General features: G+C 33.1%; 3 protein-coding genes across 5 annotated transcripts in view; 2 read left to right on the top strand and 1 right to left on the bottom strand.

Moving 5' to 3' along the window:
* Positions 1-27898: 27898 nt before the first annotated feature.
* Positions 27899-38960, top strand: LOC133031221 (uncharacterized). Its single transcript, XM_061104670.1, has 3 exons — positions 27899-28320; positions 38367-38784; positions 38874-38960. Exons 1-3 carry the CDS (start codon positions 27899-27901, stop codon positions 38958-38960), a joined length of 927 nt encoding a protein of 308 aa, XP_060960653.1.
* Positions 38961-47082: 8122 nt separating this feature from the next.
* LOC115723249 (probable membrane-associated kinase regulator 1) lies at positions 47083-48894 on the bottom strand. The gene has a single exon (XM_030652691.2). It carries the CDS (start codon positions 48740-48742, stop codon positions 47465-47467), a length of 1278 nt encoding a protein of 425 aa, XP_030508551.2. The 5' UTR covers positions 48743-48894; the 3' UTR covers positions 47083-47464.
* An 11704-nt stretch (positions 48895-60598) lies between these two features.
* LOC115723078 (cyclin-T1-4) overlaps positions 60599-66385 on the top strand; it is a 6612-nt gene continuing 825 nt past the window's right edge. The window contains exons 1-6 of one of the 3 annotated variants that reach the window (XM_061103528.1): positions 60600-60787; positions 61028-61589; positions 61733-61814; positions 62064-62198; positions 62443-62618; positions 62824-63943. In XM_061103528.1, coding sequence (XP_060959511.1) covers positions 61033-61589; positions 61733-61814; positions 62064-62198; positions 62443-62618; positions 62824-62980 — 1107 coding nt within the window. In that variant the 5' untranslated portion in view covers positions 60600-60787; positions 61028-61032 and the 3' untranslated portion in view covers positions 62981-63943. Of the gene's footprint in view, positions 60788-61027; positions 61590-61732; positions 61815-62063; positions 62199-62442; positions 62619-62823; positions 63944-66385 lie in introns of those variants that run through there. The other 2 variants (XM_030652491.2, XM_030652488.2) reach the window with 2 other exon arrangements.

Genomic DNA, 66385 nt, shown 5'->3' on the forward strand with positions numbered 1-66385 from the left:
GTATCTATTGTAAAATAATTTCTCAAGATTTTATGGTGTATTTTTTCTAGTATTAGTAGTTTAGTAAATAAGAGTATATTAAAATTTAGTTTTATTTAAGACATAAAATTCTAATAGACATCCTTGTGCGCCGGGTATATCCAGCACCCCCTAAAAGTGTTCAACACCACTTTTTGACTCGTAATTGATCCCAAAAAATTATTTTTGTGCAAATTTCAACCAAAATAGTTTTTAAAATATTTTCAAGCATAAAACACGCCTTACAAAAATATTTTATCATATAAACATATATCAATTACCAAAAATTTACCAAATTGTAAAAAAAAAAAACATGAACCCCATCCAAATCACATACAAAGATGTAAATTTGATTTAAACATATTCATGCATAAAAGTAAACATTACTAGTAGCTCTAATATCAGTTGTTGGAACTTATTTTATCAATTTTACATTTAATATCGCGTATGTTGATAATTAATATAATTATCTAATAACCTGGAACATGCTTTTTTAAAAACAGAATATAAACACTTTAAGTTTGAGTATACTAACAACGATCACGCAGCAGAATAATAACTCATTCCATTCAATCTATCTAACATTTGATCACTTAACGTAGTAATGTATTATCAAGTGATCAACCTTGATCTTATTATTTTCTCTGACTAACTAATTTTCATTACAGACTTCCTTAATACTCTAGGTATCACTTATGACTAGTGTGGTCAATTTCTTGAATCACTAAGAGCACATTTATGGCTGAAGTCTATGAAAAAGGAAGAGATAAATTTCGAATCCACCATAGAAAAGGCCATTTAAAAATGAATAAGAAAGAGAAAGAGAGAATGAGACATTAGGGATTTCTAGTTTTATTTCTTTCTTTGTATAGACATTCAATAGGTTTATTGATGCGTGTCATATGTTGTATCAGCTTTATTATTATTTTGATTCCAATACTTTTAATTATTTTAGTATAAATATAAGGGTCGATCCCACAAGTATTATGTTTATTCAATTATTCAAAAATTAGTGACAATAATTAAAAATTGGGATTTCGATGATGAGAATAAAATAACATAAATAAAAATAAATACGAATTAAATGTGATACGATATGAGATAAATAGTTAAAGGTTATTGTCCATCCTCAATAATTATTCTTAACTCCTATCAATGAATGTAATTTCAGTTTTCCAATCAAACTATTAATCCCATAGATAAAATTGAAGCATTTAAATTATCTCAATCTTCCTATTACATGTAATCAAGGCGAAGAGCTCAATAATTAACTTTTTTACCTAAGTAGTAAATCCATGAAGCATACAATTTATCTAACTTAGATAAAACTTTAAGACTTATGGAGATAGACTAATCTAGACAACAAATTAATAAAGTATATAATTCATTTAACCTAGGTTATATTCTTCATCACATTTAAAAATACCTTTGACAATATTAAAAATTTCAATTTATCACAAACACTTGGAATCCAAAATTATTAGGCGAATAGTAATCCTAATATGATAATAGATTAAAGTAAAACTTAATTTAGTGATCATCTAAACAAGATTAAAATAATAATCATAATATTAAACATAGAAGAATAGAAGCAATTTGATATAATAGAAACTAGAAATTAACATTCATCGATGAAATTTAAAACTCATGTTTCGGGTTTTGAAATAACTTTTAGCTAAAAGAAAACTACTCAAAACTAGATATTATAATCAAAATCATAATAAATAGTAAGAGTTTAAGGAGAAGAAAAAGAGCTATGTTGAAGAACACTCAAAGTTGCAATCTTCGTCTTTTCCTTGCTCTTTCTCTGAGTTTCTCTCTCAATTTCGTAGCTAAAAAATTCTAAAATTTGTACCCTAAAAGTCTTATTTATAATGCTTGAAAAATGTCTCACTAAAAAAAAGAGATATCTCTCTTAAAAAAAGATAAAATTCAAATTGCCCAGTAACTGCCTTCTTGTCGCGGCGAGCAATGCCCTTCACCGCGACAACAGTGTCCTCGCCGCGGCGAGTAGCGCCCGTGGCCACGCTGACAACACCTGGCTCTTTATTTTTTTCTTTTTGCTCGCAGCGGCGAGCCTTCAACCTTCGCTGTAGCAACACCCCACGGGTTTTGTTTCTTCATGGAATTCTAAAACTCTAGGAAAATATTATTTTGGCACGTCATTTCATCTGCTAAGATTACCTAGCCTCAAAAATACTAAATACATTAATTTTTACTCATAAAAATTAATTTTCCTCCAAAACTCGAATAATTCCGAAAACGATGAAAAATACTTAGATTACCAAGAAACAACATCCTCTAACTATGAAAAAATCAACAATTTTAAAGCCTAAAAGGCTCTTATCAAATTCCCTCACACTTAGATTTTACTAGTCACTTAGCAAAACACTGACTAAACTAAATACACAAGTAAATGACTCAACATAGAAAAAAAATCAAACAATGGCTTTGCCAACAGTAAATTTAGTCTCAAAAATTACTCAAACAGATAATACTATAAAGATTTTTAACTCTACACTCTTTAGAATTTCAATGTAGGATAATAACTTTTCTTTAATTTTTGTGTGTGTGCTCATTTCAATCATCTCATTACTAATATCCAAATCAACTCATGCATGACTAGTAGTAATTTTGATTGTTCGTCAACTCCCAAAAAGAAAAAATTATTGATAGAATTTTTTTATTATGTAGATATTGAATTAAACGGATGAATTTATTGATCATTACATCTAATTCAATTAAGATATTATATGAAAGTATGATTTATTCTATTCACTTTTAATTTGATGCAACAATCAATACTCATCTCGAATTAAATGTATATTTAAAAAAAAATCTACTCCATAAGCTTAATCATCAAACTCATTCTCTACTAATGTAATCACATATAATTTAAAGATCAATAGGACTTTATAGGCTCATAATGTTTGGCTAGGATGTAAGGTGAGTAAGAAAGTTATTTTAGGCTCAAATCACACCATAGCATACATATGTATTTTCCTCTTCAAGTATTCCCATTAGTATTCCTCAATCATTCTCTTGAGTTATTCAATTTTGCATTTTTTTTTAGCATAAACTTACTAATTTCCCCACATTTATATTATTGCAAGTATTCATTTTATATTTCTTAGTGAATTTTTTTTCATGTCGTATGTTTTCATTCACTTTTTTTTTCATATATGTAATATTTGTAATTTACGAACATTCATTTTAGGAATTTTTTTTTATCTTAACTCATACATAAACATCAAATTTTTTCAACAAAATTTTCATATCTTTATAAATACATAAATCATCCATATACTATGATTTGAAAAAGGATGAACAAGGGAAAAATATAATATTTTTAGGCTCAAAGGCTATTGTATAGGGTCAAAAAAAATAAGATTTTAACATTTAGACTCAAATTGGGTAAAATTAGGAAATTCACAAATAGGGTAGGCTTGAAAAGCTCAATCGATCTAAAAAAAATTATCTATATCATACCTCAAAATCATATGTAATTTATCGATTTCGTCTCAAATGATTTTCAAACAAGTTCTAGAGTGGTTGAGATGAGATATTAACAATTACACATGCACTTATCTTTTTAAAATGTTAGCAATTATGATGATTCAATTATCGTGAAAAATTTAAAAATTAAGCTTGAGCAATCATTAACTACAGTTGAGCACACAATTTATGAGAAAGTTATCACCTTCCTAGCATTATCTTTCGAACAATTAAAAGTCTCATCATCGATTCATTGCTGTCAACTAAAACTATTGTTCAATATAACACACAAATAAACATAATAAAAAAACTACTACACAAAACCAAACGCATAAAGACAAAATAAACAAAACATAAAAGACATAAAGAGAACCGGGAGGTACACCTCCCCCCCCCCCCCCCACACACACACTTAAACACGATATTGTCTCCAATAGAACTTATTGTAACAACAAAAATAAGGAAAGACACAAAAAAGAAAAAAAAAATTCCTTACAAAAACTTCCAATCACTTCATGGCATCTCCGTGGTCATCTCCCATGTCAGGCGCTGCCTCTTCATTATTTTCTTGGGTTGTATATGGATTGTATTATTGCATCTATTGTGGTGGTTAAGGATAAGCAGATATATCAATCCCAAAGTTTATAGCATTCATTCGAGCACAATCATCTTGGTACATCGCCCACTCCCTCATCTCTTGGCGGTGTTGCTTCATGTCTTTAGTAATAGAAGCCAACCCATTCTCTATTAGCTCTAAACGCTCTGGCATAGTCATCCGGCTACACTCCTCTACAGATGGTGGCTCTTCCCTAGATGAGAATGTCAATGTCTTCTTTGTTTTAGGATCAGCAAATCGAATCACAACGTTCTTGTCAAAAATATGCTGAGGTTGTAGAGTTTGTTTCGAGGTGTATTTTACTCTAGCTTTGGCACACAGTGCCGTAATCATATTTGGATGAGCAAACCCCTTTCTAACATTCAGAATATGATCCATAATAGAATGTTGGATGACATTGCCCACATCAATTAACTTCTCATGGAGAATGGCATATAGGAGTGTGGCCATTATGGTGTCAACAGTAGAAAAGTGTTTCGTGGAGCAACTTAGCTCCAATAAATCAGAGCCAAACATGATATTCATATTCCATATCATTCTGATAGAAGTGTCTAATTTCTCCATCTTCAGTACAAACCCATGAGGTAATGGAGTGTCTCTTAAACTTCTTTAACCAAGTCTTAGGTGCCCTAGTAAGTGTTACAGGGAATAAAACACATTTTGTCACCAACCACCTGGTAGGCGCGCATAAGTGTATTGAAGTCACTTATGTCAACCCCGGAGTCCATACTTCCATCGTACTTGGTTGTGGTTGGCATCTTGAATCCTTGTGGGTATGGTAGGACCAATATCCTAGGAGAGTAAGGTTCTGACTCCTCACCCGAATCATATCCAGTTACATTTTAGTTATTGGCTACCATCAATTGTTGTATCATTTGTTCGAAGGCATTGAGCTTACGGTCATTGACTTGTCCTTTCCCACCATGGCCAGCTAGGGGGATGTTATTTTGACGTCCCCATTAATGTTATGGTTGTCATTTACTACTAGTGGAATTGGATTTTGCCTTCTATTCAAATATTCCCTCAAATCAGGTTGTCTTTGATTGAAGTGTTCTCGCAAATCAGGTCTTCTTCTATCCCTTGGGGGATGGTTGTTGTTGCGACGTTAATAATTGTGAGGCGCATTATTATGAACACTAATAGAGCAACTTATAGAGTCAAATCAACTACTACCCTCAGTAAAACTCACTGTTTTTTGTTGTTGTGGATGATGAGGAGAGAGTGGGGGCTGCTCAGAGTATGGCTCAACGTATGGAGTCAAAGTTGTCTGATTTTGAGACAAAGCTATTTGCTTGAGCAGGTTGGCGCCTTGGTGGCGTCTTTTGTTATGGTCCTCGATGTGTTGGCCTCTGACGAGCATAATCTTTGTGAGGAGCAGTGCGTCACCTATGTCCCTTATGTGGTTGAGCATGTGGCGCATCACCACGGGAGGTGGACCACATTGGTTCTTGTGGAGTGGTATAAACTGACAGGTTGGGGTACCTTATAGGTGGCGATGAGGCTCGAATTGGAGAAGGTGACTCTCTCCTTTTTTCTCCACCCACGTTATTATCCTCACAGTAAAGCCTTGGAGGAACAATTGGGTCTCATAAGCTTTATATGACCACCTCCATGTAATGGTACATGAGTTTCTTGTGAATATCTTGCATGAACTCCAATATTTGGTAAAGTTTGGTGGTCCCCCCTCCTTGTTGGATTAGTCACAGGAGCATGTTCTCTCCTTGGGTGCACCCTTCATCTCCTAGGGGGAGAAGGATCTCTTGGTACATGAGGTTGGTCCCCACGCCTTTGGGCTTGCACTTGGAGCTCTTGTTGGGTTTTGTGCCCTAAATAAAACCCATTTCAATATAATCATATTTACTTATTAATAAAGATCAGAAATAACATTTTATGTTGCATGGTTCACATGATTTATTTCATGATTATATATATATAATGTATGAATTCTATTTAAGTCCAGAATATATGAATTTGTTAATGATTATAGTGTTGTCAGCACAGTAGAATATTATCTTAATTATATGTTCGAAAGTTTATTCCCTGATTTATCAGAACACTGGATTTAGACTGACATGGTATAATAAGCGATAGGTATTCTTACACCTTGGAAAAGTGTTATGTCCTTTCCAGAATATTGGCAAAGTTTACCAGTATCGGATGTATGGAGTATACATCGGAAGGGACCGATATTGAACTTTGATTAGATATATTAGAATTTACCGTAATATCTATTCAATTCAATATCACATGTTGATCCTATATCAAATGATCTTAATCCTGATATGATTAGGTTCAATCTCAAGAGTGTTATTCGTGTTCTTTGATTTGTTAGTTAAGCCTACTTTTGGGTCAGGGTGATACATACATTTTAGGAACGCGGTAGTGCAATTGAGTGGGAGCGCTAACATAAATATGAAATCTATAGCTTCTATCTGGCGAATAGAAAGTAAAGGATGATTTCCTTCGAGCTTAACCAAACGAAAATAAATGGTGGAGTACTCATTTCACTTAGATGAAATATCATTTATACAGGGTTAAGTGTTTTAAGGATAAAATACATTGTAGGGTGTTACGGTAATTTAATCCCTTTACAGTGTAAATCATCTATATAGAGGATCATTGATCAAATTAGGATTATAACAATGGATAACTAATGACGTATCTATATCGTGGAACATATAAAGCGTTCTGTATGACTGAGAGTGCAATTCCAAGTTCTAAGAGTGGATTCAATAAGGAATTAATAAGTTAGGAAATTTACTTGGTAAATTCGGTTCGACTTATTGGAAGCTCGGTTATATAGACCCATGGTCCCCATACTAGTTGAGACCATACTGCTTGTAAGACTCAGTTAATTGATTTTAATTAATCAATTATAATTCTAAAGTTAGACTATGTCTACTTTATGAATTTTCACTAAGCAAGGGCGAATTTGTAAAGAAAAGAGATTCTAGGTTTATTTATTAATTAAGATACTTTACATGTCTAAATTAATAAATATATTAAATGGAAATATTATTTAATAATTATTTTTAAGTTATTAAATAATTAGAATTGACATTTAAATGGTTAAATTGGAAAATTGGCATTTTTGAGAAAATAGGAATGAGAAATAACAAAATGGAAAAGTTGCAAAGTGAGGCCCAATTTCCTTATATGGGCCGCCCACTATGCATAGGTTTTTACTATTTTATTTTTCCATTATTTTAATGTCACACAATTCTAACCTAAACCTAGAGGGCATTCTATAAATAGAAAGTAATGGCTTCAGGAAACAACACACAATTGCATCTCATTCTTTTCAGAGTGAATTCCTGAGCCACCACTTTCCTCTCTCTTTTCTTCTCTTCAATATTTCGAAATCCTTGAGTGAATGAGTAGTGCCCACACACATCAAGTGGTACCTCAATCATAATATGTAAGACTATGGAAAATAAGCATCAAAGAAGGAGAGAAGGAGATCCAGATTCAGATCTTGATAATGCTCTGCTACAGAAAGGAATCAAGGGCTAGAGATCTGAATGGAAGGAGTCATAATATTCCGCTGCACCCAATGTAAGGTTTTCTTAAACTCTTATGTGTTTATTTCATTGTTTTAGAATTCATATTAGGATGTTAATCAAACATACTTGGTAGTAAATCTAGATCTTGGTAAAATATTTCCAACAGCTCTTTGTTGTGGCGTAGGCTTTCTGCCAGTTGGACGTGCAATGTTTCATTTTCTTGGAACACTATGCACATGTATGGACCTGACAGGTGGGCGCTCCCTAGATGGAGATGACGAACTTTCACAGTCTTGGACTTGCCCCTGATCTTCTGGGATAGGTGGCATGGGGCGCTTTTCTCGACGCTGAGAGGTCCCCTCTCCATGTGGTTGTGGAGGGACAATGGTTCCTTCACTATGGGGTTGGTTAACTTCCCCCCTTGGGACTTTGATATCCTCCTCAAAACTGGTCTTCCTGGTACTCAACACCATTGTTTTGAGAAAGGTAAATTAATGAGTTCTCCAAAGGTAAAACAATCAAACTTTCACCGCGCCACTCTCAATGAAAGCACTAAACTGTTAACGCAGTTTTTCGTCAACTGATCTAAGAAGATCGTAAAAAATAAAAGGATTGCGATGAATTAATTTGACTAAATAAAACTACAATAAATAAATTGGACGCTGAGGATTTATAGTAGTTCACTCCCCGTGTCGCGATGGTAATCAGGCTACATCTACTTTTGTTTTTATTAATGGATTTGACACACCAAAGTTATGTTCTCAAGAGTGTGTAGACAATAATACAATAATAGATTTTTAGGTGAAATCTGTATCGAGACTTATGAAAACAAGGCTCATGATAGACCTAATATTCACAAATCTAATAAAGATGGTGGTTGTAAGGTTCTTAGAAATAATAAACCAATAAGAATAAGGAAAGAGAATGGTCCATGTTCTTAGAAAATGTGTATGTCAATGGTGTTTGAGAAGGAGAGGCTTAGAATCGACAAAGTAAGGATGACTTAGGCAAAAATGTGAAGAAATGGATGTGGTGTTCTTAGCAGCCGTTTAGTAAGTAAGCGATTCTCCCTTTCACCCTAGCTTATTATCATATTTATATAGGCTTTAAAGTTTGTTAGTGATCCCTCACATGTCAGGGTGTCCCACTAATAAATTCCATATCTTATTCACAATAATGAATAAAAAATTATAAATAAATAAATATCTACAAAAATCTCACTTATTTCTAGGCCAAAATTACACAAATATTAGAAAAATAGTGATTCTCAGCTAAAGATGCACCAAAGTAGAGTGGAGTGATAAGGGATGTCACCTTTCGGCTTGGAATTCATGACATTGGTGAAAAGTGTTGGAAATAGGTGTTTTAGGGTACCATTTCTCGCATATGATGCCACATGGGCTAGTTGTGGCATAGTTCTCCAACATCCCATACTTAATTACATCACTCAGTTCTCGAATAAAGTATACTAGCCTGTACTGTAAGCTAATTTTGAGCCCAATAACTTCACAATTGAGTTATGATTATGAGAAACACTTAGATCTATCGTGAAGCGATCTTTTTTAATGTAAGTTGAACCAAGTCATTTCAATATTGAGAGAGTTATGCCGGTTTTATTGAAGGGCAGTTTGTGCTGTTTTGCCCCAGATGCGAGCACTGACACGACCGAATGATAGCTCTCGAATGTGCATGTTCTCGCCCTCCTTGGGATGTGTTTTTACTTATTTTTTGATGGTCAATCATATTTTGGGGGTCCTAGGACCCTAAAACCTCATTTCGGCATCTGAAACCCCAGCAGGAGACCACTGCCACCGGTCGGTGTCAAAAGGTGCCAGTGGTTGGTCGTGACTTATGGGAAGCAGTGGTTGGTATTTCTTGCTTATTTCAGTCATATGGAGGCTAAAAAGCCATTTTAGCCACATTGGTTCTTGGCTAACTAGTTACGAGACACTACTACAAATATCAGAATTCGCGACGGTCTTAAAAACGATTTTTTTCGGGGACCGTCGCTAAAAAAATTATATAACTTTTAAAAACCGTCGGGAAAAATTTAGTATTCCCGACGGTTTAAAATTATAGTAAACAAAATAGGCGATTTTTTTTTTTAATAAAATGCAATTTTTTAATGGACCCAATTATTAAACCGTCGCCTATAATGGTCTATTGAAAAATCATCACCTACTTCTTGCCACATTTTCCATGTGCCCACCTACTTTTTTTCTATTTTCCACATGCCCACCTATATCTTCTCACCTATTTCTTCTCCATTTCCCACACCCTAAAACGAAAATCTTAACTCTCCAAAACCCCACCCACGCCTCCGCAACATCGCCCTCCTCTCTCGCCGTCTTCCTCCCTCTCTCGATCTCCATTTCTTCTTGTCTCTCTCGTCCATCGATGTCCACCCACCCCTTCTCCCGTTGGTCTCCTTCTACTCTTCGTCGCATACGTCGGACCCCCACCACCTCCCGTCGGTGTCCCTCTCATCTTCGTCTCATACGTCGGACCACCACCACCTCCCATCTGTCTCCCTCTCTCTCTTTCTCTCTCTCCAAGCTTGGTATAAATACATTTATTTATTTATATACTTTTTTATTTATTAAATATATTTATTTTATTATTGTATAAATTTAATGTGTTTTAAAGTTAGTTGTTATTGTAACAAAATTAATTGGTTGTTTTATTTTATTTTAGATAAAATTATAAAGCTAATGGAGGAAAAAAAATGGAGAAAAATATAGATTTTTCTGCCATTGTATTTTTTTCTTTTTTTTTTTTTCACATTCCCGTCGCCTATAGTATAGGGCACAGTTTTAAACCGTCGCCTATAATATAAGGCACGATTATAAACCGTCGCCTATACCCAGTTTTAGGCGACAGTTTTAAACCGTTGGGAAACCCACATTAGCGACGGTTTTGAACCGTCGCCTATTATGCCCTTTTTACGACGGTCGTATAAGCGACGGTTATAGAAACTGACGAGAATACTTTAAACGACTATTTAAAAACGTCGGAAAGACCCATTTTTGTAGTAGTGAGAGCACTGCCATCTTTTTGGCCAAAAAGATGGTAGTGGTTGCTAGTGAGGGTTATGGACCCTTGGGTGACTTTTCTCACTTGTATTTGATATATGGATGTTGGAAATACACTTTGGCCAAAGAAACTCTACATTCTATGTTGTGGCCGACCACTGCTACCATTTGTGCCAAAAAGGTGGTTGTGGTCGGCCAAGTGGTTTTTATATCACTTGGTGGCTTTTTTCACTTAGTTTTGACATGTTATTGATGATAAAGTACTTTTGGCAAAAAATCTTGTTCCCATTTTGATGTGGTCGACCACTGCCACTCTTTGTGCCACAAAGATGACAATGGTCGGCTAGGCCTCTTCCTTAGTGAGAAATGATTTCTTTCACTTGTGTTGTATTTTTGAGTGTTGAGGGAACATATTTTGACAAGTTTCCTTTGGTATTTAGTGAGTGGCGAGAGCTGCCATCTTCTTGTGGCAGTGATCTCCAAAAAACTGGAGAGCACTGCCATCTTCATGTGGCAGTGGTCGCATGGACTGTATTGCATGAGATTCTTGTACAATTTTGACTTTATGTTCAAGTCTAAGTCTTTTTATGTCCAAATGAGTTAAATCATTGTTAGTTTTCTTGTCAAATTGAGTGTCTTTAGGGTGAAAATACTAGTGTGGGCACACTTGGGTGTATGAGTCCTGACACCAAATAGTTACTTAATATTTTCGAGTCTCATAGTGTCATGAGGCCCTCAAAAAAAATATTTTAACTTATTTAATATTTATAAGTTTTGGTCAAAGTCTAATATTGACCCTTTTTAATTTTCGTAAATCAAGTATAACATATATAATTTAAAAAATTTTAAACATCCATTATTTTCTAGTTTTATATAAAAAGACCTATTTACATTCTTTTGCCAAGGCCCCAAAATTAATATTAACAAATATGAAAGAGGGCATGTGAATGTTTAATTAGTAGATTGTGTTTTTTTTGACATTGTATATACTATATATATAGTTAGTACCTCAGACACCGGTGTAGCTTCTTTTAAATGACCTCAAACAAAAAGCACGTGACCAAAAAAAAAATCAGATCATTAATGGTGAAGAGTGAAAGAGTGAAGATATATATATATATATATATATATATGATTGATAGATATATATAGCTAGATAGATGAAACGATATAGAGAGGAGAGGACCACTTCTTGTTATCTTGTACAGGTACTACTACTATTACTACGACTAGAATGGCAGTGTGTGATGGCATCATGTGAGCTGTCTATATGTTTTTCCCTTTTCCATGTGGAACCCTACTTCTATTTTTCTTATTATTTCTTATAACTATATATGATTCTCGTATATATCCAAACCATATATAACACTTTACATCATCATCATCATATATATTTATTTTTCATAACTCAAAAATAAAAATATAAAAAAGTTTGCTCTCATCAGTCACAGTCACTTCTCTACTAACCCCTCTGCTTTTGGCAGCTAACTTTTTTTGGCCACTAATTATATTCTATGTTGTAATGAAGCCAATACATCAATACAATCATATATATCCATATCAAAGTTAACATCACATACATATATATAGAACATGCACATATTAGTTTGTTTCTCCATATTTCTTGTCTCTCTATATATCTCCCTTTTTGGAAGATTAGTGTTCATTACTTCAACTATTTTACAACCTCAATTGATAGGATTGTTATTAATTAGCAATATGTTTGATTTGAGTTAATTAAGTATATATGTAAAAAAAATCCACATAGAGGACTTTGACCATTATTATTATTATTATTATTATTATTATTATGGAACAAGGCAACTAAACTCATTGTTTGATTGGTTATTATTAATTAAATTATTAATATTATTAATTGGTTTACGTGACATTTAGGTAAGTTTTAAAAGGAAATACGGAAAACGTTGTCCCATTCGATATGTGTCAGAATCAAATTTAAACTTTAGAAATACAACTAGCTTTTATAAAACGCTATTAATATAACTTAATTTTGTTGAACTTCTTCAATATGTCTACTTCATATAAGTACTCCAATAATATCAAATTCTTCCTTTCAACAAAAAAAAAAATATATCAAATTCAAATTTAAATTTTAGCAAGACAACTAGATTTAATAAAATGCAATTAATATAGCTTTTTTTTTTTTTTTTTGAAAAGAAAGTTTTATTGTCAATCTTCTTTCAAGATTACATCAAGAATATCAGGAGTACACTCATCACTCCTGATGACACAATCACGACCCAACACGAAGCTCGAGCAACAACATGAGCAACACAGTTAGTAGACCGTTTAACAAATAAAATAGATACACCACTGACATCATCCCACAAAGCCTTACAATCAAAAATCACACTTCCAAAGTAAGAAACCATAAAAAATGGACTACGAAGAGCTTGAACCATAGTAAGACAATCGATCTCAATAGTCACATGATTCCAAGCTTTCCTCTTTAGTCAGCTCAAAGCCTCCCTCACTCCCATAGCACTACAAGAAATGTCACTTTTACCAGCACAGTTCACTACTTCGTTGGTAAAAATAATTTTTAACAGCTCATTTCGCAAACTGCGCTGGCAAAGAGGTCAAAATTTTACCAGCGTACATTTGCAGTGGCTAAAATTTAATTTTTACCAGCATATTTACGCACTAGGAAAAGTCATTTTTGCAAGCGCTTTTCATTTTATATTGGCAAAAGTTCTAATACCAACATTGATTTGCCAACCCCTTTTTGTCAACACATCACAAGTAAATTTTATTTTACCAGCGTAATACCAACTTTTGCTAGACAAAAATGTGCTGGCAAAAGTGATATTTTTTGTAGTGTAGCTAGCCTCTGCCAATTCTGGTGCGACGCTGCCTATTTGCAACAAGAAATGGCTTCTAAAACTTGACCTGAACCATCTCTTGGAACACACATGAAGTTGTAAGTATCAGCACCTGAGAAAAGAGTCGCGTCAACATTAATTTTGATCTCCCATGCTCCTGGTTTCCTCCACATTTCTGCTATCAAAAATGTAGCAGTCGACACATGAAATTTATCTTGAGCCTTACTCCATTGCTCTAACATGCCTTTAGCCAAGAGAGTCACAGAGGCCACATTAACATTTCTCTCCTTCCAAACATAGTCATTTCTCACTTTTCGTGTAGCGCAACAAGTCATGGCTATAATATTCCTTTGTTCCCCATCAAATAATCTAAAACAAGACTCCAACCAACCCGTAAAAGTCCCTGCAACATCCATACTGACACCGATCCCAGTCCTTTCCCAACATGATCGAGCAAAAGGACACTCTACCAGTCGATGCAAGATTGTCTCACAATTCGAAGTGCACAAAGGATAATTAGAATCAATATTGACATGTTTGAACCGAAGCTGAACCTTAGTGGGGAGACAATTCGAGGCAGTTCTCCACAACAAATCCTTTTCCTTCAGAGGCACTTTTAGACGCCACAAAGTACTCCAAAAATCAGACCCCAACAGCTCAAATCACCTTCCTTCTCCTGTTGCAGATGTCTATATATACTCTTAACTAAAAAATTCCTGGAGCTCCCAAAAGACCAAAACCATACGTTTTCTGTACGACTTGAACTTAAGGGAATACTCAATATGAGTTGAGCATCCCTGTCATTAAACAAATCACGCACCAAGTCCACATCCCAGGCCAAATTATCAGTAACCATAAGAGCAGCAACATTTTGACGTAAAAAAGCAAGGTGATTAGTACTAATTCGAGGATTCTCATCACATGGTAACCAAGGATTCAACGAAATACTAATTTGAGAACCATTACCAACACGCCTATGTGCCCCCACCTGCACAAGCTTCCTAGTTTCAAATATGCTTCGCCAAACAAAACTGGAGTTACTACCCAATTCTGCATTCAAGAAATCTCCACCCACAAAAATCTAGCTTTAAACAATCGACCAACTAGCGTGTGTGGCTAACAAACCAACCTCCAGCCTTGCTTACACAGTAAAGAGAGATTAAAATTATGAAGATTTCTAAACCCGATCCCTCTTTTAGATTTATGAACATTTAACTTATACCAACTCTTCCAATGAATCCCCTTATTATTCTTAAAAGAGGACTTCCACCAAAATTTACATATCAACTATTCCATTTCATTACAAGTTTTTAAAGGTAACAGGAAAACATTCATAGCATAGCTAGACAACGATGGAGCCACAGTTTTCAAAAGCAACTCTTTCCCTACCTTAGACAAGAATTTCCCCTCTCAACTTTGAATTTTCTTCCTCATTTTTTCTTTTAAAAAACCCAACGGTACTTTCTTCCCAAAATGTTGGGAAGACCCAAATAAGTATTGGACTCACCTGCCTCTTGCACCCTCAAAATAGACCAAATCCTGGTACGAACATCAACACCAGTATTTGCACTAAAGAAAACAGATGACTTATTCAAGTTTACCTGTTGCCCTGAAGCTATTTGAAAACATTGGAGAAGCTCCATCACATTTTGGCCTTCCTCCTCTGTAGCTCTGCAATACAAGTAACTATCATCGACAAAAAATATGTGGGAGATAACAAGAGCCCCACGAGCCACCTTGCAGCCCTTAATTTTTCCACGTCTCTCATGATCTGAAATTAATGCTGACAGGCCCTCCGCACACAAGAGAAAAAGATATGGTGATAAAGGATCACCTTGCCGTAAACCTCGCCTTGGCATAATAAGGCCCAATTCCTTCCCACCCAAAAGAATATTGTAAGAGACTGACCTAACACAACACATAACCAGCTGAATTCGGTGTTCACTAAAATTCTTTAACATTGCATGATGAAAACCCCACTGCACCCTATCATACGCCTTGCTCATACTGGGTTTTCTCAACAATTATAAATAGTCGAGTAAAATATTCCCGTCAATTTCTATAACTGTCGCCTATTCGACCGTCGCAAAATGTGTAGAATAGGCGACGGTTGAAACCGTCGCCCAAAAAGCATTCCTGACAGTGTAAAATCATCGTGTATAGTGTGCAATATAGGGCACGGTTTTAAACCGTCACCTATAGTATAATAGTCTATTTTTAATCTTAAATTTTTATTATATATTTATTTATATCATATTGATAATTGTCAAACAACTCGAGCATAAATAAAAATTTATTAATAACACAAATATTATTACAATATATAGTGTACTAGTTTATGCTTACAAAACTTTATACTCAATTCTAATTCTATCATCATCAACTATGAAGCAAAAAAGTGTTTACAAAATAACATACACTTTTTAAATCTTAATATCTCAACTTCAAATATCGTCTAGTATTGCTCTAAAGAAAGACTTAACAATATAAATGCACATTCTAAAAAAAACTATTAATGAATAAGCATATTAGACTTGTAAAAAATAACTTGCCACATTGCAAACATATCAACACAAAAAATCAAAGTTTTTTATTATTCTAATATCAAATAAACTTTGTAAAATTAAAAATTAAAATTAAATATTACTTAAATTACACTAAAGTTATAATAAACTATGCTAAACTTTTTTTCCCTAAACAATTAAACTTACACTAAAAAATTTCTTTGCCTAAATTACATCACGTTTATTTTTTCTAGTAACAAGTTAAACATTAACATTAAAATTAAAATGCTATAAAAAAATGTATGAATCTTTTTAAATCAAAATTCGAATTCAAAATATACTGAGGACATTTTCTATAACTTTTTAGCTATGCACACTACTATATCACTAAAAATAAATTAAATTTCACAAAAAAGAAAAACCAAAATATACATAGTTTATATTTTCAAAAACATAAACAATACACAATTTTATCAAAATAAAATTCTAATACTTAGTATATTTAATTAAACTAACAAATATACCTCTATTCAAATAAAAATATTCACAAATATATAAACTATAAATCTGAAAGAAAAAAATACTTATGTATTTTTACCCTAATCTAACACTTTTCCTCTAATATTTATGCATTTTAAGTGAAAATTTATTCTAATTCTATTATAATTTTGACAGCATAACAACTGTAATCGGACGTTACTGAAAATTTTAAACATGCAAAAAATAAGAAACAAAACGTACACAAAACAAACAAAATAATATTAACAATACAAAAATTATTCATCCATTCAACTGCAGTACATGTATTCGTAGAATCTACTTCACTACAGATAAAAATTTAAGATATTCAAACTCATCTAACATGCATATTCCACCCATCCGACAATAGTACAATTAATCACAGAATCTATTTCACTACGGATGAATATCTAAAAAATTCAAACTCCACTAAATAAAGAATTTTAAAGTTTTAGTAATTATAACTTTCTCAAATAAAGCTAGTCACTTTTGCGCTCTTCAATCAACACCAAGAACCCATACTTAAAAAATAAATTTAAAATATGCATCAATTATTAATTGACATATTTAATTGAGACTATCAATTTACACAAATTCTATATCATATTACATAAACTTATCCGATTAAACAATAGTATACCGAGAATGAGATCACTCAGAGAACCACTAATAAAAGAGGAAGGACTTTGTTGGACCACCGAAAAAATAAATTAACTCCTAAAAAAGTTAAACATTAACAATTTGAAATAAATAATAATAGAATTTTTCACACATTACATAAAAAACAGGCTAATTAGCAATTTTTCCCCCCAAATTTCGACATGTATAAATTATGTCCCCTTAACTTTTTTGGCCGTTAAAAATTCCCCCTGAACTATTAAGATTGTTAAATTTAAGGACTTTTATCTAATTTTAGTAAAAAATTTCTAACATGGATGAAAGTTCAGGGGGCATGATTTAATACATATAAAAGTTTGAGGGGCATGATTTGGTAGATATCAAAGTCTGGGGAGCATGATCTAGTACTTGAAACAGTAAATTTGAATGAAATTAGACAAAAGTCCTTAAATTTAACAATCTCAATAGTTTAAGGAGAATTTTTAACGGCCAAAAAAATTCAGGGGGCATGATTTGATATATGTCAAAGTTCGAGGGAAAAAATTGCTAATTAGCCTAAAATATATATATACAAAGCAAAAAAAAACTATAGATTACACCACATATACTAAACTTTCTTTACATATAATATTAATACATTAACTTAAACTAAATCACACAATATAATTTTTTTTACCTAAACCTAAACAAATACACTCACAAAACTAATTATTCTTTCCACAAACAATTAAACAAATCATTTATTTACCTAATTTTAAAAAATAAAAAATACATATTTATATATTCACTTTTTTTATGAAATATATATTCACTTAAATTTTTACAAATATACAATAAAACCTAAAAAAATATATATTTATAAATTAATTTATCTATTAATTTATAAATATATATTCTTTAAATTCTAAATATTTAAGTAAATAAATTTATTCAAAAAAAAAATATAAAAATAATTACAGATTGTGAAATAATATATAAATAAATGTATAGATACCGTGTGAGAAGGAGAGAGCACTAAGGTGGAGGAGAGCAGTGGCGGTTGGCTCACTGGTGGTGGGTGGTGGATGGTGGTGTTTTTTGTCAAATGGGAGAAAGAGAGAGCAAGAGATCGAGCAAGAGATCGAGCAAGAGAGAGAGAGAGAGAGAGAGAGAGAGAGAGGGAGGAAGATGATAAGAACAAAAGAGAAAGAGAGGTTTGGGTGGTGGTTTTCGTCGAATGGGAGAAGGAGCGATGTAAAAATATCAGGAAATTTTTAACAAATTGTATATTTTAAAAAACACGATCTAGTAATATTGTAAGTTCAAAGAACAAAGATATTAATTTTTAAATCAAATTCTCTTATAATTAAGTAACAACAATTAATATAATTTCAAAGCTCATACTAAAACGAAATAAAATTAAAAATTAAAAATCAAAAGTACAAATTAAGCTTAAAAAAATAAAGTACAAAAATGTAATGACCGCTCTAGTAATGTGGATTAGAAAAGGCAATTAGCACTAATTTTTATTATTTTATTATTTTATTATTATTTGTGAATTAATTTTGAATATGGACCCCAATATTTAGAAATAAATATTAGAGTTATAATTTCTCAATTCTGGAGATTTTATTAAACTCTAGGGGTATTATTTAGCTTATATGTGAAATATGTTAATTTTGTAATTTTTGCTCGGCGACAACGGAAAATGCGATGGATGGCTAGATAATCACATGAGTAAGTTTAGAACCCTATTTTATGGTGGGGAATATTTTTTAGAAAATTAATTATCGGGATTGAGCGGGGTTATGGATTTTGACCATTTTACCCCTAGCTTTAGAAATACCCTAGTTTTAAGTCTAAGGGCATTTTGGTCTTTTGTTTATGGTTGAGTGAGGTGGCTGCCCAAGTTATTGACACCTAGCACCTTAATTTTCAGCCAAGGATTAATCAATCCTTTCCCCATTTTGGAAAATCAAAGAAAAGAAAAGAAATTAAAAGAAAACATTTCCTCTTGAACTCTCTCTCTCTCTTTCTATTCGGCTGAGGCAATCAAGGATCAAACCAGGGTTTTTCTTTCCATTTCTGTGAATCTAAGCTAGGATTCAAAGTGGTTTTATCTAAGGTAAGCCCTAGAACTCTTGCTTATGTAGTTTTTGAGCTTTTTTCTTAGTTTGAGCATGTGATTTTGGGAGTAAGTGGCTGTTAGGCTTTAAAGTATGTAAGGTTTGAATTTTAGGGTTTAGTTGAGTTGATTCTAAGTCCTAGCTGCTGGTTTTAAAGGGTGTGGATGGTTTTTATGCAATTTTAGGTTTAAAGTTCAAGCTTTGTTCATTAATGGCAACTTGAGTTGTGATGGTTTATTCTGAGAATTACTGCCTGGAAATCATTGTGTATGCATTGTATAGGTATACTGGAGAGTTTGGTAAAGATTGGGATTGAATTGAATCAAGGGGGATGATTTTTTGGTTCCCAGCAGTAGAACCGGAATTTCGGTTCTGGGTGGTCTGTACCAACCGGTCGACCGGTTGGTGACCCAGAACCGGGATGCCGGTTGGGAACCGGTTTACCTGTTGGGGGATTTTCCAGAACCCTAGTTTTGGCCAATTTTGAGATATTTAGGGTATTGCCATGAGGTTTATCGATAGGGAAACTTTTAGTTTCAAGTTTTAAGTCCCGGAAAGTGATTTAGCGAGTCACTCATCTGTATTACTATTGTTGTGATTAGGGCATCCATCTAGCACGTGAATTCCGTTCAGGTCGGCCAGCACACTTGAATTCGGAAAACAGGTAAGAACTGTGTATAATGTATGATGTGATTATGTGAATGTGTGTATATGTGTTTATATATGCATGCTTGAATTATGTTAAACACTACCAACACTTGTATGATTAAGTTATAGAGTGAATTGGTACAGTGATTGTTGTTGATTTGAGTACGATACAGTGATACCAACACAAGCATAGGAAATGCTAAGGTGTGTGGTACATCACTCGGTGTTACTCAGTGATCGGGATAAACCCTACCAACACTCGTACAGTGAGGTACGATGTGTATGTGGTATAGTGGTTGTACCCTGGTATTGAACGTTCATACTCATCTGTTAAGCTCTGTAAATAGGTGTATGGGCGCCTATTTACAGGTCGGAAATTATATGATATGTTATATGCATTTCTTGCGAGTACGTTGACTCACGCGCTCGCTTCCATGTGTAGGTAAAGGAAAGGCGAAAGCTGAACAGGAGTGAACCTGAGCTCGGGTGAGATTGTACATGTCAAGCAGCGCGACCTGGAGTGTTCGGTCTCGGGACATCTGGGAGTTGTATTTTGAAAGTCGCTGTGCGACCTGTAAATCTGTATATTTTGGATTGTATGCTCAAAAAGTAAAGTTTGTAAAGTTTTAAAAATCGGGATCCCAGCACTTGTAAATATTTTATTAAATTACAAAGTTTAGTATTTAATGCAAAAGTTTTAATTTGACACGTTTTTCGAGAAATTTCTTTGGTTAGCAAAGATTGCACAATTATTGAAAAAGCACTGTAGCGTGCCTTAGCATTAGGGCGTTACAATTTTGGTATCAGAGCCGCCAGGTTTGTCTACCGAAGCTTGCTATGACATGTACAATCTTCATCAGAGAAAGCTCGGTTCACGGTTCAGTAAGCCCGTACTTGTTTAGTATTTTAAAGAAATGTGAATGTGAAAGCATGTTAGGAAGCATATTAGATTTAAATTAAATATATTTTCTTAAAAAGAAAAGAAAGTGTGTTGCCTTTAAGTTATTAAGAGCGGTGTTAATTTTGATCGCTGTCTAACCTGCCTGGCTTATGGATTCGCAGGCTAAGTCCTATTAAATGGAATCCCCGCGAAATACAAGAAGTCAGGGTGGCATGGTTGAGACCGGAGGCGGTCAGGGGAATCCTCAAAATCCTCGTGGTCGCGGCCGTGGCCGTGGCAGAGCTCAGGGTGGTCGCCCTGTAAATCCACCTCAAGCTCCTCCTGACTGGGAGCAAAGATTTGCTGAAATGCAAGAGAGAATTCGTCAGCAAGATGAAGAGATCCAAAGGTTGAGGCAGCAGGGTCCTCCTGCCGTGCCTCCTCAAGAAGTTCAGGTCGTTGCAGTTCCAGCGGTGCCAGCAGAACAACCTGTTGTTGGCAACCGTATGGAACCGTTGTACGAAAGATTTCGAAAACAGGCACCTCCAGTGTTTCTGGGAGGCCCTGATGTGATGAAGGCTGAGCAATGGCTTTCGATGATTGAGCGTATTCTCAACTTCATGGGAGTGGTTGGAAATGATCGGGTGACCTGTGCCACTTTCCAGTTTCAGGAAGATGCCCTCGTGTGGTGGGAATTGATAACCCTCACTCGGGACGTCACGCTGATGACCTGGGAAGAATTTAGGGAGTTATTCAACTCCAAGTATTACAATGAAGCGGTCCGCAGTGCAAAGCGGAAAGAGTTCACTGATTTAGTTCAGACTGAGGGAATGTCAGTCACTGAGTACACAACGAAATTTGATCGGTTGGCTAAGTTGGCGGCAGGAATTGTGCCCACGGACTTCAGTAAGAAAGAAAAATATTTAGCGGGTTTGAGTGCAAAGATCCGGCATGATCTGGTTATTACCACTACTGAAGCAACCACGTATGCAGATATGGTTGAGAAGGCTTTGAGAGGGCCGAGGGTGCGGTAAAATTTCTTCGGGAGCCCGGGTGACTCCGAGTGTGGGTGGAACCCCCACCATTCCTACCCTGTTTATGGTAGGGATGGTGGTGACTCCACCAACGAGCGAGAAAAAGAAAAGTTGTTCCGGCTTACGGTGGCTCGGGGGCAAAGCAAGCGATTCCGTGGGAACCAAGGCGAGGAGGACGCCGGGGTTACTCTTATCCCGAGTGTCCAAGGTGCAAGAAACATCATCGGGAGAGTGTAACGGAAGACATGCTTCTGTGTGGCATGGTGGGGCATTTCAAGAAAGATTGCCCCAGGAGCAAAGAAAGAGGAGCCGAAAGCCGAGGTGAAACCGGTTCTGCTCGTGTATTTGCCATTACCCAAGCCGACGCCGGCAGCCGGTCCTTCATAGACAGGTCAGCTTCCCGTCAACAACTTGTTATTTACAGTATTATTTGACTCGGGAGCTACACGTTCATATGTGGCTACAAGAGTGATTGATCTTTTGGGTAGGCCTTGTGATACTTTAGAAAAAGGGTTTGGAACCCTAATGCCTAGCGGGGAATTGGTTATCTCTAATAGGCGCATTAGGTCTATGCCGATTAGGATCGAAGATAGGGAATTGAGTACTGATCTCATAGAATTGAAACTATCTGAGTTTCATATTATACTGGGAATGGATTTCTTATCTAAGTATTCGGCCAGTATAGATTGTAGGCGTAAAATGGTGACTTTTCAACCGGAAGGTGAAGATCCATTTGTTTATGTTGGATCGGTTCAGGGGTCTCGGATCCCGGTTATTTCTGTGCTGAGAGCTAGGGATTTACTATGCAATGGTTGTGTAGGATTTCTAGCGGTGGTTTTTGACTCCAGCAGACCTGAAACATTTGGGCCTGAGGTAGTCCGGGTAGTGAAAGATTTTTTTGATGTGTTTCCCGAGGAGTTGCCGGGATTGCCGCCACAGCGAGAGATTGATTTTGTAATTGATTTGGCACCTGGAGTCGAACCTGTTTCTAAAGCTCCATATAGAATGGCTCCAGCGGAACTCAAGGAACTTAAGTTGCAACTTCAGGGGATGCTGGAGATTGGGTTTATTCGACCAGTGTATCGCCCTGGGGAGCTCCGGTTCTCTTTGTGAAAAAGAAAGATGGTTCCCTCAGAATGTGTATTGATTATCGGGAACTTAACAAGCTGACGATTAAGAATAAGTACCCGTTGCCCAGAATCGACGATTTGTTCGATCAACTTCAGGGAAAGACTGTGTTTTCAAAGATTGATTTACGGTCGGGTTATCACCAACTCAGAATTCGGGAGGAGGACATACCGAAGACTGCTTTTAGAACCAGATATGGGCACTATGAGTTTCTGGTAATGTCATTCGGATTGACTAATGCTCCTGCGGCCTTTATGGATCTTATGAATAGAGTATTCAAGGAGTTCCTCGATAACTGCGTTATAGTGTTTATCGATGACATTCTTGTATACTCTCGGTCAGAAGAGGAGCACGAGTATCATCTTCGAATGGTGTTACAACGACTTAGGGATCACAAGCTGTATGCCAAGTTTAAAAAGTGTGAATTCTGGTTGTCCGAGGTATCCTTTCTGGGTCATATTGTGGGGAAGAATGGAATTATGGTCGATCCAAAGAAGGTGGAATCAGTGAAGAATTGGCCGAGGCCCAAGTCTGTGACGGAAATTCGAAGTTTTCTCGGGTTAGCAGGGTATTATCGACGTTTCGTCGAAGGATTTTCTAAACTTTCTATGCCCCTAACCAAATTGACTAAGAAAAATCAGATATTTGTGTGGTCAGATAAGTGTGAGTCAAGCTTTCAGGAGTTAAAGCAGCGTTTGATAACAGCTCCGGTGTTAGCTTTGCCATCAGATCAAGAGGAAATTTGTTGTGTATTGTGATGCATCCAGACGAGTGCAGGATGTGTTTCGATGCAAGGCCGACGGAGTCATAGCCTATGCCTCTCGTCAGGCGAAGGATTATGAGCGGCGTTACCCAACTCATGATTTAGAGCTCGGCTTCTTTGTGGTTTTTGCTTTAAAGATTTGGCGACATTATCTTTACGGTGAAAAGTGTGAGATTTATACGGATCATAAAAGTCTTAAATACTTTTTCACCCAAAAAGATTTGAATATGAGGCAGAGAAGGTGGTTGGAGTTAGTTAAAGACTACGACTGTGAAATACTATATCACCCCGGGAAAGCCAATGTCGTAGCCGATGCTCTAAGCAGAAAAGGTCCCGGACAAGTGTGTACTACAGTTATGATAGCTCCTCAACTAGCCTCGGAAATGGTTAGTGCAGGAATTGAGTTCGTAGTCGGGAAGTTACATAATTTAACACTCCAATCTGATCTGTTGGAGAGAATCAGAAAGGCACAACTAGAAGATCCCGAGCTAGTTAAAGTTCGAGATGAAGTAGTGGCTGGTCGACCTAGAGGCTTTTCAGTCTCGAGCAGTGGAATGTTGTTATATAAAGCTCGAGTTTGTGTTCCTAGTGTGGATGAGCTTAAGAAAGAGATACTTGATGAAGCTCACACCACGCCTTATTCGTTGCATCCGGGAACCACCAAGATGTATCAGGATTTGAAACCCTACTTCTGGTGGTATGGAATGAAAAGAGATGTGGTGGACTACGTGTCCAAGTGTTTAACTCACGCCCAGATTAAGGCTGAACATCAGAGGCCGGCAGGGTTATTGCAACCTTTAGTTCTTCCAGAATGGAAGTGGGAGGACATCGCAATGGACTTTGTAACTGGTTTGCCTAGAACTACGGGAATGTATGATTCTGTTTGGGTTATTGTGGATAGATTTACAAAGTCGGCTCACTTTCTACCAGTGAAAGTTACCTATTCAGTGGATCAGTATGCTGAACTGTATGTGAAGGAGATAGTTCGTCTCCATGGAGCCCCTAAATCTATTGTGTCAGATAGGGATCCAAAGTTCACATCGAAGTTTTGGGTGAGTCTTCAGAAGGCTATGGATACCAAGTTAAAGTTTAGTACAGCCTTTCACCCTCAGACTGATGGTCAGTCAGAAAGAACTATCCAGATTTTGGAAGACCTACTGCGAGCCTGTGTCATGGACTTTGAGGGTTCATGGAGTAAGTACTTGCCTTTAATTGAATTCTCCTACAACAACAGCTACCAAAGTACAATAGGGATGGCTCCCTATGAGATGTTATATGGTAGAAAATGTCGTTCTCCTATTCATTGGGACGAGACAGGAGAAAGGAAGTACACAGGGTCCGAGTTAGTGCAAAGGACCAATGAAGCTATTGATAAGATCAAGGCTCGGATGCTTGCTTCTCAAAGCGAGCGAAAAGTTATGCTGATCCGAAGCGCAGAGATGTCACATTTCAGGCAGGGGAACATGTTTTCCTGCGAGTTTCACCCATGAAGGGTATTAGGCGCTTCGGGAAGAAGGGTAAGTTAAGCCCTAGGTTCATTGGGCCATTTCAAATACTCGAGAAGGTCGGGCAGGTAGCGTATCGGCTAGCCTTACCACCAGCGTTATCAGCTGTTCATGACGTATTTCACATCTCTATGTTAAGGAAATACGTATCAGACCCGACTCATGTCTTGAGTTATGAAGCCCTTGAACTACAACCAGACTTATCCTATGAAGAGCAACCTGTTCAGATTCTGGATAGAAAAGAAAAAGTTCTTCGCAACAAGACTATTGCTCTGGTTAAAGTGCTCTGGAGGAACAGTAAGGTGGAAGAAGCCACCTGGGAATTAGAGTCAGATATGAGGACTCAACATCCAGAGCTATTCAGGTTAGATTTCGGGGACGAAATCCTATTAACGGGGGGATAATTGTAATGACCGCTCTAGTAATGTGGATTAGAAAAGGCAATTAGCACTAATTTTTATTATTTTATTATTTTATTATTATTTTTGAATTAATTTTGAATATGGACCCCAATATTTAGAAATAAATATTAGAGTTATAATTTCTCAATTCTGGAGATTTTATTAAACTCTAGGGGTATTATTTAGCTTATATGTGAAATATGTTAATTTTGTAATTTTTGCTCGGCGACAACGGAAAATGCGATGGATGGCTAGATAATCACATGAGTAAGTTTAGAACCCTATTTTATGGTGGGGAATATTTTTTAGAAAATTAATTATCGGGATTGAGCGGGGTTATGGATTTTGACCATTTTACCCCTAGCTTTAGAAATACCCTAGTTTTAAGTCTAAGGGCATTTTGGTCTTTTGTTTATGGTTGAGTGAGGTGGCTGCCCAAGTTATTGACACCTAGCACCTTAATTTTCAGCCAAGGATTAATCAATCCTTTCCCCATTTTGGAAAATCAAAGAAAAGAAAAGAAATTAAAAGAAAACATTTCCTCTTGAACTCTCTCTCTCTCTTTCTATTCGGCTGAGGCAATCAAGGATCAAACCAGGGTTTTTCTTTCCATTTCTGTGAATCTAAGCTAGGACTCAAAGTGGTTTTATCTAAGGTAAGCCCTAGAACTCTTGCTTATGTAGTTTTTGAGCTTTTTTCTTAGTTTGAGCATGTGATTTTGGGAGTAAGTGGCTGTTAGGCTTTAAAGTATGTAAGGTTTGAATTTTAGGGTTTAGTTGAGTTGATTCTAAGTCCTAGCTGCTGGTTTTAAAGGGTGTGGATGGTTTTTATGCAATTTTAGGTTTAAAGTTCAAGCTTTGTTCATTAATGGCAACTTGAGTTGTGATGGTTTATTCTGAGAATTCTTGCTGGAAATCATTGTGTATGCATTGTATAGGTATACTTTGGAGAGTTTGGTAAAGATTGGGATTGAATTGAATCAAGGGGGATGATTTTTGGTTCCCGGCGGTAGAACCGGAGATTAGGTTACGGGTGAGTACTGTACCAGCCGGTCGGCCAGGTTGGTGACCCGAAAACGGGATGCGGTTGGGAACCGGTTTACTGTTGGGGGATTTTCCGGAACCCTAGTTTTGGCCAATTTTGAGATATTTAGGGTATTGCCATGAGGTTTATCGATAGGGAAACTTTTAGTTTCAAGTTTTAAGTCCCGGAAAGTGATTTAGCGAGTCACTCATCTGTATTACTATTGTTGTGATTAGGGCATCCATCTAGCACGTGAATTCCGTTCAGGTCGGCCAGCACACTTGAATTCGGAAAACAGGTAAGAACTGTGTATAATGTATGATGTGATTATCTGAATGTGTGTATATGTGTTTATATATGCATGCTTGAATTATGTTAAACACTACCAACACTTGTATGATTAAGTTATAGAGTGAATTGGTACAGTGATTGTTGTTGATTTGAGTACGATACAGTGATACCAACACAAGCATAGGAAAATGCTAAGGTGTGTGGTACATCACTCAGTGTTACTCAGTGATCGGGATAAACCCTACCAACACTCGTACAGTGAGGTACGATGTGTATGTGGTATAGTGGTTGTACCCTGGTATTAAACGTTCATACCCATCTGTTAAGCTCTGTAAATAGGTGTATGGGCGCCTATTTACAGGTCGGAAATTATATGATATGTTATATGCATTTCTTACTGAGTCTGTTGACTCACAGTTTCTGCTTCCATGTGTAGGTAAAGGAAAGGCGAAAGCTGAACAGGAGTGAACCTGAGCTCGGGTGAGATTATACATGTCAAGCAGCGCGACCTGGAGTGTTCGGTCTCGGGACATCTGGGAGTTGTATTTTGAAAGTCGCTGTGCGACCTGTAAATCTGTATATTTTGGATTGTATGCTCAAAAAGTAAAGTTTGTAAAGTTTTAAAAATCGGGATCCCGGCACTTGTAAATATTTTATTAAATTACAAAGTTTAGTATTTAATGCAAAAGTTTTAATTTGACACGTTTTTCGAGAAATTTCTTTGGTTAGCAAAGATTGCACAATTATTGAAAAAGCACTGTAGCGTGCCTTAGCATTAGGGCGTTACAAAAAATTTTAATTAATAAAAAGAAAAACATTCAACTTGTAATGTTATGCATTCGAAGACCCAGGTTTTCATTGATGATTAATGGATCCCTACATGACTACTTTGAGGCAAAAAGAGGACTAAGACAAGCCGATCCTATGTCCCTTCTGCTCTTTGTTCTGGGTATGGAATATTTAACAAGGATCATGAGGAAACTTGGGCAGAAAACCGATTTCACTTTCCATCATAGATGCAAGGAGCTGACTTTGAATCATCTCGTGTTTGCGAATGATGTTCTACTATTTTGCAATGGTGATTTCAATAGCATCATTTACTTGCTACAGGGTCTTAAACTGTTTTCTCAGACATCGGGTTCGCAACTTAATCCCTCCAAATCGGCTATCTATTGTCATGGTATGACTCATTCAGAGATTCAACGAATTCTTGATGCTTCAGGTTTCCAAAGAGGTGGAGTTCCTTTCACCTATTTAGGAATTCCTATCAGTCCTAAAAGATTATCACCAAAAGAATGCTCCAGTTTGGTTGAAAAGATGACTCAGAGAATCAGAGCTTGGAGTACTCGTCATATTTCTTTTACGGGCAGAGCTGTCCTTGTAAACTCAGTTTTGTTAGCAATTCATACATATTGGAGCTGTTGGGTTTTATGCCCTAAATAAAACTCATTTCAATATAATCAGATTTGTTTATTAATATAGATCAGAAATAACATTTAATGTTGCATGGTTCACATGATTTATTTCATGATTATATGTACATAATGTATAAATTCATCTGAAACCCTTTTCACATACTTGATCCTGTTTATTGTGTCGTCAACACATTGGAAAGTAAACATGACTATGTGAATAAAGTTTCCTAGATTTATCAGACACAGGGTTTTACTGATATGATAATCTACAACAAGAGTTTACTTGTATTTGGAGAAATACTATGTTCTTTCCAGAACATTGGTTAAAGTAAAGCTCAGGTTGGATGCATGGAGTATGCATCGGAAGGGACCGATATTGAACTTTGACTTAGATTTATTAAACCTACCGTAATATCTATTCAAGTCAATATCGCCTAAGTTGATCCTAGATCAAATGATCTTAATCCTGATATGATTAGGCTCAATCTTGAAAGGCTATTCGTGTTCTTTGATTTGTTAGTTAAGCCTACTTTTAGGTCAGGGTGATACGTACATTTTGGGAACACGGTAGTGCAATTGAGTGGGAGCGCTATCATAAACATGGAATCTATAGCTTCTATCTGGCGAATAGTAAGCAAAGGATGATCTCCTTCGAGCTTGACCAAACGAACATAAATGGTGGAGTACTCATTTCACATTAGCTGAAATATCATTTATACGGGGTCAAGTGTTTTAAGGAATAAATACATTGTAGGGTGTAACGGTAATTTAATCCCTTTACAGTGTAGATCATTCATATAGAGGATCATTGATCACATTAGGATTATAACAATGGATAACTAATGATGTGTCTATATGGTGGAACATATAGAGCATTCTATATAACTGAGAGTGCAATTCTAAGTTCTATGCGTGGATTCAACGAAGAATTAATAAGTTAGTGAATTTTAGTGCTAAATTCTTGATCTACTTATTGGAAGCTCGGTTATATAGACCCATGGTCCCCCCACTAGTTGAGATAATATTGCTTGTAAGACTCATGTAATTGGTTTTGATTAATCAATTATAATTCACGAATTAGACTATGTCTATTTGTGAAATTTTCACTAAGTAAGGGCGAAATTGTAAAGAAAGAGTTTATAGGGGCATATTTGTTAATTATGATACTTTGTATGGTTCAATTAATAAATATGATAAATGACAATATTATTTAATAATTATTTATAGTTATTAAATAGTTAGAATTGGCATTTAAATGATTGAATTAGGAAATTGGCATTTTTGAGAAAATCAGATACAAAAGGTGTTAAAATTGCAAAATTGCAAAGCCCAAGGCCCAATCCATTAAGTGAATGGCCGGCCACCTTTGTAGCTTTTTTAAATTGATTTTTTCATTATTTTAATGCCATATAATTCAAATCAAACCCTAGTGGAATGCTATAAATAGATAGTGAAGGCTTCAGGAAAATTACACACTTTCTGAATCAGAAAAACCTGAGCCTCCACTCTCTTCTCTAGCCGCCACTCTCTCTCTCTTTTCTTCCTCAATATTTCGAACCTCTCTTAGTGATTAGAGTAGTGCCCACACACATCAAGTGATACCTCAATCATAGTGAGGAAGATCGTGAAGAAAGATCATCAGCAAAGGAGATTCAGCATCAAAGATTCAGAGAAAGAGATCCAGGTTCAGATATTGATAATGCTCTGCTACAGAAAGGAATCAAGGGCTAGATATCTGAACGGAAGGAGTCATTATATTCCGCTGCACCCAATGTAAGGTTTCTTAAACTTTATATGTGTTTAATTTCATCGTTTTAGAAAGTTCATATTTAGGATGTTAATAAACATACTTGTGAGTAGATCTAAGATCCTGGTAAAATAAATTCCAACAACTGGCCTCAGAGCCATGGTAATTGATTTACTTACATGTAATTTGGACTTTAAAACGATTGTTTGTATGTTCTTTGGATGGTATCATGTTGTATTGAGTGTTATTTGATGATTGATTGATGATTGTGAAATTTTCGTGAAAAATAATTGTTATTTCGGTTCTGGAATTATTTTTATTGGATAGTATGGAAAAAATTAAGCAAGTTAGCCTTTTACAGAACTCAATTTGGATTTTATTTGAATTAGTTATGATTTTTTGAAGATTTAACAAAATCGGAAATTTGTCTTTGATAGTTTCACAACGATCATGAGAACTGTCCGTACAGTTTCGGATTTTTTCCTTTTTCTTCAATTTTTCATACTTTTTCATGGAATTAACTTCCAATTTTTTGTATGGTTTTGTATATATACTATTACTATTCCTAATTCAATTCTAATTATCATTTTGAATTAATTTAAATTTTTTTTAATTTAATTCAAGATATTAGTGTAATTTGAATTTGAATAGAATTAGTATTTATTTTTTTGCTTAAAAATCTATCTTATTTTTAAATTTGATTATATTTTTTTTAAATTTAAGGTCAGATATTTTTTAGATATTTATAATATCTTTTAAGATATTTATAAAATCTTTTAAGATATTTTAAAATATCTTATCTTTTAAGATTTTTTTTTAAATCTTTTTAAGATATTTTGACCTTATTTAAATTTAAAATAGATATTTATAATCATGTAATTTTAAATAGATATAAGATAAAAAGTAGGTTTAATTTTAATTTTTTTTATTTTCGAAATTTAATTTTAAATTCCGAAATTAATTTTTTTTTAAATTATTTTTCGAATATTAAATTTTTTTTTTAATTTAATTATTTATTTATTCGAAATTATTTATTTAAAATTAAATAAATCCTACTTCCAACTATCCAAATTAACCCTGTTGCAGGAGTATGTGTTTTAGCTTGTTTGTAAGTTTTCAAAACCTATTATTACTTGATTGCAAATAGCCATGGTTACTTTTTGCCAGATCTAATGATCTGATGGCTCCCTTGGTCAAGATAATAATTTGTGACTGGTATATTTACAATCTTCTTTCATCTGTGTATGACCTAGCAACATGATAGGACCCATCCAAAGTGTGCCTGTGTGAGCCTATGTGTTTAATTTGATTATAGATACATATAGGTTGTTGTTGCTAAAATAAATTATCATAGTTCTTGATAGAATTTATTTAGGCCCATTTAGTTATTGGGCTTATTCAATTAATAACAGTTGTTCTTATTAAGGTTAAATTCCTCTCTTTTGGGCCTTGTGTGAGAGTTGGGAGCCATAGAAGTGGGTACGACATACTGAACCCAGCACCCCCTCACACAAACCACCCCAATGGTGAAGGCCCATTTGCCTGATTTGAATGACTGTACTAGGTTAATTACACTAGTTTAACCTAATAAAAATTGATTAGCAACATAATTAATTTCATTTATTTTGAAATTAATTTAAGAAAAACATAGTTTAAAGAATTTTTTTTATTCTAAGCTAAACTGTGTGTATTTTCTTGTATTTAATTAAATATAGAATTATAACCATCTAGATTCTTTCTGGAACTTAATTTAAATTTTTCATTAAATATTCCTATTTAAGTTGATATTTAGTTATCTTCAACTAACCAACTTAAATCTGAATATCTTTTGAATTCAAAATTTCAAAATTAAGTTGAGGAATTTTAGGCATTGGTTATTAAGATTCTTTAGATATTTTTTAAGTTAATATCTTTTCGAATATTAACTTAAAATGGAATATTTTCAAATTAAGTGGTTACAACTTAATTTTTGATATTTAATTAAATTTAAATTTGAAAAATATTTAAGTTCTAGATTTTTTTCTAGTCAACTTAAATTAGATATTTTTTCAAATTTTGTGGAAAAGATACTTAGTCAAATAAGATATTTTCTAGATAGTTATTTCTAGACTACTTATTATTTCTAATATTAAATAGGAAATATTATACATTGTGAAATTAATTATTTATTAATTAATTTTGGTACAATTTACTTTAAGTATATTTTTCCTAGTATTAAACTAGAGATTAATAATTAAGTCTTCTCTACACTTAATTATTTATTTCTTGAATTTCATACATTTAATTAATTTGAAAATTAAATATCTAAGTTGATTTTTATCATCATACTTAAATATTTCTTTTTCATGACATTTAATTAAATAGAAAATTATTTTTAGTTGAAATTTAATTTTTCAACTAAATTTAAATAATTTTCAAAATATATTTTTTCTTTATTTTATTAATCAATTTTTTTCGAAATTGCATTTCTTAAATGCTAGAATTTCGAATTTTATCTTGAAAAATAGATTAAGTTGTAAATTAATTATTTATTTTAATTAATTTTGGACCAACTTAAATCAATGATTTTTTCATTTATTGATTAATTTAAAATAAATTGAATTAAAGTATATTATTAGAAATTGAATTAATTAGTCAAAGGAAAATCTAGATAGATGATATTTTTGCTTGAAGTATTTTTCTAGTGTATTTAATTAAATAGAAAATTAATATTTAAGTTGATTTTCATCATCATACTTAAATATTTAAATTTTTCTTATATATTTAATTAAATAGGAAAATTATATTTTTTGTTGTAAATTAATTTTATTAATTAATTTTGGGCCAACATTAAATTAGAATAATTTTTCCAGGATTTATTTTTTATTTTAATATGCATTTTTCGAAAATTGTATTCTTATATACTTTAATTTTTCGAAATGCAATATATATTTATAGAAAATTAAATTTGAGTTGTAAATTAATTTAAATTAATTTTGTAACAACTTAAATATTTTTTCTAAATATTTATTGGAAATTATTACTAAGATGGAAATAATTCATATTATTTTCATATCCATCTAAGTAAAATTTATAAATATTAAATTAAAATTTATATTTAGAATTTTTCATTCTAAATTGGAAATTTTAATTAAATAAATATATATTTAAAATAAATAGAATAAATAAAGAGAATAAAAGAAAATACAACTCTTTTCAAATAATGAGCTTTATTATAGAGACATTCGATCTCCATTGTGGGTTTTACACCGCGTTTGTTTTAGTGAGTAATCCTCCCTAATGGAGGAACGTTCATTAGCAATTTCGCACCGTTTAACCTCGCATGATAAGTAGTTTGTAAGTGTTTTGTATGGTATGGATCACCCTAATGGTGGCGACCATACTTGACTTGCAAATTATGAAACAATGGTGGAAGCTCATAAGATAGAATTGCCTTGACTCTCGCCTAAACGGGACAACGCTGAATTCCAATCTTGATCGAATAAAAGGTTGCTAGAATGTTTAACATTTTAGACGAGCTGACAACTCTATTCAATGAATGGTAGCTTTGACTCTCGCCTAAACGGGACACTGATATCAGTTTGTTGAAAACCTTGGAAATTATTTAGGATTGTAAGTTTTAGTATTTTCACTTGTCATTCCTACTTACTATATGTTTATAATTTCTGAATTGTGTATGAATTTATATTGAACCATGTTATTTTCTGTTATTAAGTTGTAGTTTAATTTCGAATCTTCATTGTTGGTCTAACTTGGCTTGTTTATCTAATGAGATAAATCCCTAGTGGATTTTCACCATTAGACATACATAATAGTGTTAGATCTCGAAAGATAAATATTGTATATGCGACATCTAGCTGTTCATCAATTGATGACACCTTAGACTAGTATTTTTACGATATGAAACAAGAAGATTATATAAATAAGATTACTTTGACTTTCGCTAATCGAAGCATCGTTGGATTCTTATTTTAAACGAAATTATCCTAATTCCTCTTAGCTTATTCATTTCGAATTAGCCTTCAAATATATCATTGGATGAATGGTCTATAAATCATTTCATGTCATTCTATATTTTCTCTTAAGAAATTAAATGACGCTTATGATTATAATCCCGAAATTCTATTCCCAATTGATATAAATCCTCAATCTTAGAAATCTCCTACTTGTATGGGCAAATCTACTTAGAGTTTGTATTAGTAGTGGTGGTCCAAGAAAGAATTACTCATTAAATTTGGTTGAATTTAAGTCTTTGACTTTAATTTTAAATTCCAAATAGAAATTTTCTTAAATTTCTAATTCCAGAATACAATACAGTTACACTTTCTCAAGTGTTTAATATCCATCTTTTATTAATGGATTAAAACTGTATGGAATGTGAGTTAGGTATTCTGTGACCAGGATCCACTTGAAGTATTCTAAGAACTCTTTGATGTAACTAACCTATGTCATCATAAACACTACCACATTTTCTTAATCTATGGCATTTGTATCTTGTTCATAGTGGATTTGACAAGATCAATCTCTGCAAAGAGTTAATATGCCTATATCCACTGAAAGTAGTTCATCTCATTCGCAGATGAATGTACATTCAGGGGTGGATATGAGTTTTTCGTTGTATTCTTAAAACGATAACTCTAGATTATACCTTATGCAAAGAAATTTGAAATGTTTGAAAAATTTCATTAATTTCTAGCAATGGTTAAACACCATTAAGGTAAGTGGTTAAAGATCTTGCGGGCGATAGGGGTGGAGAAATAGTGAATAGATATGCAGTTCAAAGATCATTAAATTGATTTTTGAATTATATCCAAACTTACCTCCCCAGAAATTTCGAGTTGCATGTTGATGATTAGTTACTAGTCGTTGCCTAAATCCTTCTATGGTAATACAATTTCAGAATGATGTAATGGTTGTATACTTAATATAAATCATTACTAGATTCATGGATGACCTAATCAAAATCTTAAGAAAAGCTAGAACTGTTAACCATGGTTTCTTAGCTATTCTAAGTGATTAGGGGTGGACCATCCCATTGTCAATAGATAAGAAAGTGTTTGTTCAAACAAATACTACTTTTCTAAGAAAATGACTAAGTCCGAAAAACAAGTAGCAAATAAAGGAGATACTTAATTCTTGATTCCAAAAGTGTTCTATCATCTTATATGACATATGATGATCCCACTGCCTCTGTTGTCTTGTCACAACCGAAGATATCAATACCATTTAGTTTTCTTCGACATAATTCACAGTACCTTGTCGTAGTGGGAGAGTTTCTAGGAACTCACCTTCTTATGACTTGGGAGACACAAGTGATTAAAATCCATTGTGAGTTTAAACAAGTAATGGATTGTCAAGATAAGAAACTAAGAAGAAAGCCAATAGAACTATGGTTTAATCCATTCACATGGAGTAACCTAAAGTTTTCTATTACAAGGACATAAAAGGAAATTTTTGTTTATAAGTCCATTCAATAGACTTAACAAACTTCCTGTTCCTAGTATTATATGTTTGAGTTTATCTAAATCTATGGCTTGTGGTATACCTGGTAATTACTTACTCTAATGCAAGCAACTTACTTTAGTAAGATGCTGAAGCATTTTCTTTCTAATGGCAATCTATAGAAGCTTCACAACTTCTTAGGCATAGATTTTATCTAAGGAAAAGTCTTAACTATTCCAGAAAAGATAAAGCCATGAAAGAATTTCTTATATCAACAGTGAGAGGTCTTAGATATGCTTTTGTATGCCTTAGACCAGACACCTGCTGTTGAGTGGGAGTAATGAGTAGGTATCAGATTAATCCAGGAGAAGAACATTGGAAGACAATCAAGTAAATCTTAAGATAAAGAAGAGGAACTATATGTTAGTCTATAAGGGTGTGTTTAAAACTCTTAGACTACACCATATCAGATTTCGAAATTTGCCTATGTGCTAGTAAATATTTCTGATAAGATGGTGATTACTCTGGGGGTGGAATAGTGATTTTGGAGAAGTGTAAAAACCTATCTGAATTCTCTAAGTCTACCAGAGAGAGACTGAATGTTAAAGTTGCAGGAAAGTTACTTATTCAGTCTAAGGAAAGTTCTATACATCTTTGGCACCATTCCAAATTGCCTTAAACTACTAGTGTTAATTCCCTGATTAACCAAAAGTAGTTGCCAAAGGTATAGAATCCAGTATCCCAAGAGAGTAGACATATAGAGAGGAATTTCACATTATCAATGATTTTGTGATTAAAGGAAGAGTAATGGTGGAGAAAAGGTTGTGGTTAATTCAACCTTTCAGATCCTATTACGAGGAGTTTACTACTACTACACTTGATTTGCATATCAAGGTGTTGAGATTATTTGAAACGCACTTTTTGTTTTATATTAGTGCAAGTGGGAGTTTGTTGGGTTTTATGCCCTAAATAAAACTCATTTCAATATAATCAGATTTGTTTATTAATATAGATCAGAAATAACATTTAATGTTGCATGGTTCACATGATTTATTTCATGATTATATGTACATAATGTATAAATTCATCTGAAACCCTTTTCACATACTTGATCCTGTTTATTGTGTCGTCAACACATTGGAAAGTAAACATGACTATGTGAATAAAGTTTCCTAGATTTATCAGACACAGGGTTTTGCGATATGATAATCTACAACAAGAGTTTACTTGTATTTGGAGAAATACTATGTTCTTTCCAGAACATTGGTTAAAGTAAAGCTCAGGTTGGATGCATGGAGTATGCATCGGAAGGGACCGATATTGAACTTTGACTTAGATTTATTAAACCTACCGTAATATCTATTCAAGTCAATATCGCCTAAGTTGATCCTAGATCAAATGATCTTAATCCTGATATGATTAGGCTCAATCTTGAAAGGCTATTCGTGTTCTTTGATTTGTTAGTTAAGCCTACTTTTAGGTCAGGGTGATACGTACATTTTGGGAACACGGTAGTGCAATTGAGTGGGAGCGCTATCATAAACATGGAATCTATAGCTTCTATACGGCGAATAGTAAGCAAAGGATGATCTCCTTCGAGCTTGACCAAACGAACATAAATGGTGGAGTACTCATTTCACATTAGTGAAATATCATTTATACGGGGTCAAGTGTTTTAAGGAATAAATACATTGTAGGGTGTAACGGTAATTTAATCCCTTTACGGTGTAGATCATTCATATAGAGGATCATTGATCACATTAGGATTATAACAATGGATAACTAATGATGTGTCTATATGGTGGAACATATAGAGCATTCTATATAACTGAGAGTGCAATTCTAAGTTCTATGCGTGGATTCAACGAAGAATTAATAAGTTAGTGAATTTTAGTGCTAAATTCTTGATCTACTTATTGGAAGCTCGGTTATATAGACCCATGGTCCCCCCACTAGTTGAGATAATATTGCTTGTAAGACTCATGTAATTGGTTTTGATTAATCAATTATAATTCACGAATTAGACTATGTCTATTTGTGAAATTTTCACTAAGTAAGGGCGAAATTGTAAAGAAAGAGTTTATAGGGGCATATTTGTTAATTATGATACTTTGTATGGTTCAATTAATAAATATGATAAATGACAATATTATTTAATAATTATTTATAGTTATTAAATAGTTAGAATTGGCATTTAAATGATTGAATTAGGAAATTGGCATTTTTGAGAAAATCAGATACAAAAGGTGTTAAAATTGCAAAATTGCAAAGCCCAAGGCCCAATCCATTAAGTGAATGGCCGGCCACCTTTGTAGCTTTTTTAAATTGATTTTTTCATTATTTTAATGCCATATAATTCAAATCAAACCCTAGTGGAATGCTATAAATAGATAGTGAAGGCTTCAGGAAAATTACACACTTTCTGAATCAGAAAAACCTGAGCCTCCACTCTCTTCTCTAGCCGCCACTCTCTCTCTCTTTTCTTCCTCAATATTTCGAACCTCTCTTAGTGATTAGAGTAGTGCCCACACACATCAAGTGATACCTCAATCATAGTGAGGAAGATCGTGAAGAAAGATCATCGACGAAAGGAGATTCAGCATCAAAGATTCAGAGAAAGAGATCCAGGTTCAGATATTGATAATGCTCTGCTACAGAAAGGAATCAAGGGCTAGATATCTGAACGGAAGGAGTCATTATATTCCGCTGCACCCAATGTAAGGTTTCTTAAACTTTATATGTGTTTAATTTCATCGTTTTAGAAAGTTCATATTTAGGATGTTAATAAACATACTTGTGAGTAGATCTAAGATCCTGGTAAAATAAATTCCAACAGGAGCCAGGTCATGCTTCTTCCAAAGAAGGTCATTAAAGAGATAGAAAGCATTTGCAAAGCTTTTCTATGGAAAGGACAACATATGATGATAGGAGCCAGGCAAATCGCTTGGGAAAATGTTTGTCAATCCAAAATAGCTGCAGGTATTGGTTTTAAAAAAGTTGCTGATTGGAACAAAGCGGCAGTGTTCAAGTATGTTTGGGCAATTGCAACCAAAGAAGACAACTTGTGGGTGAAATGGATACATAGTGTATACATTAAAGGCAAGGATTGGTGGAGCTATGAGATACCTCAAACAGGCAGCTGGTATTGGAGGAAGATTGTAGCTCTAAAAGGTACGTTGCTGAACTTAGTTGATCCTATCACATTCACTACAAAATATAAAGTAGCAGATGGCTACAAGTGGCTGTGTCCCACGGTAACTAGGGTCAATTGGAGTAAGGAAGTTTGGAATCGGCTAAATACTCCTAAACACAGTTTTGTATTCTGGCTTGCTATTCAAAATAGATTGAAAACCAGAGACCGTTTTCTCAGATTTCAAATTGCAACAGATCCCTCATGTTTGCTCCACTCGGGGAGTGCAGAAACTTGTGAGCATTTGTTTTTTCACTGCCCTTTCTCTATTGAATGTCTAAACCAGGTCAAGAGTTGGTTGGGATGGAAGACTCTAGCAACTAACTTAAACGATCTAGTGCGAGTTATAGAGAAGAGATCCACATCTGCTTTCCGAAGATAGGTACTTACTGCTGCCTGTGCAGCATTATTATACCATATTTGGAGAGCAAGGAACAATAGACTGTGGCTGCAAACAAAAGAAGACCCAAAGACTATTGTATAGATGATTAAAAATATTTGTAAAACTAGAATACAAAGTGTATGGCCTAGGAAGGTTTCAATAGGGGATACAACATGGTTTAATGAATTGTAACAAATGTACATAATTAGAAGGAAAAAATCAGACCTTGTTTTATAAAAAAAGTGCTGAATAGGTTGTAAAGAAAGTCATTTGGAGTAATGAAAAACACTGCTGATTTTCCAAAAAAAAAAAAATATATATTTCTTGTAATTACTAAGAAATTAACATTAAAAAGAAGAGAAATGTTAAATGATATTGGTGCCTAACGCTCTTATAATTTGTAATATCCTTATTAATGTAATTCAATATCAAGTCTTACTTATTTACTTAATAATAATTTTAATAAATATATAAACATTTATAAAATATTATCTTATAGCGGTACTAAATAATTTGGTGCTTCGTAATAATATGCTCAATAGGGTTAGCTAAAAAGAATTTTAGAAAAAAAAATATAAAATAAATTAAAAAAATTGCTAAAAGATATCAGTAGTATCTTTCTATTAGTGTCTATTTTTATGTGTGTATCCCCACCTGGTGTTTAGTGGGGCGTGAGGTTGAGGACAGGTTTAGATTCGGAAAAAATCTGTGGAGGAAGGCGGTGAAAGGACTAACCACCAATTGAGTGACAGGTGTATGGTGCTGATTAACTCATCACCAATCATCAACTTTCACCACCGTACAATGTCCTCATCAATAATAGACTTACACTTACACAGATTCATATTCAGTACCCGCATCTAATGCGCGTACTTTCACTTTCCGCCTTAATGGGATTTGACCAGTGGTCAACCAAAAGGTTTGTACTTTTCTTTTTTTTTTTCAAAAAAATTTAAATTACTGGAAAGAAGAGCACCTTTCTTACAGGTACAATTATTTGTAGCTGTTTTTATTTAGAAAGTGTAGAAAACTTTTTATTTATTTATTAAAAAGGAGTGTAACGAATATATTTTATGATAGTACAAGTAATGTAATCATCTTCTTTAATAATATAAAAAGTTTTGCTAGCTATCTATCTACCCAAAATTTATAACATGCATGCATGACATTGACTAGTACATATATACCACAATTTAGCATATCTAGAGATACACTTATTAATAAGTAATACTCTAGATAGTTACTAAAAAAAAATTATAAACATCAATTTTAAAAATATTAAACTATGATCTAACCACTAATAATAAATTTCTTTTTTTTTTGAGTTTTTATACTTAATTTAACTATTTAATTACAAAAAAAATATCAACAGAAATATATCTTTTTACACTATATCAAGATATAAGATATACGTTCATGTACAAAATATCTAACTCAAGGGAATAACTCTTCACCTCCCATACTCTTATGGTCTTGATATATATCATCCCCTAACTACATATGAACATGGATAGTGCAATACTTGCTCTAAGTATTAAGACTATATATTACTTGACATCGTTTTGGGGTTACGACCTTAGGGTAGAATCGGTTAGCCGAACTATACCGTAGGGATAATTTTTAGTGTTTATAGTGCATATTAAAGTTAAAAAAACATAAGTAGGTTTTATTAAAAATTAATTTAATTAATTCAGTATGAACCATAATCTTAATGATCTCAACATAATATATGTAGATTAAATCTAAACTACATGAAAAGAGAAACAATACCTCTTTTGGCCGTTGTATTCGGTTTAGTGCAGATGAGTTCTATTTGATATCTGATTTGGAATATTTTGGTGATTGTAATTAATAAAATATTATTTAGCCAAGAATTAAATCAGTTGGTCGATATATGCTTTCCTAGAACTAAAATCATTGACCATAATTCTATTCAAGATGCATTTTTGGGTGCTAGGTGGGGCAATGACGAATCTATTGGTTTAAAGTTGATTGTTCTGTATTTCATTCATTGTTTTCTTTTAACACTCCTGAGAATGAAGTTCATAGGTTAGAATTAAATATTATTGATAATGGTCGGTGTGATGATTATTTATGGGGTAGGGAGTCATTCGAGTTAACAATAGATTCATTCAAGGGTAAAATTGATCATGGTATCAAGATGAAAAACCAGAAGGAGAAAAATAGAGGTGAGTCTTATGATGGTTGGTACAGAGCTTTGGGGTCTCCGTGGGTTTATTCTCTAGTTTTATGAGTGTTGTCCCGAGATGTTTAATTATTTTTGTAAACGAGTTGCTGTTGGGTTTTATGCCCTAAATAAAACTTCATTTCAATGTAATCCATTTTATTCAATATCAATAAAGAAACAGAAGTATTTTTCATTCATTTGTATATTTTGGTTCATCTTATCAATTGCTTGTCTATTTGATTTATAAATTCATCCAAACCCTTTTCACATACTTGATCCTTTTATTGTGTTGTCAACACAGTGGAAAGTAAACATGACTATGTGAATAAAGATTCCTAGATTTATCAGAACACTGGGGTTTTACTGATATGACAATCTACAACAGAGTTTACTTGCATTTGAAGAAATGCTATGTTCTTTCAAGAGCATTGGTTAAAGTAAAGCTTGGGTTGGGTCCATGGAGTATGCATCGGAACGGACCGATATTGAACTTTGACATAGATTTATTAAACTTACCGTAATATCTATTCAAGTCAATATCGCCTAGTTGATCCTAGATCAAATGATCTTAATCCTGATTTGATTAGGTTCAATCTCAAGAGTGTTATTCGTGTTCTTTGATTTGTTAGTTAAGCCTACTTTTGGGTCAGGGTGATACGTACATTTTGGGAACACGGTAGTGCAATTGAGTGGGAGCGCTAACATAAATATAGAATCTATAGCTTCTATCAGGCAAATAAAAAGTAAAGGATGATTTCCTTCGAGCTTGACCAAACGAAAATATGGTGGAGTACTCATTTCACTTAGCTGAAATATCATTTATACGGGATTAAGTGTTTTAAGGATAAAATACATTGTAGGGTGTTACGGTAATCTAATCTCTTTACAGTGTAGATCATCTATATAGAGGATCATTGATCAAATTAGGATTATAACAATGGATAACTAATGACGTGTCTATATGGTGGAACATATAAAGCGTTCTATATACTGAGAGTGTAATTCTAAGTTCTATGTGTGGATTCAACGAAGAATTAATAAGTCAGTGAATTTAGGATGTAAATTCTTAATCTGCTTATTAGAAGCTCGGATATATAGACCCATGGTCCCCCCACTAGTTGAGACAATACTACTTGTAAAACTCATTTAATTGGTTTTGATTAATCAATTATAATTCTCAAATTAGACTATGTCTATTTGTGAATTTTTCACTAAGCAAGGGCGAAATTGTAAAGAAAGAGTTTTTAGGGGCATATTTGTTAATTAAGATACTTTGTATGGTATAATTAATAAATATGATAAATTACAATATTATTTAATAATTATTTATAGTTATTAAATAGTTGAAATTGACATTTAAATGGTTGAATTTGAAAATTGGCGTTTTTGAGAAAATGAGATACAGAAATGATAAAACAGCAAAATTGCAAAAGTGAGGCCCAAATCCACTAGCCATGGCCGGCCACCTTTGTAGGCTTTATCATTTAATATTTTCATTATTTTAATGCCAAATAATTCAAACCTAACCCTATGTGGCATGCTATAAATAGATAGTGATGGCTTCAGGAAAAAGTAAATTTTGCATCTTGTTTTCTTCAGAGAAAAACCTAAGCCTTTCACTCTAACCTAGCCGCCACCTTCCTCTCTTCTTCTTCATTGAAAATTTCGAACCCTCTTAGTGATAGAGTAGTGCCCACACACAGCAAGTAGTACCTCAATCATAGTGAGGAAGATCGTGAAGAAAGACATTCAACAAGAAGGACATTCGGGCTCAGATCTTGATAATACTCTGCGACAGAAAGGATACAAGGGTTAGAGATCTGAGTGGAAGGAGACATATTATTCCGCTGCACCCAATGTAAGGTTTCTCATACTTTATATGTGTTTATTTATAATCGTTTTAGAAGTTCATATTTAGGGTGTTAATCAACATACTTGTGAGTAGATCTAAGATCCTGGTAAAATAATTTCCAACAGTTGCATCTAGTATTCTGAGAATTCTCAATTGGACCAATGATATTTGGACCCAAAATCCAACTTTTAAGATTTTAAAGATAAGATATTTGATTTACCTTTAAAGCATGTAATTTGTAGTTTCTTAACTGTTTTATTCTTATTTTTTCCCATTCTGTTAACTTTTTTTTGTTTATGTTTTTTTGTTGTAAACCTGTCGTGTTTGCTGTGGTACCTTGATCATTTGTGGTATCCAACTTGTTGTAAGTAGGGTTTAACACGCTTGTACAAGCTTTCAAGCTCGCTCACATGGTATCCAAATTTCCTCTTTATGTATGCTTTTGCTGCTGGAAAGAATTTTTATCGAGTTTGCTTGTATTTTTCTTGAAGGTTGCTTAATAGGTGGTATACACAGTAGTCGTGAGTTATTTGTAGAAATACATGAGCAGCTGCCTTAATTATGCTCTCATGTCTGAGATCAATCACTGTTCTTCTCTGACCCCATATGCTTCCCTTAATTTTATAAAAAACTATTGTCATGAGTTGTTATTTTTTGAATCCACAACAGAAAAAGCTAAGTGAAAAATGTGTCCATTTGCATCTTGTGTACAAGTAGCCTTATTTATGATTTAATTAATGAGATTTAACTACTATAAATAGAATTTTGATTTGAGAAATCTGAACTATAATTTTTGAAATTAGAAAGAGAAAAAACAAAATTATTTTTCTCTCATCTGTTCTTCCTCATGTGTTGAGAACTCAACAAGAACATGCATATATACTTTATTCTAATAGCCCACACTATTCTTTGTGTGTGGTGGATCGATTTGAAAGACATTGGTGTGAGTTCAAATTGTATCATCTGGATTACGGGATACAACACATCTAGAGATCCATTGTAATTTAATACAATGATAATCAGACAATACAAAACTCTTCCACTGTGTACCTAATTTAGTACTATAATTTAACAGTAGAATGGTAGTGGTGTTGTAGTTATGGTGATAATTGTGGTAGAAGGAAGAAGAAGAAGAAAGAATAAAAAAAAATAAGAAAGACAACCAAAAGAAAGAAGAAAAAGAATTGATTCAGTTTTTATGTTTTTTTTTTAAAAAAATTTAAATGATTTTTATTATTTTTATAATATTTAAATAATTAATATTATGTGGATCACTTAAAATTTGCTACATGTATACCTGAGTACACTATAGTATATCCAACTTGGCACTCTGTTAGACGAAATAATAAATAGCATAACTGAAATGGGTTTTGGAGGATTTTATTTACCATCAAAAAATTAGTTTGTGAGGTTAAGTATCATAAATCGTATAGACTGGCGAACCCATATAGAGCCGAGAGGGGACAACTATTTTGTTAGTTACAATATATATGTGTAATTAAAGGTATTTCTATACTAATATAGTATTAGCTTTTGTCTAATTGTTAAGTTATTTTACATTTATATATATTGAAGGTCAAGAATTCAAATTTCAATAATAGTATTTTTATTTATTAATATTTTAAGCTTATTTTTTTGAATCTCTACCCAAAAAAATTTTAGGTAGTATTTTCATTTTTATTTTTATTGTTATTTTTTTTATTTTAAATTTTATTTAATACTATAAAAATATTTGTTTGTATCGATTTTTAACATGTTATATCATATAAAAAATAAAATAAGGACGAGTACACCTTTCCTCAACGTACTGAAATCCTAAGTCCCCCTTAGTTCAAGTAGTTTAATATGGCAAATTTAAATTAAATTATATTTAAAAAATCAATATATATAATGTCATATAAAAGTTTTTTGTATAATAGCAAAATAATATTTTATTGGTAATATTAAAATGTGTGCTAACTTCAATATATATTAAAATTTGTATCAAATTTGATGTAAAATATAGAATAAATTAAATTTACACCATAATAAAAATATCACAAAATTCATTTATTGTTTTTTTTCTAATTAATGTAATTCATAACTTTCATTTATTTATCTTTATATGCTTTTAATGAAAACTAAATATTTTTGTTGATCACCTATTAAATTAATTTACATATTGTATGTACTGGAACATAATTATAAAATTTAAGATAAATAAAATAATAGTTATTTTTTTGGTTCAGAAAAGAAATATTAATTATTTTTCAGTCAAATTTAATATAAATATTACATCATCTATTGAAGATTGTCATCATTGTATCAAATTATTTCTTTGCATGTTTATGAAATGATTCCACTCCGTTTTTTTTTTTTTTTTACTTTTACTATAATTAACTAATGTTTTATTCAATGGAAAAGCTGTTTAATGTTTTTTTTTCCAAAGCATATTAAAAAGTGTTATTTTGCATGATTGTAATTTAATTAAGGGAAACTACTAGGTAGTTCAAGTAGTCATTAGTAGTGTGTTAAAAGTTCTGAATTGGAATCTATAATTGTAATATATAAACGCTTAAATAAAAAATAAAAAAAAAATCAATTAAGAAAAAAATAAGTGTATTTAATACGGTCAATATTATTGCCATCTTGCATAGAAATATACCAAATTCTTGCACCGACATTTACATTATAGATATTTTTAAATTCACTTTCAGTGATATTTTTGTCCTATACATACCATTACTAAAATATTGATTTTTAATTTTGCAACAGTTTATTATTATTATTATTTTTTTTTTGATAAATTTTCCACTGCTATATTCAATATAAAAATGTTAATTTTTAATTTCCAACAATTTATTATTACCTATATTTTCGGGATGCCGATATCATGTATTGTAATACGTACGTTAAAAAATATATGAGTAGCTCAAATTAATTAAATAATTATGTGTGATTATATATAATAATATTATTAAATTGAAGGAAAAAGACAAAAGAGTGACGATAACAGAAGAAATTAATATTATTAAAATTTAAAACTAAGAAAACGCTGACAGAAAATTCATGGCTGCTTCGTGTCCAATGAATGCGATTTCTGAAGCTTCATTTAAACTTTTGCACATGGACATAGAGTCGACTGAGACCTCCAAACCAATTAGAAATTTTATTTATTTATTTATTATTTTAATTTTCCGATAATTATTCTACGTAGCCAATTCAGAGCTCGAATACTCAATAGAGAGAGATTAAAGGTCAAGTGTCTAGCATGTGTAATTTAACTATTGATGCAATTTAATATAATTCTTATTTAATTTATAAATTAACACATAGTATCTAGTATCTCTAATGGGATTGCTCATGTATAATCTTTGCTAACTATGTATTTTGGTCAAAATAGAAAATAGTCATGTGATATTATTTAAATTTTTATTTTTGTTTTTTAAAAAAGTTACTTTATCAACTATCACCAACTAATTTTTTTTTGAAAGTATATATAATTATAAAATTTAATTAAAAAATAGCATGTGAAAACATAGTAGATAATTTTTGAAGTATTAATTGGAGTAATTTTTGTAAGAAAATATATTGAATTATATGTGAATGAGAAAAATATTTAAAAAAAAATACTCTAAAGTAATACATGTATTTTGGTAATTATGGGTATTATAAACATTTAATTAAGAGTATTGTTATCTAATACATATTTAGTCTTATAATTAATTAATTATACTTCTTAAAAATTATTACATTAAATAATATAAAACTCAATACTTAATTATATTTCTTAATAATATCTTCTAAAAATAATTATATTAATTATATTAGCATTTTTTCAATTCTCTTAATTAATATATATAGCATCATTTATGGTCGATAGAATGACAGACAGGTGATATTAAAATAAGTCACTACTATGTAAACGTTATCTATTTCATGAAGAAGAAAAAGACGAAAAGAGTACAAATTCCAAGATTTATAAAATATAAAACATTCACAGACTTCGATCATCGATTCTCATTTTCTGAACAAAATCCAGCGTTAAAGAACAATACCGTTACATAATTCACATGCAACCATTTTTAAAATTTAATAAAAATAACTTGTCTACTACTATTTTTGGGCCTCTAAATGACATGATGATGAAAATATCAATATACTCATCCTTGAAAACAAACACTTAGAAAAAGACAAAAATTAAAGACACTCGAAAATTAATTTTCATTTTCTTTTAATTTGTTCGGCCAGTTAATTATATATATAAAAAGATTTAATCAACTTTTATCGTTAATTATTAATTAATAATAATAATTATCATATATATTAATATATTATTAATCTCAAATCTCATTACTACTGACCGCCATAGTCTTGTTCTGAATCAGCAAAGAGTTCTTGCAATGAGCTATGGCACCTTGAATAGCACTCTGAAGTTCCTCCATAGATGACGAAGTCGATGTATTCATATTCATATCACCGTTATTGTAACCACTTCCGCCTCTAGCGCCGCCGGTGCCGGCGAAACCTGGCCGGCAAAGAACACCAGAGTGGCTTGGCGAAGACCGTATCGAAGATGGGCAGCTAGAGATGCAGCTTTTCCTCCTCGGGTACCTTAAATTCCCAGAAAATGAATGAGAAAACCCATTCTGATCTTTATTATTACTATTACTATTATTAGTATTGGATGAGGAGGATGTTGCTGAGGATAACGGTTTCGAAAATTTAGTCGTTGAGGTTGACTTCGAGGTAGAAAACGACGTCGTTTTGATAGCTGGAGCGGTCATTACACGACCGAGCTTTTGTTGCCGCGGTTGAAAATGTTCATTATTCTCCTCCGCCGCGGCGACCCCTTGCTTTTGCGATAGTTTCTCGTACAACGGCTTAACTTTCTTCATATACTTTCTTATAACCTCTTTAGCCGAACTGCTCATTCGTTTAACCGACGAAGAAGACGACCCGGATAACCCTGGTAGGTTGTTATCCACCGCCGCCGCTGCTGCCACCGCCGCACCACCTGCCTTAGGCTCTTTCTTGAAAACGGAAGAGATTCTGGCTAGAGAAAAGTACTTACTATTACTACTACTCTTCTTGTTGATATGAACGGCATTATGAAGAAAATTATTAATGCCGCAACCTTGGGTGCCGGCGGTGGTGGCGGTCAGGCGCTTGAACTCCTCATCCTGATCAGTAACGGAGCTAGGCCTGGAAGAGTCACAAGACTCGGCGGCTAGGAGAACGAGGTCGCTGTTGAAGGAGGAATTAGACTCGTTGGAAGCGCTGCTTCCGGTGGAGTCACGTGAGGCGGTGGTGGTGCTGTTATCGGAGGATGATGAGGTGGATGAGGAGGCGAGTAAGAGAGTTCGAACCATGGAAAGTCGTGGGGAGAGATGGAGAGGGAGTAGTTGGCCCTTGTAGAAAAGCTCGTCGGCGGGTCGGCAGTGGACGGTGGAGGATTTCCGTGGGGAGACGGAGATGGTGAACTCGAAGTCCGATGAGGATGATGATGAGAATGAGTGTGAGGGCGATGGTGGTAGGGTTTGTGATTTTGGGTGGTGGTGACGCCGGTTATGGTGGTGGTGGTGGTCGTCGTCTTCTGTTGGTGTTGTTCTTCTACCCATTTTTTTTTTTTGGCTACATTATAATCTCTCTCTCTCGATATACAAAAGGAGAAAGTGTTATTATTGAGAAGTGAGTAGTAGTAGAAGTATGTTATTATTATAATAATTCAAAATTTTGTGAGATTTTAAGAGAGGCTTTTCGTACTAGTTTTTTTTTTTTAATAAAAAAAAAATGGTTGAGTAAATTTAGTTAAGTGCTCCACGCGCAAAGGTGGGATCGGTTTACCGTACATTAATGAGGATACACGCGCCACCACCAGCCTTAAGTTATTTGGCAATACTGAGTAACTAGTGATATTACTTTTTTGAACAAAAAAAAATAGTGATATTTTCCTTTTTAGGGATAGCTTAGTTATTTTCACTCAATATTAAATTTATATAACTTATGAGGTAAAGAATATGTAAGTAACTAAAGTTTTAAATTTATAATCCGTATAAATTTAATGTTTAATTTTAACCGTATAAGTATTCAGTATTTGTAAAACAGTATTCTTCTCTAATTTTATCAGTACAAATTCTGTTTTGAATTTATTAAAAGAATATTAGAAAATAATGATACTGCATGTTTCTATTTAGATCAAATAATTTACTGACGAAATTAGAGAAAAATTACAATTTTACAAATATTTATTATTTATACTATTAAAAATAAATATTAAATTTATATCACTTATAAATTCAAAATTTAAATACTTATGAACTATGACATTATTTATCCTATTTTATATTATTTTTTTTTTTAATAAAAAGTGTTAAAATATGTATTAAGATATTATATAAAAAAATATATTATACATAGGTAAGTGTTTCTGTTCTGCTAAATAATAATTAAGTTTGGAGTATATTTATTTTAATTTAATAATTAGTATAAAAATTACTTACTATTTGCAATATATATTGTAATAGTGCCTTAGGTATACTGTTAATAGCAACGAAATCTTGTCGTGTTGTGAATGATTATTGACATATTTTATAAAAATTATTAAAGTGAAATATACAAGATTCGATATTTATACTAATAATATTATAACAAGGAGTGTTGTTATTAAATATCACTAGTGTTTAATATTTTTTATAAGTAATACATCACGATTAGTTAGTAATATTTTTTAAAAGTTATTTTTTTAAGTTATAATAATATTTAATTACATTAATAATAATATAACACAAAAAAATACTAATCACTAATAATACTTTTTACCAATTTTCTATAAGAAAGGTAGTATAGATAGAGAAAGATATCAAACTTGATTTTAAAATCATTATATTATAACTATGACCGTATACTTTTTTATTATTGTTTATTTTTTTTTTATGAAGATGGGTTTCTTTACTTATTTCTATTATTAATTAAGGTTGTTGTTGTTGCTGATTTGATTAATTTTAATTTGTGGGTCAAATAATTTAGCTGGTTTTGGAAATTGTAGATCCAAGTGTTGAGAGCTGATCACATGGGGGATGATGAGATGGTTATTAATTATTTTCATTGCTTAATTAAATGCATGCTTATCAATCCATCTATAATATTGAGTTGGGTGGTAGTAGTCATGTAATATTGCTTACAATAGGGTTAGGTGTCACGTGCCTTAATCGTGAAAGGTGGGGTTGTATCATGCATAATGAGTTTGTAATTCCTTTGTATTGGTTAAAGATGGTCCAAATTTTTCATGATATAATAAAGGTCTATACTATAAAGTTTATTAAATTAATTATACAAAAGAAAGTTAAAAAACTATACATAAATTATTGTAAAGACTGTCACAGTGAGTTACATATGGGGATCAAAATATGTAATGACACACAGTACTGCTGTAATTAGTGAGAGCAGTGTTTGCTGACACATATCACAGTTGTCCAAAGCAAAATGTATCATTATATCCTCTTTTTACAATTTATTTATTTATAATAATAATAATAATAATTTTTTGAACAATATTAATAATAATTATATATATTTATATATTGTGATTTAATTATAGTATATATGGGGACCGCTACCTTTATGCACCAGCTAGCAGTTGTGCTTAATTACCCTCTAAATGCTTTGGTTTATGATTATTGAAGACCCTCTCATATTAACATTATTATATATATAGGTGCTTCTGTGGTGCAATCTAAAAAGAAGAAAAATAAGGGTACTGTTGCATTTTATTGTATTTATAAATCATCATAATTTTGTTTTGAAAATTATCTTATATATTATTTTTTTAACTATTTTTTGTTTTTTCAAATTTACAGTTTTTAAGTTTCTAAAGTGGTTGCAACGCTAGTTGCAATAAGAGTTTTTATACGATTTTTTTTTTCTTTTAATTTAGTTTGCAGCACTAGTTGCAATAGGAGTTTCTATGTAGAATTTCGTAAAAATATTAAAAAAAAAACTGTTTTGAAGTGTAAAAATAAAAAAAACTCCTTTTTTTTTTTATAGGATGATATATTATTTATGACATATTGTAAAATAAATTCAAAATAATTTACCATATAAAAATAGATTTCAAATAATTTATTTTACAATATAGAACATAGAAAAAATAATTAAATTGCTTGAATCTTATTTTTAATTATATATATCTTAAATATTTACATTATATATTGTCATATAATTTTTTTTATAGAATTAAAACGATCTATAAATGTTGAACATAATTCATTATTATGATGGGTCAGTTTACTATATGCACCATTTAGTTTTCCTATTATATTATTGTTGTAACTTAAAAAATTAAATAAAAGGAAAGCAATAGATACAGCAGCATAATTCAATAATATATCACCATACTATGAGCTTAATTAGTATATACTGTACCCATTAATTGTTTTGTACTGCGATCTTAAAAATTGGCGTGCGTAAAGAGGAGCACTGTTTAAATTAAGAGTATTTATATAAAGTACTAGTAATAAATATTAGTTATATATTTTATAAAAATTATTATCTTAATTATATTTTATTTAATATTTGTTGAAAAAAATTAGTAAAGATATTATGTGATCGTATATTTAATTATACTAATAATAATATATACATTAAAACTATTTTTTATAAATCAAACTATATAGTTTAATTCGGTTAATTCTTCCATTTTTATCATAATAATTTTAAATGATTGGGACGATCAATTTTCCCACCTTATAATTAATTAGGTGTGTTATATTATATATATTTTATGTTATATTATATATTGATCAGGTAGATTTTACCTGAATTTGTATAGATATTTGTGAATGCATTAATTAATTATACGTGAAATGCTTTGCTTGGAAGGAGGATTCATTATTATTTAGGATACTCATATGTACTATTAATTTTAAGTTTGTTTTGAAAAATTAGCGACAAATTTGTCACTTACTGATCACGTGTGAAAACGTATATTATATGCTGATGTGTATACTGTATACAAGTACACATTTATGTATAACAATACATATAATCTCTATTTTCGAGAAGACTTTTTTTTTTTAAAAAAAAAAAGGAAAGATATAATTGATTAAGATAAATCTACTGGTAGGTCAAGAAGCACTCAAAAATTGTGGACAAGTTTATGTTTAAATACACTCTTTTAAATTAGTAATAGAGGTTGTTAGTATGTGTTCGCCAATCACAAAATGACGTTATAAGAACCACTATTAATAACAGCTAATAAAGAATAAATATCTAATAAAATTGACTGAAAATTTAAATTTATGTGAATCTTATTAATGAAACTAATTGCTACTGTAAAATCACTATTAATATTGGAGATATTGAAATCATAACGATACTCGAGATCAGACCTAGATGAATGGTAAGCAGCTCTGCCACATTAACAGAATAATTGCCCCATACCAAATGACCAGGCCAACCAAACCACACTTGTAGCATCCTATATCACTCCCCTCAATCCAACAAAGCCCCTCCCTGGAACCAAGGTTCCACAATTTAGATAGGTGCAATTGGATGTTCAAGGATCATCTCGTAGGAATACAGGAAATCCAAATGGACAACCAAACAATCGTTCAACTCTTCCTCCTCACCCACCACGGGGTCCTTAGAGGACGAGGGACAAAATGTACACTTATTTGAGCAAAAATTGTGTGGCAAATATCTTTGAGAGGCGAAGACCAACTCGAGGAGATTCTCGAGGGTTTGAATCAAAAACGGCAATAAGTGGGTCAAGGAGAACTCAGGGGAAAAGTTAGTCATCTAAGTCTCGCACAAGGGAAAATCCACGACAAAGGGAAATGAGTCCTTCTCGAAATTATCAAGGTAAATAAGAAAGTATTAATAATTTACAAAGTTACAAGTCTGATAGCATCTCACCTACGAGATCGGTGAGTAATTATACTATAAGATAAGAATAATGTCATGATACTCAAGATAAACTAGACATTCGAGAATAACTAAATCAAAGGTGATTGGATTTGCATGAGCAAACATATCAAAATGCTTTGGATCTCTAAGAAAGGCTAAACCAAAGCACACCCAATTTGTGAGAGCAAGTTAATCAACCAGTTGATGACTCAATTCTATTAAGAGTCATACAATTAGAAGATAAGTATAGAAGGTACCAAGACGGGTAATACAAAAAATTACCTGGATATGACTCCTACGAGGAGACTGAGCCATTCCATCCAGATGTTTCCTAAGGGGATTTAAATATACCCATGTGACTCCTTATGATGAAACTACTGATCTAGTGGCACATTTGAACAGTTTTAACACTATAATGAGAGTAAGAAATATAGAGAATATCTTGCAGTGTATATTATTCCCGACCTCCTTGACAGGAGCAGCGAGCAGTTAGTTTAATAAATTTACCAAATATTTAATAACCTCATGGGAACAACTATCACAAAAAAACAATTTTTCGTGGCAAGACGTAGGAGACCCCAATCTTTGCCATTAACTAACATAAAGTAGCAACCTAACAAGTCACTGAAGGATTTTTTAAGTTGCTTCAACATAGCGACAGAAAAAGTCGGGAATTTGGATGACAATATCCAATTAACTGCTTTACAGGCTAGGATAATTGTAGAGGGAGAGTTATGGGATGTATACTAGGTTGCCCCATAAGAACAATAAACGAGTTCAATTATAGGGCATTAATATATGTTCGAAAATTAAAGAAGAGGCTCATTTAGAGCTCAAACTACTAAAGGGTGGCTCAGAAAACTAACCAAGAACGAGTAACACAAAAACTAGCATTGCAACAATAAATGCAAATTCGAACAAGGGGAATGAGCCCCTACATAAAAAGGAAAAATCCAAAGAATCAGCTAAAGATAAAAAGAAACAGAAAAAGCATGAAAAATATGTACCGATATACTCTATTAAATAGAGTTGAATGAAACTCTAGAAAATATATTTCTCGTGCGTGAAAATAGGGTCGCCTTCTGAAAGCTCGAACCCATGAGGAACGCGAGTAGTAAACATGATCAAAATAAATATTGTCGGTTCCACAAAGATATTAGGCATACAACCAAGGAATTTCATCACCTTAAGGACGAGATTGAGAGCCTTATTTCTCGTGGTTACTTTCAGAATTACGTGAGAAATAGGGGGAATGAGAAAAATTCACCAGATAACTAGAACCAAAATCAAAATATCCAACAACCACCTATTGATGGCGGGGATATTCTAGTAATTTTTGGGGGGTCCATCTCATAGGGACCAGTAGTAATGCATAGAAACGATACATAAACCAAGTAAGAAATCAAAACTCAAAATTTGCACCTAAATTACTTAAAAGGAACCTCCCATTGTTTTCACCGAGGAAGACGCATTACATGTTCAATTTCTACATACTGACCCATTGTGATAATAGTCCAGCTCATAAATAAAAAATATAAAACATGTCTTGGCCGATAATAACACCTTAATCAATATCATGTATAAAGAGACATTAAGAAAAATGGGGTCAAACTAAAACTATGCACGGTGAACTTGTGTGAATTCACAGAGGATAGCGTCACAAGCTTAGGAACAATAAAACTTCCATTTAGGGTTGAGCATAAAATTCAGAAAATAATAAAAAAAATTGTTCAAACTGACCAACCAAACACTGTTGGAATCGAAACCGATGGAACCCAAAATTGAAAAAACCGCTAACGGTTAAAACCGCCATTGAACGATCAATTTTTTTTGGGTAATAAATTAATTGAAAAAATCAAATTCTATCGTTATACACATATATTAATTTATTAAATTTTTTATTTGCTTTATGTATTGTAGTTACTAATAATATATTATTATTTTATTAAATTAAAGTTAATTAAAAGAATAAGATAATTAGTTTTTGAACAATTAATTTATATGTTTGTAGTTGTAAAATGTAGAATAATGTGTTTATAGAATAAATTGGATCATATTTTTAAGAAAAAAAAGTGGTTTAAACCGACCAAACTGAGGTTCAAACGGTTGATTTTAAGACATGTATCAGATTGGTCAGTTGGTTTTCAGATTGCACCAATCTAGACTGAAAACTCGAATTCTAAATTTTTTATATAGAAAAAAATCGACCAAACCGACCGATGCTTAGCCCTACTTCCATTAATAATGGGAGATTCACCATTTTCAGTAACTCAAATGTAAGAATTTTAGTGCTAGACTTTCCCTCGGTATATAACATGATAATGGGTCATCATGGTTTAACTGGAATGGGGAAATAAGCTCCATAAAACATCTATTTTTGAAATTCCTATCTCATTAATGAATTGGCACTATTAAAGGGGATCAAGTAACAATGAGGCAGTGGTATAGCTAAGGCATGCAGTGAAGAAGAAATTGAAGATCTTGATCCAAGACTTGTTGATGAACAATCATAACTTGGACCAGTGGAGGAGTTAGAGGAAGTGAATATAGATCCCAGCGACCCTACTAAAGTTGTAAAAATTGGTAAAGGGTTAGGGGAAGAATTAAAGTAAGATTAGTTTTCTTTTAAAAGCAAACCATGATCAATTTTCCTGAAACCATTCTAACATGGTTGGGATTGACCTGAATGTCATTTGCCACCACCTCAATATAAATCCACATTATCAGCCAAAAACACAGAAGAGATGTCTTCTTGACTTCAAGAGACAAAATGCTCTAAAAGAAAAAGTTAAGAAACTGTTGACTAACAACTTCATTAGAGAGACATTTTATCCAGTCTAGGTTTCAAATCCATTCCTGGACCCAAAACTGAATGGCATGTGGAAAAATTGTATAAACTTCTCCGACCTAAATGAAGCATGCACAAGGGATTATTTTCCTTTGCCCAAAATTGATTAGTCGTTGATGCCACGACGGGGCATGACCTCATGTCTTTTATGGACCCATATTCTGGATATAACTATATAAAAATGTACATCCTAGATTAAGAACACATGATCTTTATTACTAGCACGAGACTTTATTGTTATATAGTCATGCCATTTGGACAGAAGAATGCAGGAGCTACATACCAACATCTTGTAATTGGAATATTCAAACTCAAATAGGCCGCAACATGAAGATCTGCGTAGATGACATGCTACTAAATTCAGTAAAAAATGATGACCATGTAAATGATCTCGCAGAATGTTTCTCAATCTTGAGAAAAATCATAATGAAATTAAATCTCATAAAGTGTTCATTGGGTATCTTTAGGGAGATTCCTTGGTTTCACAGTAAACACAAGAGGAATTAAGGAAAATCCTAAGAAGATAAAGGCTTTACTCGAGATGCCATCTCCCAAGAAACTGAAGGAAGCCAATCATTAATGGGGAAAATGGCAGCAATAAATAGATTTATCTCAATGTCAACAGATTATTGCTTGCCATTTTTTAACATATTGTGAGGCAATAAGAAGTTCAAATGGTCAGAGGAATGTGAGCATGCCTTTCAAACCATCAAAAAACACTTATCGACCCCATCTGTGTTATCAAAATTGATGAATGGGGAGATCTTTTTTTTTTCTCTATACATGTCTGTATTAGAAAATTCCATTAGCGCAACTTTAATACGAGAAGAGGGAAATGCCCAACAAGCAGTTTATTATGTAAGTAAACATTTACTAGGGGTAGAGTCCAGATATCCACCTTTTGATAAACTCACACTGAGTTTAATTCACGGTTCAAGGAAACTACAACCATATTTCCAAGCGCACCCAATTAAAGTTTTGACAAATTATCCGTTGAGGAAAGTCCTCTCAAAACCCAACACATCAGGGAAATTGATAAAATGGTCTACTAAATTGGGATAGTTTGAGATATCTTGTCACCCTCGAGCAACAATTAAAGGGCGAGCCTTGAAATTAATCAGTGCTCGAATCAAAGATGAAAAACTTCCACAACTCTAAATCTGTCTCCAAAGCCACCCAATGTTGTTGTTTCTACAAAAAGATGCTCATGTATATGGATTTCTCTTTCTCCCAAGATGGCAGGAATTAGACTAGATCCCCCCAAACTAACTTCAATAAATACTCATCCCAAATGAAGCTAGAGTGGTCAGCAATTCCTTCCCAAGAATCCCATCAACCCATTAAAGATGCATGAATCCTGAGTATCTCAGAATCCTGAGTATCTCTAATGGACGTAATATGCATATTCTTAGGTGTACAAAGAATATCATCTGGATCATCAGTTCTATAATCATTTAGAAGAATAAAATCATCTCCGGGAGACTTGGGCTGTGGATGTGGATTTACCTCTGTATTTGTCCTTTTATGTTCTTCCACGAGTGCCATTAGGGTCTTCAAATGACCCATAATCTCAGTTCGCCCTTTCAAAAGAGCATTCTAACCCTGCTTCAGAGCAATCTGATCCTTCTCAATATTCTCTAACCTTGCCAAAATGGCAGAATATTCTGGTACTTGAGTCTTTGAGGTGCTGGGATACACTGTTGATGGGGGAACAAAACGTTCCTCTAGTGGTGGAGATAGTGAAGGTGGTGTAGCATATCTAAAGATTTGGGTTGCCTTCACCCGGTCTTCTAACTTTTTTTCAAGGTTTTTTTCTTGGCTATGCATAGCTTCTTGAGTAGGTTGTCCATCATTACCCAACACCAGTTCCTCCAAGTCCACAAATAATGACGCCTCACCTCTAATGACGGTCATCACAAATTATTCTTCATTAGGTCGAGGACATAAAACGGAGTAAACTGTCAACTACAAATAAAAACAAAAATATTATTAAATTAAAATTTAAACAAAATAAATGTAATAAAAAACAAAATAAAAAATAAAATCAATTTTAAAGCAGCAAAAAACATACATTTCTAGCGAACGATTTAATAATTTTGTTCTTGCTGGTGTCCACCTTCGGCTTACTCTCCCAGTTGACCATTCTTGGAAAGCGATGCGACTTTTTGATAGCAAATTCATTACCCAACTCTAAGATAGACTCATAAGCCCAATAATAGAACACTGCAGTATAAACATGCAGAGTACTTTCCCTCATTCTGAGTAGACTCCTTTGCAATCTTCTTATCCATATGCTTCTTCATTTTTATAAAGTCTTTATTACAAGGTTTCATCAGTTTGTTGAAAGAAATCTTTCCCCATGGGTACTCGTAGAAGAAGTCAAGGTCGTCAACTATTCTAATCACAAAAGGCAGAAGAACAATCTTCTCCTCTTTACTAGTGAGAACACACATAACAAACAAGGTGATCCCTAACTTGTACACACCATCGACTTTCGTGAAACTCTCAAAAACTCTGTGCAGTTGACCAAAGGTGATGGATTGATCACCATTGAAGTACTCCACAATTAACTGGATCGAAGTTGCTTTCTCTTCAATATCTTTCACAATCGATTTGGGTAACAAGTTCAATCCAGTCACTACAGCGAACTCAGATCGACTGAATTTGCATCTCTTCTTCGCAATGTAAAAGTAGACTTCGTCTTCCGTCTTAGATTTGATCTTGTGCAAGAATAGATGATGGACACCCAAATAGTTTAATTGCTCAAAAAATTGTTTGGAAGGAGATTCCTTCACCTTTTATAATAATTAAAATTCCTCAAATTAGTTTTTCATCTTTGAAAAGTAAAAACTACCGTCACGCCAAGTGATATGTCCTGTGTAATGGTCTAATATTAGAACTATAAGGCCTGGAGGTCTTGAATTTTGAAAAAAAAAATAATGTAAAAATTAAAGTTAGACATTTTGTATATAAGCATCGGGCTGATATCAGGTGGGCATCGGACCCGCATCAGACACACACACATGAACAAACATTGAAAAGCTTGCTAAACATATCGGGCCAAATATCAGACCCGCATCGTACCATATCGTACACATACAAACACAAATAAAAAAATTAGACCATTATTGGACAAGCATCGTACCCCATCAAGCATAGACAACCAAAATTAAATTTAAAAGACACACTATTACTATCAAACCCAAATTGGATCGACATCGTACCATATTAGACTCGATTTTAAAAAACTAAAGTCCTAAACTATCGAACCCATATCAAACTAAGATCGTACCCTATCGGATCGAAGCTATAATTAATTTCATTATTAAGGGACTATCGGACCTATACTGTACAACCTTCGTGCCCATATAAGGCATTCATCTTCAACCTTTATCCATATTTCAACAAACAAACTATCGGGCAAGCATCAGACCAAGCTTAAAAAACCAAATTTCATTCAAGAACGCAGATTACACCCGAATAAACCCTAAATAACATATTTTAAATCAACGCATATTTGAAAATATTAAAATAAAAAATTTACCTTTGACATTATTAGAAAATGGAAGAATGAGCTTTGGGTTGATTCGTCGTAGAAGGTAGTGGGTCTATGATTTTCTGGCTCCTCGGTGGGTCGAACCATCATAGCTCTTAATAGGTTTTACTGCCAGGCTCTGTCGTGGGTAGCTCTTAATTTGTGGGTGGACGACTAGGTTCAACGGTGGTGTGTGCGTTGGTGAGATGCGCGGGATGATGGTCTTTGGGGGTTCAGTCGGTTAGAGAGAGAGAGAGAGAGAGAGAGAGAGAGAGAGAGAGAGAGAGAGAGAGAGAGAGAGAGAGAGAGAGAGAGAGAGAGAGAGAGAGAGATAATTCAAAATGAAAAGGGTATTTTTGGGTATCAATAAAAGTTTGTTATCCTACCAATTTTGATCCACTTAAGTTTAGAGAGAGAGAGAGTATTCAAAATGAAAAGGGTATTTTTGGGTATCAATAAAAGTTAGCTATCCTACCAATTTTGATCCACTTAAGTTTAACGTATTAGTTTACACCTAATAAATGCATAAGAAGTAAAATTTCTCTTTATAAATAATGTTTACAGAAATATAGGATATCCTAAACCATAAAAAGAAAAAAAAAACACCAAAACAAAAATAAAATATACCATAAAATATGGACAAATCTTAAACTACCTATTTTCCAAACAAAGTTTCAAGAAAACCATAATTTCTACTATTTTATTTAGCCCCAGACAATTGAGATAATTAATAAGCCCAAGTCCATTAACCAACTCTTGTCTTCACTTGTCCAAAACGGGGCTTTTACAATTGGCCCAGAACTGAAAACATTTGGGCGGCGTCTCGGCCCGTTACGTGAAGAAGAAAAAGGTGAAGCTAAGATATAGTGAAAGGAAAAAGTGATCCAAACCTTTTGCGAAACTTATAAAAATATTGAAATTCGGGTTAACTTTTACAAAAATATTGTCAGACAAAAAAAGTTTCAAAAATACTGTATTTTTATAAAATACCGGTAGAACACAAAACAAACAACTCAAAACAATAATAGAACAACTAAAAAATACCAGTAGAACACCAGTGAAAACTTAACACAATATACTGCAATATTATTACAACTTATAAAAAAATACAATAAAAAAAATAAAAAATGCCATTTTTGTAAAAAAAATATTAAAATTAGTATACCATCTAAATTTTACAAGCTTTTTTCAAAAAGAAAAACAGAGAGTTGGGAGAGTTTGGTTTAGTTCGCCCCCTTACCTCTAAATTCATATATATTTTCCTTACCTTCCTTTCTCCTATCTTCCCCTACGCTTCCATTACAAGCCTTGTTTATTCTTCCTACCTCCAAATCGATCCAACCAACTATCGATCTCTCACCTCGTCGTTTTCACAAGGTACGTACATCGATTAGTATACCGTTTACTATTCTCTCTGATTATCGTTTTAATCGTTTAATCCAATGTTTTCTACGGGTTTCTGTTCTGATTAACATAAAGAATTTACCTTTTTTTCATCAATAAACAAGAATTTTGTGTTATTTTTGTGCTATTTGGGGATTAAATTCTTTTGGTTGTAGGGAATAATAAGATCTGATTCATTTCTTACTTTTGTCGTTTTTGGTTTTGAATTACCAGGAATTATGTCGTTTATGAGAAACTTTCGACCTCAATGGGGAACAATCGATGATGAGTATTGGTCTTCTTTAAGTAGAAACAATTTCAGTAATAATACTATTAACAGCCGGAGTAGGAGCAGAAACAATGGTTATACGAGGAGTTTTAACAACCCTCATGACGTTACAGGCAGGCATAACAGGGATATATTCAATTATTCTAATTATGTTAAGCCTGATCATAGTCAAGGACCCTCTTCCAAGAGGAGAAAATTTTCTGATTCTACTTGGGTAGATAATAGTAGTGGAAGACCTCATTTGCCACCCAATGCTTATGATTGTGCTCCATCTACCTGTTTTGATTCTGTGCATCCTGCTAGATTCAATTCTGATGTCACTCCGTCCACTTCCTGTAAACGGGATCGGTCAAAATTGGATGAGGATGAAGAACTGGTTTTTATGTCTAGGGATGACATTGACAGACACTCCCCGTCGAGAAAAGATGGTATAGATGCTATGCGTGAGACACACTTGCGGTACTCGTATTGTGCCTTCATTCAGAATCTTGGCTTGCGGCTTGAGTTGTAAGTATTTTTGTTTGAAATTTGTTCATATTTTATGTTGTTTCTATTTTTGTTGAACTTTTATGTGTCTATGTTTAGGATGAGCTCTCTGATGGATTTATTGGTCAAACTATTTAAAGAATCCGTTTTCTATTGTCTTTCAGGCCACAAACTACTATTGGTACTGCTATGGTATTGTGCCACCGATTTTTTGTTAGGCGATCGCATGCTTCCCATGATAGATTTGTGAGTTTTCCAACTTCTATTGGTTTTTGTATAGCACTAGAAAAAATCTGTTATAACTTTCTTTTGGTATTATTTTTAGTGGTAAGAATATCGAAAAGAAAGGAAAACAAACAGGTAAATGATTTATTGAATTATTTGTCACATGGAATGGACTCATTGTCATTGCATGTAAGTTGTGACCACTGTTTGGTACTATTAACATTTTTTAATGGTAGTTAAAGTGCTTTAATTGATTTATTTCTTGTGCAGTTGATTGCTACTGCGGCTGTTTTTCTTGCTGCTAAGTCTGAGGAGACAGCGCGTCCTTTGAATAACGTGCTACGAGCATCTTGTGAACTATTCCATAAGCAGGATATGACTTTTTTATCTTATCTGCTCCCTGTTGTAAGTATCTTTGGGAATTGTGATTTCCTTCTTCTAATTATTCCTCAAGAGTTGGAACTTAGAAAAAAGCCAATTAGTTTGTTCCCTTCTTTTATCTTTTCGATTTTGCACTTTTGAAAGACTCACCCTACTTAATTGGTAAGTGGAAAGTTTTAATCTTGATTCGGCTGAGATACGTTACGTTTTTATGTCGAATTTAAGACTTTATCATGTACTGATATGTCTATGGTTTCATGTTGAACAGGACTGGTTTGAGCAGTATAGGGAACGGGTGATTGAAGCTGAAACTATGATACTGACTACTTTAAACTTTGAATTGAATGTGCATCATCCATATGCTCCTCTTACGTCTGTTCTTAACAAATTAGGTCTTTCACAAACAGTGTTGGTGAATCTGGCTCTGAATTTGATCAGTGAAGGGTAAGTTTTTCTTATACATTTAACTTATTTTCCATTTGTTTGGTATATTGTGTTTTATTTACTTAATGGTGCAATCTGTATCTGTATATACCTTGCCACCTGTACGTTCAAAATTGGTTGCCTCATCTTAAAGCCTACAGGATGTACACAATGAATGTGCTTTGGGTTTATTTTTGTCAGTAACCTGATCCTTTGCATTCCTCAGGTGCTATATGTTTGGTTACTTTCATGAATCCTTCTCTGTATTTTACCAAGTAGTCTTATACAAATGTAGTGTAAGGAATAGATTTTTGACACTGGATGCTAGGGTCTCGAGAGAACTGCCAATTCTTGATTTGTGGAGGAGGCTTATTCCTTGGTAGAGAATGCACTGGTTTCTTTCCTGCTCTCTAATGGTTCAAAACTGTGTTGCTTGTGTCATTAATTTCTTCTTTAGAGCAACTTCTGTGTAGATATGATGGGTTATTGATTTTTTTGGCATGCATATAATTGCAGGATCACAAGATTAGCGTGCTGCCCTGTTTGATATTCTTAGCTGGAGGATTGATATGCTGTTCTTGGAAAGATTTGTTTTTTGTTTTTTAGCATCTGAAGTAAAAATTGCCATTATAAATATAGCCTCATGAAGATGGCAGTCAGCTACTGGATGTAGCACTAACCACAGAACCCAAATTACTTATCTACTTAACTTCTAACTTTGTGTGATTTTCTTGGTATAAATCCTCACAAGTACCATACAGACATAGAGTCTGTAACATAGAGCTGCCTGGCGCTGGGTTGTTGGTCCAGGTTTGCTTTCTTTCAATTTGGGGGTAGGTAGAGGCATATCATATGTGGTGGTGTGCTGGTATTTTATATTGGTTGGAAAGTAAGCTTTTTTTTACATATAAAATTTATTTCACGGCAACGTGTTAAATTATCTAGTCCCCTAGTTAATAAAAAACTTAATAGGTACAAAAGGATAGTGGTTTAGGCAATTTACTATATGGGTTATGGGGAGGAACCGTAGCTGGTTGCTTTTATTTTGACATATTGAAAAGAAAAAATTATTTTTACATGCTGTCAAGTTTAAGTAATTGTTGACTCTACTCTTTTGACTATATTATTCATCTAACTCTATTTTTTTATGAGTAATGATTGGGAAATGGGGCTCCAATCATCTCAAAACTAATGCATGGGATGCCATCAGAATTTTGCAAATGAGCGAGCTTGGGTGATAGTATTACTAGGATGGGTGACCTCTTAGAAAGTCCCCGTCTTGCATCCCTAAATTAAAAAAATAAAACAAAAATTATAATATTTATTGTAACTACTTATATTTTTTTATTATTCCTTAATGCGTGGCATGATTTTTAATTACTTATATTTTTATATATTATTTTATATGAGAACTTAATGAGTGGTTAAAAAGGAAGATCCAATATATATTTTGAGTCTAGATTATTGTACATTTAGCATCACTTTTTTTTTATTATCACTGAATATGGGTTGCCAAAGTAATGTGACGTACTCATCTATGTTTTTCGTTAAAACGCTAGATATAGAAAGCTTCAAAAGATGGGGAGAAAAGGGAGAAAGAACTTAAACTTTTGTTCTTTTATTTGTTATTGACTTTTGTTTCATCTCTTATCTTTTAAAACTAAAGCCATTTAAGTCCAAGTACTGTTAGTGTTTTCTATTTTTTTTAATGAAAATATGTATTTTGATAAGTACTGTTAGTGTTCTCTATTTTTTTTAAATGAAAATATATATTTTGATAAATACTGATGCTGTTATTTCTTTTGCCTATTTCTTACGTTAGACTGAATGTGGCTCAGATTTGCACTTCATTCAGTCTTTCTACGTGGAGCTCTTACTTATTACCCCAATACTATGATTCTATATTATTTTAGTTATTGTTATCCTTTTTATACTAATACTAGTTCCACCGCTATTTTAATATTATTTCCACTCTTTCTTTTTCATCACAATCACAATCACAATCATGATTATGTAATACTTATACAATGATAATTCTTACAATATTACTCACTGCCCTTTTCTCTTTTAGTAAGTCAACTGCTGTTATTGCATTATCTCTCTTTTTTTTCCTCACTATTTTTACCACCAAAATTATGATTGTACTATTTTTACTATTACGGCTATTACCACTTTCTTTATATTTTTACTATTAGTACTCTACTACTATTACTACTCTCTTTACTATATTAATTTTTTAATATTACCTCGGCATCTTCTCCCTACTGCTACTACTATTACTCTCTTTATCTTAAGTAATATTACTACTCTTTATACTCATCATCACAGTCTACTATTACTTTCTTTATATTTAGTAATATCACTATTGATACTCATTATCACAGTCATTCATTAACTAATAATGATATTATTATTATTTCTAATTATTCATAAAACCTTTTAGTTCTGTAATTTTTTCTTGAAATTTGAAGACATGAACATGTATATAACAATTGCATTTACAAGATGGGACTTTAGAAGGTTCCAATAATTTGGATGCCTACGATTGTCAAGAATGCTCCTGTGTTATATCTGGGAGAGATTGAAGTGGGGCTTTAGGGCCTCCCATTTTATTTAGAGATTTATCTAATTTACTGTTTGTCTTACCTCCACTACAGGTCCTTTTTTTAACTCCCGAATTTTGGTTTTTTAAATTTTTTATTTCACAGTTAGGTTTTCATCAATTTTATGCATTTCTTCCCACAGGCCTCTTACTTTCTTGGCTTTATTTGAATTAGGAACTAAGAGGATCTCCTTCTTTTGGATGTCTGGGTCTTGGTTTGTGTTTCTTTAATCTGCTTTTAGTTTTCAAAATTTTTCTTATTAACAAAATTACCGAAATATAGTCAGCCGCAATTGAATTTAAATAAAGTGGCTGCTTTAATGTTATTTTTTATCAGTGTATATATTCTATATATATGTATGTTGAAATTCTTGTTGATAGTCATACTCCAAACCGCTCAGAACAGACCATTTTTGTTTTCCCTACAAGAGTGCAAGAGTGCAAGAGTAAATGCTTGATCACAAATAATGAAATTGAAGATCTCAGGCAAAGCTGCATTTGTAGTCTGAAAATTATATTAAAAATTTATGATTCTAAATAGACTAAACTAGTATGAAATGCACGAGGGAGAATTGAATTAGTTCACAGAATCTGATTATGATGATGTAAATGGTGGTTTCTTCTTCTCATGCCTGCAAATATGGCGTTTGGTGGATGATTTTGGATTTGTATATAGTAATTGAGGTTATATACATTGTGAGCATGAAAGCATGTGTTTGACAAGCTTTTCCAGATCCAGCTTTTGAGTGGAAGTTGTTGGCTTTTCATTGAAAAGATTGATTGTTTCAATACATTGCTGTATACTATTTTGCTTTTTCATTTATATATATATATATATATATATATATATATATTTAAATCTGGAGTAAACTGCCCCTGCATGCAACAGAATGGGGCTTGGGATTGTCATGTGTACTCTCTAGATGAGTATTATGTATGTAGTAGTTTTGGTACTCTTTCAGCATCCTGCAGAGTTCTTGGAAAATATTCTACCTGAGTTGCTGCATTTTTAGTTGGTAAGAAGTAAATGACTTGCTTTTTTCTCTTGAAACCAAAGTCTGCTTTTATGGTCGTCGTTCTTTTAATTGTTAATTTTGTAGTAGACTCTGGTACTTTTGTAACTGAATTCTTCTCATCAGTGGCGAAATATAAATGCTAGGCTGTACGAGACAATTCCTGTGTAACT

Source organism: Cannabis sativa, chromosome 9 (assembly GCF_029168945.1).
Source record: "Cannabis sativa cultivar Pink pepper isolate KNU-18-1 chromosome 9, ASM2916894v1, whole genome shotgun sequence".
Taxonomy (NCBI): domain Eukaryota; kingdom Viridiplantae; phylum Streptophyta; class Magnoliopsida; order Rosales; family Cannabaceae; genus Cannabis; species Cannabis sativa.

Bases quoted from the DNA above. Each gene is read 5' to 3' on its own strand.
- LOC133031221 (XM_061104670.1), top strand. From the start codon at position 27,899: ATGAGGAAACTTGGGCAGAAAACCGATTTCACTTTCCATCATAGATGC. The intron at 28,321-38,366 runs GTTAGCAATTCA...AAATTCCAACAG, and splicing joins GTCCTTGTAAACTCAGTTTT to GAGCCAGGTCATGCTTCTTC. The intron at 38,785-38,873 runs GTAACTAGGGTC...TATTCAAAATAG, and splicing joins ACAAGTGGCTGTGTCCCACG to ATTGAAAACCAGAGACCGTT.
- LOC115723249 (XM_030652691.2), bottom strand. From the start codon at position 48,742: ATGGGTAGAAGAACAACACCAACAGAAGACGACGACCACCACCACCAC.